This window comes from Sphaerodactylus townsendi, linkage group LG14, assembly GCF_021028975.2.
Source record: "Sphaerodactylus townsendi isolate TG3544 linkage group LG14, MPM_Stown_v2.3, whole genome shotgun sequence".
Taxonomy (NCBI): Eukaryota; Metazoa; Chordata; class Lepidosauria; order Squamata; family Sphaerodactylidae; genus Sphaerodactylus; species Sphaerodactylus townsendi.
In genome coordinates this window covers 48,575,941-48,643,786 of record NC_059438.1, presented here as the reverse complement: position 1 = coordinate 48,643,786, position 67,846 = coordinate 48,575,941, and the positions used below count along the sequence as shown (strand labels likewise).

General features: G+C 47.1%; 1 protein-coding gene across 1 annotated transcript; it reads left to right on the top strand.

Annotated features, from left to right (window-relative positions):
* The first annotated feature begins 7,245 nt into the window (after window positions 1-7,245).
* Window positions 7,246-46,330, top strand: NSUN2 (NOP2/Sun RNA methyltransferase 2). The gene is made up of 19 exons (XM_048515385.1): window positions 7,246-7,404; window positions 7,508-7,668; window positions 10,420-10,524; window positions 11,794-11,899; window positions 12,426-12,497; window positions 12,959-13,043; window positions 13,166-13,358; window positions 14,452-14,526; window positions 17,949-18,079; window positions 22,015-22,088; window positions 23,566-23,696; window positions 26,285-26,381; window positions 27,657-27,805; window positions 31,765-31,857; window positions 32,795-33,007; window positions 41,391-41,475; window positions 41,932-42,070; window positions 43,247-43,286; window positions 45,654-46,330. Exons 1-19 carry the CDS (start codon window positions 7,261-7,263, stop codon window positions 45,805-45,807), a joined length of 2,247 nt encoding a protein of 748 aa, XP_048371342.1. The 5' UTR covers window positions 7,246-7,260; the 3' UTR covers window positions 45,808-46,330.
* Window positions 46,331-67,846: the final 21,516 nt, after the last annotated feature.

Sequence of the window (67,846 nt, the reverse complement as noted above, 5' to 3'; positions counted from 1 at the left end):
GAAAGGAGCTCCAATCTTTTCTGGGTTTTGCTAATTTCTATCGTGACTTTATACCCCAATTCGCTGAACTGACTCTCCCACTCACAGACCTCTTACGCACTAAGGGTAAAGATCCATTGACTGCCAAACCCGGGGCCCCCCTTTCCTGGTCTAAAGAATGTCAGACAGCCTTTCAGCTATTAAAATCAGCTTTTACCACCGAACCTATCCTGAAGCACCCTGATCCGGATCTCCCATTTGTGGTTCACGTGGATGCCTCGGACAAAGCGCTTGGGGCAGCCCTGTTGCAGAAAAATAAAGATGGTAGGCTGGTTCCGTGTGCTTATTTATCAAAGAAATTCTCCGGTGCTGAGCTCAACTGGACTGTAGGGGATAAAGAGACTGCGGCCATCAAAGTAGCACTCTCCACTTGGCGCCACTGGCTGGAAGGGGCTAAACACCCCTTTCAAGTTTGGTCGGATCACAAGAACTTGGCCGCCCTCTCCACCCCCCTCAAGATGTCCGCGAAGCAACTTCGTTGGGCCGATTTCTTTTCTCGTTTCTCTTTCACGGTACATTTTTTCCCCGGAAACACCAATAAACTGGCTGATGCGCTCTCGCGCCTGCCCGGGGAGGGGGGTGGAGCTGCCTTACGGGACATTCCACGCACTATTCTCTCCCCCTCCCAATTGGGGCTGGCTGTCACCCGATCTCAGACGTCCACCCCTCCTCCTCCGCCCATTCCCAGCCTGGTCTCTCCTTTCCTACGGGAACTCGAGGAGGCGGGGCTGCACGAGCCACCGGCGGAGGAAGGTGACTCCCAATTGCGTTTGGAGAATGGTGTTTGGCGACGGGGGGAATGTTGGTACGTGCCTCCCCCCCTCCGTAAGCAGGTTCTCGAGGCCTGTCATGATGCCCGCTCAGCTGGACATTTTGGCTTTCTCAAAACTCTACATTTGGCCCGCCGTCAATTTTGGTGGCGCGCAATGCGCAAGGACATTGAGACATATATTAAAGGTTGCTCTGTTTGTGCGGAAGCCAAGAACGTTCCAGGAAAACCCCATGGCCTATTGAAACCTCTCCCGGTGGCCTCCCGCCCTTGGGAAGTCATCTCCATGGATTTTATTACAGATTTGCCAGAAAGTCATGGCAACACGGTCTTGTGGGTGGTGGTGGACTTATTTTCTAAACAAGCCCATTTCATCCCTTGTACTTCCATCCCCTCCGCTCCTAAGTTAGCGCGTCTATTCATTCAGCATGTTTATCGTCTACACTCTGCCCCCGTTAAGGTGGTCTCCGACCGCGGGCCCCAATTCATTTCTAAGTTCTGGAAAGCTTTTCTAGGGTTATTGGGGGCCGCCCCGGCGTTAGCCGCCCCCTACCACGTGCAAAGTGACGGTGAGTCAGAGAGAATGAACAGAACCCTGGAGCAGTATTTACGTTGTTACACCAATTACCACCAAGACAATTGGTGCGAGCTGATCCCGTTTGCAGAATACGCCTATAACAATGCGGTTCACAGCAGTACAAAAAAGACCCCCTTCGAAATTGTGTCTGGTCGCTCCTTCCCTCCGTTGCCGCAACTACCTGCGGAAGCATTGGACCCACCGGAGTTTCAGCAATGGATTTCATCTCTGGCCGAGGGGTGGAAAATGGTCCAGACAGCTTTACAGCAGGCCAAGGACTCCCAAAAGCTTCAAGCAGATAAGCACCGCTCGGATTTCCCTCTGCGTGTGGGCGCCTGGGTGTATTTGTCTACCAAGAATCTCAGAGACGTGCATAAATTTTCAAAATTGGGCAAAAGATTTGTGGGACCTTTTCAGATTACCAAAGTAATTAATGATGTCACTGCCCGATTGGACTTGCCTAATTCTCTTAGTAACATCCATCCTGTCTTCCATTCCAGTTTACTCAAAGAGGCTCCCGTTTCCGATGCCTGGCACGACCTGCCGGAGAGACCCCCACCGACAATTATTGATGGCCACAAGCATTACGAAATTGATGCCATCCTGGACTCTCGCTTTAATCGCAAACGCTTACAATATTTGGTCTCGTGGGTGGGGTATTCCTCTGGGTATAATCAATGGGTCTATTCCGAAAATATTGACGCCCCCGCCCTCATTTCTGCTTTCCATCGCGCCTTTCCGCACAAACCCGGGGGGGGGAGTCTTTTTTAAGGGAGGCAGAGTGTAAAGGATTCAGTGGTGTTGATGAGCGGGTCGGCTGCTTGGCCTTGACTACATTCCACAGCCCGGGCGACGGGCCAGCTCCTACGGCGGAGACCTTATCTCTGCGAGGGAGATGAGACCTCCGTTCCCATGGGAAGCCGGGTGGGGGATGGGATGGATAGAGTTATAACCTGTGCTTCTGGCGGGAAATGCCATTCCTGCCACTGCGTGTACGTGAGCTTTCTAAGATGTCTTAATAAACGGTCTTTTACACCCAAAAAGCCTTTTATTTCTGCTTCTATGGAATTCCTTACACAGCTCCCCCCTCCCCCTCGCTCCTTTTCCCGCGTCCTCCAAACCCCGCGCCGCGCAGACTCGCGCGCTCCCAGGACTCCGCCCCCAGCGGCCCGCCTCCCCTCCCTCGGCCACCCGGTGGCCTCCTTCCCCGCCCTCTGCTCCGCGGCTCAGCGCCTCTGAGGGCTGCAGCAGCTCAGCGCCCTCCCCCTCCACGGCCCCACACGCCTCCATCTCATATGTGGGGGGGTTCCCCCTTCTCACTCAGGGAATCCTCACTTCCGGTGTCCATCTCCTCCGTACACGCTTCAGTCTGCCCCCCCACACACACACTCAAGCATCACATGCACACTTCCCCACAGCTGCCTGCCTTCACTTCTTCCTGGCACGTCGCTTTCACACACATTCCCCCCCCCCATCCTCACACCTTTCACTCTGCCCCCCCTCACACTCCCCCTCCCCCTCTCGCACTTCAGTCTGCCCCCCCACACTCAACCATCACTGCCTCACACGCCTTCTCCACATCTCTCTGCCTTCACTCCATCATTCCCTGCACTTAACCCTTCCATCGCTGCCTCGCCCGTCTCCTCCTCGCCCACTTCACGCTGCCCCCCTCTCAGTCACCCATCACATACACCATTCCTCACCCATCTTCCCCACAGCTGCCTGCCTTCACTTACTCACTTGTCACTACCAACAACAAACGCTCCGTCCCTCACACACAACTCTCCACCAACTCAACCATCTCTTCTCTCCCACTGCAAACAACCAGCTCTGCAACTGCTCCACCACCTGCTCTCTCCCACCACGTCCACCTCGCGTGTTCACAGTCCTCTTCGTGGCTCTCAAGCGCTGTTGGCCAGCCTGCTCCACACCAGCTGCCCACATTGCAAGACAAACCTTTTCGCAACAGACCACTTGGGTGCTCCCACCTGCTCACTGACATTTGTCCTAGGAGGATTTCAACTCTACCCCAACTCTACCCTCCCTTCTCTCCACATTCACATACCTCAGCTGCACATCAAAGGTGGGACCCAGCAGGTTCTCACAGGTGCCCGAGAGGAGGTGACTCATGATTGGCGTGTGCCGAGAGGGGGTGACTCATGGGTGATTTTGCCACCTGATTTTTTGCCTTAGTGACGCCCCTCCTCTCAGCAGTAGCGCGCAGAACTTGAAGCCGTCTAGCAGGAGGTGCACCGGCGTGCGTGGCAGTCTGCGCCTGCGTGCATTCGTTTCCCGCCCAAGGACCGGCGCAGCAGCTGCGTCCTTGCCACAGCCCCGCCCAGGAATACCCCGCCCCTGGAATGCCCGGCCACGACCCCGTCATGCCCTGCCCAGCCCCATTGGTGCTACGCCACAGTTTGAATCCCACCACCATGGGAACCTGCTACTAAAATTTTTGGATCCCACCACTGGGTGGCATGCAAGGGAAGAGAGGGAGGGAGAGGAAAGGGACGGAGGGGGAGGCATGCAAGGGAAGAGAAGTGAGAGAGGGGAGACAGTGAGGGGTGGCATGCAAGGGAGGGGAGGCAGGGGGCCCAGCATCTTGATACTGACTCCACCCCACCTCTAGCTAGCGGAAAAGGGAAGGGAAGGAGGGGGCGGGGTGGCATGCAAGGGAAGAGAAGTGAGAGAGGGGAGACAGTGAGGGGTGGCATGCAAGGGAGGGGAGGCAGGGGGCCCAGCATCTTGATAGGACCCACCCACCCTAGCAGAGGGAAACAGAAGGGAGGGAGGGGGAGGGGCGGCATGCGAGGGAAGAGGAGGGAGGGAGGGAAGAGAGGGAGGGGCGACATGCAAGAGATGGGAGGGAGGGGCCAGGCACCCTAGATTCCCTGAATACTGCGGTTACAGTTAAGAAAACCAGGCACGCATTACTCAGGAGTAAGCTCGGTACAGCAACCGTGACATACTTTGAATGGCTGTGTCACGCCCCTCAGAGGGTTTCCTCAGAAGCGACACCCATTGCCAGCAACCAAACTTACTCCCAGGTAAAGGATCATGACCAGCCAGCCTAGATGTCTGGGAGGGGTGCCTTTCCATTCCCCTTCCCAAAGGAATGCGGGCACACACATCACTGTCGTCGCACAGAATCAGGCTGCGTGTTTGCATGAGCACGTACTGCTGGCCTCTGCAATTGATGCTCCTACTGTTCCTTTCCCATTTCATCACAATAAGCCACAGCAAGAGTGGCCGGGCCATGCGTGTACATTATAAATAAATAAATAAGTAAGTAACAGGACAACCTACAATCTTTCATACACAAATACCTATTAGAGTCGAGGGGGCAGTCCCTTCTTGAATTTTGCGGCCGAAGCTGGGCGAGGCGATGCCGTAGGCACAGGCGGGAAAAACACAAGAGTCCTTTGGGTGCTTGGGGCCAGGAAACGACGAGGGCACCCTTATCTGCCTGCTGGTGGGATTAGGCAGGTGGAGGCTGTTCTTCCGGGGTCTCCTTTGTCAGGCCTTCATTCATGGTTTTAGCACATGAAAGGAGACGTGCCCAGGTGGAGCAGGGGTGGACTCCTGCCTTGAGCCAGGGCGGTTCCACACAGATACAAACACAAAAAACAACTGCAATTCCTACTTTCTATCTAGTACAACGTATTCCTATCTAACTTATAAAGAAAATACAACATAATTTCATCTTTATTAGAACGTCAGATCAGAAATGGAATAAGTCATTTCTGTCTCCACTACCATTACCGCCCCCTCTCTGCCCAATGGAGCAAGTGGCTACCTCCTTCGTTGGGCAGAGGGGGTTTGCATGCCCGGTGGTGCTGGCTCGCGCAGTGGGAGAGCCGGCAGGACTAGGTAGGCTGCCACTGCCGGCATCTCTGCCCAACGGAGCAGGCGGTCACGGGGCAAAGGGGTTTTCCCGGCAGCAGCAGGCAGGCCACGGTCACCTCCTACTTTGCAGGTACAGGCTGCCTTCTCTCTCCGCACTCGGGCAGAGGGGTTTGCATGCCCACTGGCGCATAAATGTTCATCCCTGTTCGGCCCGTGACTCTAAAGTGTGTTTTTGAGTTTTGGCCCTCTGTGCGATTGAGTTTGATCCCCCCCCCCCAGCTGTAAAGGCATGAATTGAATTGCTATGTCATTGGGTATTGGGAGCCAGGGGAGTGGTGTAGTGGTTAAGAGCAGGGGCACTCTAATCTGGAGAACCGGGTTTGATTCCCTGCTCTGCCACTTGAGCTGTGGAGGCTTATCTGGTGAACCAGAGTAGCTTGTGCATTCCAATCCACACCAGCTGAGTGACCTTGGGCTAGTCACAGTTCTTTGGAGCTTTCTCAGCCCCATCCACCTCACAGTGTGTTTGTTGTGAGGGGGGAAGGACAAGAAATTATGCACGGGGTAGAAAATGTCGACAGAGAGAAATTTTTCTCTCTTTTTCACCATACTAGAACCAGGGGGCATTCATTGAAAATGCTGGGGGGAAGAATTAGGACTAATACAAGGAAACACTTCTTCATGCAACGCGTGATTGGTGTTTGGAATATGCTGCCCCAGGAGGTGGTGATGGCCACTAACCTGGGTAGCTTTAAAAGGGGCTTGGACAGATTTATGGAGAAGTCGATCTCTGGTAGGGTTTGAGCACTGGAAAGGTTGCTGCATCCAAGAGATTAAACATCATAAATAGAAAGGTAGCAATTAATCATGTCGCCTCTTTTAAGAGATCCAGGCTGCCTTTGTCACACTCTGCCAGTTCATCAAACCCAGCTCCATTATGGTTGCCTTTGCCCTCAATTGATGGCGACATTCTCATCAGAAAGGCCTTCTATGTACCAGCGCTAGCCTGTGATAAAAGAGAACAAACATATAGAGCAGGGGCCTGCAACTCGCGGCTCCGGAGCCGCATGCGGCTCTTTCAGCCTTATAATGCAGCTCTGCATGGCCTGGAGGTCTGAGGGTAGCGTAGGCGTGTACCTCCAGAGCAGCCGCCATCCCCCTAAGGAAAGGTGGGTGGAGGGGCTGGACCAGAGGCAGCTCCGTGCGGAGCCGCCTTTCCGGCTTGGTAGATCTTCGGGGCCGTGGAAAATGGGTCCCAATGGCTCTTTGGGTGGTAAAGGTCGCTGACCCCTGATATGGAGGGGATAGAGGATCCTATCAGTCTTGTATTGTGAATTACAAATGCTCCGATTGTATTTATTTGTTTCTTCATTCTCAGTTGTATATCCCGCCCATCCCCCCAAAGGGCTCTGGGCGGCGCACAACGTCATAAAATAACAAACACAAATGTCAGTGTAATGCGTCACGCGTCGCCCTCAATGTTCTACGTCGCTGGTCCAATTAATTTATTCACGTGATTTACACGCGATGGGTGCAACGTGCTGATTTTATGCCACACCTGCAGTTTCCGCATTTGCTCTGAGAAGCTCAGGCTGCTCCCAGGAGCGCGGCGCCCCTCCTCCTCCCCCTCCCCCTCCCCGCGTTCCGGCAGACACGTAACTTCCCCCCCGGCGCACTTCCTGCGCGTCCCTCCTCCGCACGGGCCTGTCTTTGGTTTCCAACAGGACGGGCCTTTTAGAATATAGAACAGGGGTGGCCAACCTATGGCGCGCCAGACGTCCGTGGACTACAATTCCCATCAGCCCCTGCCAGCATGGCCAATTGGCCCTGCTGGCAGGGGCTGCTGGGAATTGTAGTCCACGGACATCGGAAGCACCCTCAGTTGGCCGCCGCTGATATAGAAATTCCCCGCCTCCCCCCCTTCTCCGAGGCCGGCCGGGGGTCGAGAGCGGCTCCCCCTCCCCCTGCCTCCGCCCACCTTGGCTCCGCCTCCAGCGGGTGACGGGGAGGGGCGTGGCCTCTGTGGGGCATGCGCCCAGGGACTCCCGTGGCGGCGCGTCTTCCGGGGGTGGCCTGGGCCGCGGCGGGGGTCCTGGGGCGGGCCATGGGTCGCCGGCAGCGCCGCCAGCAGCAGCAGCAGCAGCAGCAGCAGAGGCGCGGGAGGGGCTCCGGGGTGAGTGGCCCGGGGGGGGGGCGCGCGTGGGGGGGGGGAGCGCGCGTGTCGGCCGGGCCGCTTCACCTCAGCGGGGCCCGTCTTCTTCGTCTTGTCCCCGCAGGGCTGGCCGGAGGGCGGCTACGCGGACATCGTGAAGGAGAACGCGCTGTTCGAGCGCTACTACCGGGCGCTGGGCCTGGTGCCGGCGGGGGAGTGGGCGCGCTTCATGGCGGCCCTGCGGGAGCCCCTCCCCGCCACCCTCCGCATCACCGGATACAAGAGGCGAGTTGGGCGCTTCCCCGAGGGGGGGGGGCGCTTCAGGGCGGAGCGCCGGCGGGCCCCGTGCAGAGCGGTCCGAGCGGACGGGCGCCTCTGCGGGCGAGGGGGAGGCCTCTGCGGGCCGGCCGCTCCTCCTCGCACGCCGGCGCTCCCGCCCCTCCCGCGGGGCCCGAAGTGCCGCGCGCGTCGTTCCCGCCTCTTATTTTATTTTCATGAGGCTCGTGACTTCGCTCTTTCCCGACTCACGTTTTAAAATACATCAATGGTCGTGAAATCCAGTCCCAAACAATTATCCTGCAAAATGAAAGTGTAGGTACAAGTATAAAAAAGACTTCAGCTGGCGACTGACTGGGTGTCTGCAGCGACCCCGACACAGCCTGAGAATTGCCCACCCTGAAGGATTGATCAGTAGCATTTGTTGAATAGGCATCGCAGCTCCACACGTGCAAAGCCAGCTCTGATGCAGCTGGAAGTCACAGTCCCCTTTATCCCCCCGTAGAGAACCCCCCTTCCGTTTTCCCAGGAGTTTGTGAGAAACAGTCTTTGGAGCTAAGACACCCCAGAATCGGTGGCAGATAGCAAGAGAAAGCCGCCTGGTTTCCTGCCCTACACAATAAAGGATGTAACACAGATCCCGTGGGACAGGAGTACCAGGGGAAGCCTAGTTGTCTTCAGGTGCATGAAGCCATAAAATAAGATCAAGGAAAGAATACACAGAGGGCAGCGGATACATCTAGCAGACCGGTTACATGTATCTATCTACTGTAGCAGCAACAGTTTGTTATTTTAAGCGGGAACGTACCTCAGTCACCTAGATAGCATCCCTCTGACACTTACACAGCAGCAGCGTATCCCATGCCTCAGACACATATTCAATTTGCGCAGATCACTGTCCATCTTGCCTATTAAAAAGTTTATGCTGATTTTCTAATAGCCTGCCTGCAAACGTAAGAACGTTCGCTAATTAAAAAGGCAGCATCAAGCTCGGATTCTACACAGGATATTCTATACTTGGCACTTAAAAGATGGCAGAGATGTGCCAAATAAACATCTCAGAGACCAATTACCCAGTGGTGGGATCAAAAAATTTTAGTAACAGGTTCCCTCGCCAGCCTCCCCTCAGCAAAGGGGGCAGAGGCAAACCTGAGCCCTGGGCAAAACCTGAGTTGGATGCCCCCCCCCATGGGCAGCCACCCCACCACGACCCCCCCCAAATTTTTTTTTTTGCAATTCAGGTCATTTCTAAATCACATTTATCAACGCATTATAGGAAATGTACCATTCCAACTCCACAAGAATCTGAAACACAGCAATGGGTGAAACACACAGGGTTCCCCTTTGATAGAGACTGGGAGATGATAAAAGGCAGGAGGAGGCTGAGGAATCAGTGGAACTGCGAGGTACTCCTGGAAAAGGGATTAACTCCCAGTTCAGGTGGTTAAGGAACATAAGAACAAAGCCAGCTGGATCAGGACCAGAGTCCATCTAGTCCAGCTCTCTGCTACTCGCAGTGGCCCACCAGGTGCCTTTGGGAGCTCACATGCAGGAGGTGAAAGCAATGGCCTTCTGCTGCTGCTGCTCCTGAGCACCTGGTCTGCTGAGGCATTTGCAATCTCAGATCAAAGAGGATCAAGATTGGTAGCCATAAATCGACTTCTCCTCCATAAATCTGTCCAAGCCCCTTTTAAAGCTATCCAGGTTAGTGGCCATCACCACCACCTGTGGCAGCATATTCCAAACACCAATCACACGTTGCGTGAAGAAGTGTTTCCTTTTATTAGTCCTAATTCTTCGCCCCCCAGCATTTTCAATGAATGCATCCTGGTTCTAGTATTGTTACGTTATTAGTCGCAATTGCTATATGGAACCTTCACGTTCAAAGGTAGGATGCCTCTCGGGGAGGCAAGGGCGTGGAGACGGAAAAGCGGACCCAATTGGTAACCCCCTCTCGGCACACACAAATAATTAGTAACCCACTCTTGGGAACTGGTGAGAACCTGCTGGATCCCACCTCTGCAATTATCCACCAGTGCTGGTGTGCTGTGTGGGACTGGAAGCGCATCAGGGCAAGAAATCTTGTCCTGACGCGCTTCCTCTTGCCCCGCGTGTTCTTGCTTTCATTTACGTGCCAGAGCAGGGCAAGGATGGGGAACAGCTGGCGGGGGGTAATCAGTCAGAAGGCTCGATGCATGAGATCTGTGTGAGTTGGCCCATGCATCTGAATGGCCAGCTGTCGCGAATATTCTGCCTGTGAAAAATGAGGTGATTCGAAACCATTGTGAATGAGGGGGGTGTTGGAAGAGATGACTGTTTCCCAAGAAGAAACGCCTGCCAGTTCTTGATCACACTTCTTCTAAACAAATGGAATGGAAAGGATTTAAATGCCTGTCGCACATCATGGCCCATGAACAGTCGATGTGCTCCTCAAACAGATCTGTCACCCGTGTGACTTCTTGCGCGCGGCTGCAATACCACCCTTTCAGTAACGTGAAGTCTTTTCGACAATGTCGCCTGGTGCTGGTGAGCGTGTTGAGAACGGGCTTCTGGGTCAGTTCCACCCGGCCGTGATGATGGCCGGGAGTCAACATAAACAGAATTTGGTTGTTGAAGAAAGAGATTTGTCTTCAGTATGTCGGGACTGAACTATTTACTGTGTTGAATAGGAACTGGTTGACAGTTGAAAAAAATAGTTCTGGTAAAACACTGTGATGCCGTTTGGGCAGATGGGATCTGATTTGTCTTTTCTTTGCTTAGCCATGCCAAAGAAATTCTGCATTGTTTGAAGAATAAGTATTTCAAAGAGCTTGAGAACCAGGTGGTCGACGGTCAAACCATTGAAATGCCACAACCATTAAGCTGGTAAGGTCACTTTGCATAGTGTGTTTAACTTGCCAGCTGTTTAATTGTAATTGTTAATGCAGGAGTTGTAGGCCATTATGTACTTGGACAGAGAGAGGTTCTCCACTGGAGGTCATTCCCATCACCCACTACCTGACCCTTTAAGCTGGAGGTGTTGGGGTGGGGACTTCTGCGTCAGGGAGCTACGGCCCCTCCTCTTCACAGCAATCCTGCTGTTATTGCACAATGGTGTTCTCAGGGAGGCTTGAAAATCCCTGCAGTAACGTGGCGTTTGAAAGGTTTACTTATATTTTCTAACTAACCCCTGCTCAAGGAGAGCCTTCACAATTGCTAGATTCAATGTTATGCCATCTGCCTTACTACATGGCAGGTTTAAGAACCTGGAAAAATCTAAAAGGTTGTGTAGCTGTAATTCTAAGGTAGTTGAAACATTGGCTCACCAGCTACTACATTGCACTAAATTTGCTAAAATCTACACCCTCTCTTCCAATCTGAGTTAACAGATTCGATTAGATTATTTCTCTTGTTGAACAATTCTGATTCTGTTTTTTGTGAAGAGGTTGCAAGCTTTGTTACGGAAATAATTCAGAGCCAGTAATAATATGTATATATCTGAGGTTATCCTTTTTGCCTTTTAACATTGTTATGTTTGCTGTGTTTTGTTGCTGTTGTTCTATGTATGCCAATAAAGGCTTTGCTTGCTTGTTTGAAAGGTTTACAGTTGAAATAAATAATTCCCCATGTACAGAAAGAGTTTTGTCAGCCCTCGTGATTGAAGGCCTGTCGCTTTATGGCTGAGCCCATAGTTGTTTGCAGGATGTATTTTGGTGCACTTCAGCGAGAGGCACCACAAGTCGTGAGGCTGAGGAAGATCTGTCAGCCAGTCTGCGGTTCTGAGCTGGATCTGTGAACGGTCTGATTTGGTGGGAGGTGGCTGCTCACATCTTTAAACTTCAGATGTGTGATTAAAAGCACTTTGGAAGAGTTTGTGGGAAATGCTGTTGCCATTCAGGATTTAAAGCATACTTGTCTCAGGATCGAGGGTCATATTGTCACTGTCATATCTTAATTTATTGCTGTTCTTAAGGATAGCATTCCCTGTTGCATGTTTATTTGGATGCACTTGGATCATTTTGATAATTTGAATTCCTGCATCCTCTATACTCAAAAAATTCATGAGCCTACTGATAACTTTGCATTGGAGTTTTTTTATTATGCCTCTTCAGACTTTGGAGAGTGTGTATTCAGAGCCTCTTATTTTTTCTTCAGGTATCCAGAAGAGTTGGCCTGGCACACAAACCTCAGCAGAAAAGTCCTGCGTAAGTCTCCCCAGCTGGAAAAATTTCATCACTTCCTTGTTAGTGAAACAGAATCTGTAAGTACGTTAGTATATTCCTCCGGTGTTTCCCCTTTTGCCTTATTGGGTGCCCCCCTCCATGCTTCAAGGAGCCTTCCCTTCCAGGATCACAGTTTTCTGCAGTTTCTTTAAAAAAGGCCGCAAGTCACTGAAATCTGATTGCAGCTGGAAAGCAGGTTTTGCATCGTTGTGAAGTGGAGGCTGTTATATGTGGATATAACACAAAGTACATTGCTGTGCTGTATGGCTCAGATTCTGCTGTGCCAAAAAACCCCTAGGACACAGGTGTCAAACTCGCGGCCCTCCAGATGTTATGGACTACAGTTCCCATCATCCCCTGCCAGCATGATGCTGGCGGGGGTTGATGGGAACTGTAGTCTATAACATCTGGAGGGCTGCGAGTTTGACACCCGTGCCCTAAGATATATACTTGCCTCAGTGTACTTTTCTTTTGTCTTTTTTTTAAAGCATATTTTCGGGTTTTTATACCTAATGATAAGGTGGAAATGAACGTGTTTGCTTTATTTTTCTGTGTTTGCTGCAGGGGAACATTAGTCGTCAAGAAGCTGTCAGTATGATCCCTCCCCTGCTGCTTGATGTTCAGCCTCATCATAAGGTTAGTCCTGACATTACTGTGCCATCTGGAAACATTATTTGGAAAAACAAAACAGATCACGCACCAGTATTGGTTGCATAGTATTGGTTTGTATTGCTCCTTCTATTCAGTTGATTAGCCATGAGTCCAGTAGAGGAGTGCTAGAAACCTAGATTATGCTGCTTTATGTTTCCCAAGTGTGAAGTGTTATTTGCTACATCTAGCTTATATTCAGTGACCATCTCTTTTCATTTAGTTGCTTGACTAAAATTTTCACTGTTCTGTCCCAATATTGCCTCCTGTGTACATGAGCTGTGTACAGGCATTGCATTCTCTTCCCCACCTGATCTTGGAGTGTTTAAAGGTATTGATTGTCTGTTAGGTAACTTAGAATATAATAACTGTAAACAAATGTTATGTTACTGCTTTAAAATAATATCAGGTGTGTTTGATTTTTGTGTGTGTGAATTTTCTCTTGACAGATTCTAGATATGTGTGCTGCACCTGGGTCGAAGACCGCCCAGCTTATTGAAATGTTGCATGCAGACATGAGTGTTCCTTTCCCAGGTACATGAGCAATAGAGCTGAATTAGATTTTAAGAATAGGTTATTTGAGAAACTAAAACAGAGTGGCTTATAGTCATGCTCTTGGATTAACTGACATTAAAAAAAAATTTTTTTGCTCCTAGAGGGATTTATAATTGCAAACGACGTTGACAACAAGCGCTGCTATTTGCTAGTTCACCAGGCCAAGAGGTTGAGCAGCCCTTGCATCATGGTCGTCAATCATGACGCCTCCAGCATCCCCAATCTGCAGATAACCATGAGTGGAAGAAAGGAAATCCTTTTTTATGATAGGATACTATGTGATGTCCCATGCAGGTATTTTATGTGGTTTTTTTAATATTAAAAAGTTTTGTTCCATCTTCAGCCTTTTTATATTTTGTATATTTTTTGTATATTTTGTGTATTTTGTAAATTTTGTGTTGTATTTTGTATATTTTTGTATATTTTAAGAACATAAGAACTAGCCTGCTGGATCAGACCAGAGTCCATCTAGTCCAGCACTCTGCTACTCGCAGTGGCCCACCAGGTGCCTTTGGGAGCTCACATGCAGGATGTGAAAGCAATGGCCTCCTGCTTCTGCTGCTCCTGAGCACCTGGTCTGCTAAGGCATTTGCAATCTCAGATCAAGGAGGATCAAGATTGGTAGCCATAGATCAACTTCTCCTCCATAAACCTGTCCAAGCCCTTTTTAAAGCTATCCAGGTTAGGTATTTTGTATATTTTGTGTTCCATGAGGAGAACTAATTTTGTATATTTTGTGTTGCATGAGGAGAACTAATGGTGTGTAAAAGAAAAGAAGACTGGGATTTATACTCGAGCCCTGGGTTCAGTCAGGTTTCTGTCATGAAGGTCGTTGGGTGACTTTGACCAGTTATGGCAGGGGTGGCCAACCTACGGCGCTCCAGATGTTCATGGACTACAATTCCCATCAACCCCTGCCAGCATGGCCAATCAGCCCCTGCCAGCATGGGAATTGTAGTCTACGAACATCTGAAACGCCATAGGTTGGCCATCCCTGAGTCTTCAGCCTAATGGAACTCATCCCCTTAGTTCTAGTATACCCAGAGGAAAAGTGCATTGTTTTAGATACTTCAGAATTTATTTGCTTTTCTTTCTGAGCCTCCATGCGGATTGCATGCATGCATAAATCAATACAGTTAACAGTGTGGGACATCCAATAAACAAGCTGAAAGCGAAGTGTAGGCACTAATGTGATACGTCAATGCAGAAATTACATGGCAGGGTCATACTTACCACAATAATAGGTGCCGAATATGTATTAAATGCACATGAAATGTACTAAATGCACATGTATGTAGCCAGCTCGTATGGCAGAGCAATGTGATATCTGACCTGGAACTGAACTTTCAGGCATCACTGGAATAACATACAAAAACTTCTTTTGCAGTGGAGATGGAACTATGAGAAAAAACATTGATGTGTGGAAAAAGTGGACTACGCAAAATAGCTTGCAGCTGCATGGGTAAGGAAGGATTTCTCTTTTCCCTCACGCCTGTTTTGTTGCATGAGCTAAGCTGTCTTCATGACCTTGATTGTTGCTTGTGCAAGAATGGGGAAGGGCTGGTGACAGTGGCATACCACTCATGGGGACACGGGATATCCCATGTTCCTGGGCGCATACCATTTGGCCACGTGGGGGGGGGGGTGCCCGGTGGCTCCCTCTGCTGCTTGGGTGGGCCCTGGCTACTGCACTCCCTGGCCTCCCTGCTGTTGGACCGCAGGCTGGCTCCTGGCCTAGAGCCAGCCTCCCTGTCAGGCGGTGGCTGTGGTTCAACAGCAAGTGGCTTAAGGAAGAGGGGTGAGGGGCCAGGCCGGTGGGGCCAGGCCGAGAGGCCGTCTGTGGCAGGCTCCTGGCCCAGCTGCTCCGACAGCTATAAAGAACTCCGGAACTATAAAGAAAAAAATCAAGAAAAATCCTTGAAGGAATCTTTGTCCTCCGTTTTCTCTGCCCGGCTGCATCAGGAATCAAAAGGAGGAGGAGGAGGCATTAAGGGACAGATCTCCTCACTTGGAAGACCTAGGTCAGAGAGAGAATCCCTCAAGGACCATCTCCTCAGGCTTGGAGAGGATCTCAGGACTATCAGCCTTCTTCTGTGACTGAAACACCTGCTGCCGTGGGGTCAGGGGCCGGTACAAGCTCCTCTGACCCCATAGAGCCCATTAACTCAGGTGTGCCCCGGGAGAACACAGCTAGCCAGCCTGCCTGCAGCTTTGAAGGCTGTTTCAGTGGAGGAGGGAGGTTGTGCCAATTCTCTTGGCTTGAATGTGCCACCTCCATTGGGTATAATCTTCTGCCACTTGCAGACAGACTCCTGCGCAGGTTCCTCCAACTTGATTGCAGGCACCTCCTGGCAGTTTCCCGCAGCTGGTAAGCCCAGTAAAGGTAGCGACATTTCCCTTATTTCATCATCATCATCAACAGGGATTGTTGCGGGCATTGCTGTTATTAGTCGTTCTTAACTGCTGCATTTTAACTTAACTTATTTACAGTCTATTATGTAACTGTTATTTTATGTTGTACACCGCCCAGAGCCCTTCGGGGGTTGGGCAGTCTATAAGACTGAGAAATAAATAAATAAATAAATAAACAACCTTTATTGGCACTGACAGATAATAAATTTTATGTTTTAATGATGTTCTGGCTCAATGAGCCTATATTATCTATTTATTGCTATTGTTGTTTATGTAGCACTATTTTGTTCACCGCCCAGAGCCCTCAGGGGATGGGACGGTATATAAATATGATAATAAATAAATAAATAGTAATAAATAAATAATAAAACAGGATAAAAAGCAAAAAGCTATGCAAATAAAGGGAATAGTTAAACATTCAGATAAGAGCAGGCATGCTGGGCTAGCACCAAGAATTATGCCACGTCCTCAAACCTGTGGGGATTTCAATCACACAGCAAAACACACATTTTCACCTTGTCAGAGGCAAATCGGCAGTTTCTATGAGAGTCGATGAGGGAACTTCTAAGCGAGAAATAGAATTCGCGAGATAATAGGATGTGTTTGACCATGCCCGTGACCGTAAGAATCTGCCTTGCAGTAGTGCGGATGGTAAAATATTCAGGTGGGCTTGCACGCAGGTGTGACTTAACTGAGGCAAAGTCAGGCAGGAAAAGTATGTGGGGAGGGCTCTATTGGGTGGTGAAAAAGTTGGGCCAATATGTTGGGTGACTCTGATATGAGGATGTTAGGTGTTGGGATTCTGTGTCAGTTAGCCTTTGGGACAGAAGTCTAGAGATAGAGTTTTCTTCCATACTAGCCAGAAAGTCCAGGGAAAAGCCCAGTGACTGGATTTTGCCAATGATATGGGAACTGAGAGCATCAGATGATATGGATCTGAGAGCATCAGATGGATTAGGGTGCCTAGCTTTGATTGAAAATGTAGACACACCCAATATTTTATGTGAGTGTCCAAATCTGAGTCTTGAGCAAGTTCGAGGCTGTCTCAGAACAAAGTAAGAGACGCAATTAGGGACTCCCAATAAGCTCCAGAGGAATCTTGACTGGATCCTTTGATATGGGGCCGTCTATCCAGATGGGGGCACCATAAAAGGCCTGAGATAGCAGTCTTGATCTAAAAGCTGTCAGGGCTGTGGGGACATATTGGTGTGAAAGAACTGTCTGATTGCCGCTGCACTTTGGTTTGCGGCTGAAAAAAAAGTGTTTATGATGTGCTGTCCATTTCAAATTAAATTGAAAATGGATTCCCAGATAATTAAAGCTCTTGTTTGATGCTGTTTCCTTTGATGTGCCAAGACTGAGGCTTCCAGGACTTGTTGAAAACCATAATTTTGGTTTTCTTGTAGTTAATGAAGAAGTGATTATGGTTGCAGTAAGTGATGAAGGCTCCTAGTAGGCGGGTCAGCCCCACTTTAGTGCGAGAGAGTAGCACTGTATTGTTCGTGTAGAGTAATACTGCTAAAAGTCACCTGCCAACGCTAGGGCAATTTGCTTCCATGGACGGAAGGGAATTTACAAGGTCATTCAGGAATAAATTAAATAGAAGAGGAGCAAGAACGCAACCCTGTTTAATGCTTTTGTTAGAGGTGATTTTGTTGGAGTATTGACCGGAAGAGGTGCAGCGAATTCTGCAAGTCGATGAGGAGTAAAGTTTCTGGATTAAATGTAGAAGGCGTGGGTCGATACCCAACGTCTTCCAACTTGTTCCATAAGAGCTGTCTGGGAACAGAGTCGAAGGCACTCTCTAGGTTCAAGAAGGCAACGAATAAGCTGTTCTCCTGTATTTCTCTGCAAGATGTCTCAGGACTACGCAGTGGTCGTAGGCTGAGTGACCTGATCCAACAGGGCTCTTGTTATGTTACTGCGTAGATCTTCCAGTTGTCCCTTTACGTATGCTTTATGTTGCTGGTCTATGATTGTATTAACTGTTCTGCATTTGGCTGTCTGATAGTAGTCCTGCACCTGCCAGTTAACCGTGGACAGTTCTAGATGTGTTAACTGAGTATATTCTACTCATACCTGGGGCAGGGATGGCTGTTTCTGGGGAGTGTTGGGCAGGTACATTCAAGTCTAATCTTGGCCAAAGCTGCTTTGGATAGCGGACGTGGGGGGGGGGGGGGCACTGTCTACTGGAGGATGGGAAGCTCACCTAATTCTCTGGACCACTGTCAAGCAAGTCAGTAGAAGGAGAATTCAGCTGCAAGAAAATTCCCCATTCTGTAAACACAGTGCCCACTGAGAAGGCTTTATAAATAAATGGGTGTTGTCCATGCAGAGAAAATTGAGTTGTCTTTCCACCCTGCGTCCTCTACTGCAGAAAGCTTAGTTTAGATTCACTTGCTTTGGAATCCTGTGGCAGTCTGTCTCACATGGACGTGCAAACTAGTGCATTAAAAGCGTTTCCTTGTGCAGGCTGCAGTTAAGAATTGCAACGCGTGGAGTGGAACAGCTGGCAGAAGGAGGTCGAATGGTGTACTCCACGTGTTCCTTGAATCCAGTTGAAAATGAAGCTGTCATTGCCTCTCTGCTGGAAAAAAGTGAAGGTAAGGACAGCTCACTATCATAGTGAGAACAGAACTGACCAATAAAATCATTCTGATAAGGCAGTTTCCCCCTGCAGGTCTGCACCTGCAGAATGGCTGCATGTGTGATTGTAGAAATGCTGGGTTGGTTTCATCTGTCTCATTGTTAGGTCTCGGACCCTTAAGCCAGTGAGACTCTGAAGTGCTCTTTAACCTATTCATAAATGACCTGGTAGAGTGAAGGGTGGGTGAGCGGTGCAGTGGCTATGTTTTGCAAGATGATGATACTCAAATTAAGGTAGTGGGAATTTGAGAACACGCGAAAGCGATTGGGCTGTAGTAAGAGCTCCAAGCAGACCTTGATAAATTAGGTGAGTGGGCTAAGAAATGGCAAATGCAGTTCAATGTAGCAAAATGTAAAGTGATGCACATAGGGGCAAAAAATCCAAACCTCACATAACATCAGCTTACAGGGGTCCAGTGCTTACTCAGTCAGCAGACCAGGAAAGTTGGATTTTGGGCGTCCTTTAGTTGTGAGAATCTAGTTCCATATTGGGAATGTCAACTCCAAATGCAATGTATAGCAGCTGTAAGAAAGGCAAACTCTATGCTGGGGATCATTAGGAAAGGAATTGATAATAAAGAGCTGCAAGCATTGTCATGCCCTTATATACAAAGCTAGAGTGCACTGCGGTGACCGCACTTGGAGTCCGTATGTTCAGCCCTCTGGCCTAAGCACATCTCAAAAAAAAGGATACTTGAAGAGATAGAAAAGTGCAGAGAAGGGCAACGTAGGGTGATTGAGGGACTGGAGCACAGCCTTCCTTAAGTGAGGAGAGGCTGCAGCGCTTTGGGACTCTTTTTAGTTTGGAGGAGGAGACGCCTGAGGGGGGATAATGATTGAAGCTCTATAAAATTGTATGCCATGCATGGGTGGAAAATGTTGACAGAGAGAAATTTTTCTCTCTTTCTCACCATACTAGAACCAGGGGGCATTCATTGAAAATGTTGGGGGGAAGAATTAGGACTAATAATTGGGAAACATCTCCCCTTCACGAACGCAGGATTGGTGTGTTTGGAATATAGCTGCCACTATGGAGGGTGGTGATGGCCAACTTCAACCTGGATGAAGCAGTTTTAAAAGGGGCTTGGACAGATATTATGGAGGAGAAGTTGAACTTTATGGCTACCAATCTCTGATCCTCTTTGATCTGGAGAAGTTGCAAAATGCCTGTAACAGTCCAGGGTGCCTTTCGGGAGCAACAGCCGCCTTCGATGGCCATTGCTTTCCACTGGTCCTGTATGTGAGCTCCTCAATGGCACTCTTGAGTGGAGCCCACCAAGCAGTAGCAAGAAGAGCTGAGACTAAGATGGACTCTGGTCTGATCCAGCTGGCTTGTTCTTAAGTATTTCATTATCATCTTCAACCTTTATTGGCACTGACAGATAATAAATAGTAATAAATAAATAATAAAACAGGATAAAAAGCAAACAGCTATGTATTGATCAGTAGCGTTTATTGAATAGGCAACAAAGCACGATTCCAGGAATGTATCTCAATCCCCTAGATAGCATCTCGCTGTCACTCATTCCTCTCCTTATTGCAGCCCCCACCTCACTTAACAGGTCCATGCAGGTCCCGTGATTCAAAGCATCACCATTTTGCTTTTTCAGAAGAAAAGCTGGTTGGATTCAGTCCTATGAATCCTTAATGCTGTTGGTTTGTGGCTGTGCTGTTGAGCCTGCCTTCAAGGGCGAAAGCCTCCTTCCATTTTTGTGACGGAGAAAAACTTTTTCTGTTGTGGAAAAGTCTTTGTTCTAGGAAAGCGGCTCTGCTGGAAGATGACTGGCTGGAAAGGGAGTCTTGGGATCCACCCCTCAGTAATATGTAATACTCTGTAACGATCCTCTGAAGATGCCCGCCACAGATGCAGGTGAAACGTCAAGAGAATATGCTACTGGAACATGGCCGTACAGCCCGGAAACCACACAATGACCCACTGTGTAATACCTTTTGGGTCAGAATTCCAGTTCCAGAAATGCTGATATTTCTTTCTCAATGAAGATTAGAGAATTGTTAAACACAGTCCACCTCGTTCATCTCTGCGAGTTACAAAACCGAAAGGAATCACCTGTTGTCTGAGGATATATCATAGAACCAGGTTTTAAAAAGCAAAACCGTGACAGGTGTCATCTGAGGTGCTTTTCCTCCCGCTACAATAGGCATGTAGGGTGCTGTGTGGTTTCCGGGCTGTATGGCCGTGTTCTAGCAGCATCCTCTCCTGATGTTTCGCTTGCATCTGTGGCTGGCATCTTCAGAGGATGCCAGCCACAGATGCAGGCGAAACGTCAGGAGAGAATGCTGCTAGAACACGGCCATACAGCCCGGAAACCACACAGCACCCCAGTGATTCCGGCCATGAAAGCCTTCGGCAATACAATAGGCATGTAGTTCGCCACAGTTCACAGTAGTTACCTAAGCTTTGTGCTTGTAGCTCACTGGGAATTCAGCAGGGCCTGACCTGAAGTGTTTGGTAACCAGATGCTGTGCCGCGTCCCACAGTGTGGCTGAGGCTCAGTACTGAGAACTGTCCCCTCTCAGCAGGAGGCTGAGGCACAAAGAGAGCAAAGGCAGGATTGATCTGGGCCAGGTAGAAACCGCAAATTACTTGTTGGGAAGGGCGTGATGACCATTTTCATTAAACACGGGAGAATTGTTACAGTTCCAGAAAGTTTCGGGAAAAATGGCTGTTTTTAACAAACATCAACATCCCAATTTAATGGAAATGATTATCATGTCTTATTTTAACTTACCAATAGAAATGAAAATAATAATTTTGAAAGTGCCTCCTCTCCCTTTGCTGAAAGGGGACCGGGGTGGGTGGGGGGACCATGCAACTCAGCCCTTAGTTAGAAGAAGAAGAAGAGTTTGGATTTATATCCCCCCTTTCTCTCCTGCAGGAGACTCAAAGGGGTTTAAATCTCCTTGCCGTTCCCCCCCTCACAACAAACACCCTGTGAGGTAGGTGGGGCTGAGAGAGCTCAAAAGAACTGTGACTAGCCCAAGGTCACCCAGCTGGCGTGTGTGGGAGTGCACAGGCTAATCTGAATTCCCCAGATAAGCCTCCACAGCTCAGGCGGCAGAGCGGGGAATCAAACCCAGTTCCTCCAGATTAGATACACGAGCTCTTAACCTCCAGATTAGATACACGGTTCCACCAGATTAGATACACGAGCTCTTAACCTCCTACGCCACTGCTGCTCCTTGGGAGGTGTGAGCAGTGACGCAAGGGGTAACTACTTTGAGCAAAGGGACTCCCCTGCCCTCCAGGATCTGTCAGCTGTAGTAAGAGACTTTAATCTGGAGAACCAGGTTTGTTTCCCCACTCCTCCACAGTCACAGTTCTCTTGGAACTCTCAGCCCCACCTACCTCACCAGGTGTCTGTTGTGGGGAAAGGAAGGGAAGGCTCCTGAAAGGTTTAGAAAAGTGGGGGGGGTATGAAACCCAACTCCTCCTCCTCTTCTTCCTCCTCCTCCTCCTCCTCCTTGATGATCACTGAAAGTATTTTATATAAAGCGTGGGTTGTATTTACCGTGAATGCAGAAAGCAGCCTTTGGCCAACCACACTGTGTCTTAGCCCTCAAACTCTTTTATCTGCAATGCAGAGATTTGTAGCATTATCCTTCAAATGGTTCTATAAGTCTGGAAGCATGTTAAGTTATGCAGAGTTCAGAATGTTCAAAGTGCTTTATAAATCTTGGTTGTTAATAATTCCCGACTCTCTTTGCTTGCAGATTTCATCTGCACATGCTAAAGAACTCAGTAACTTCAAAATGTATGGCTTGAATGTATTTCTTGGCAACTTAGATGTTTCCTCAGAATTTCAAAGTTAGCCCTTCCATATGCCTTTCCTTGGTGCTTTTTTGACAGTAGTTTTATTCTTACTGTTCAAAGGTGCCTTAGAACTTGCTGATGTCTCTTCTGAACTGCCAGGTCTAAAGAGGATGTCGGGGGTTATGCAGTGGAAGGTAACTTTATATTCAAAAGCATATGATGTAGTACAGCAAGCAGGGGATCCTCAAGGACTTGCGGGGGGGGGGCATTTTCACCTCCCTGCTTTTTCTTTCCCTTTCCTGAAAGCCCCCCTAGTTCCCCCCGTTTCCCTGCTTCCTTCTGTCCTTCCCACATGCATTTATTTGCCCCTTTGGTTTCATCTGTACCGTTTTCCTTCCCCTTGCAGCATCTATTCTAAAAACATAGGGCCCACTTCCACGCCACTTCCCACACTATTCCTTCTTTCACTTTTTCTCGCAAGCCTCACCTTTCCTTCCTTCCTTCCTTCCTTCCTTCCTTCCTTCCTTCCTTCCTTCCTTCCTTCCTTCCTTCCTTCCTTCCTTCCTTCCTTCCTTCCTTCCTTCCTTCCTTCCTTCCTTCCTTCCTTCCTTCCTTCCTTCCTTCCTTCCTTCCTTCCTTCCTTCCTTGCTTCCTTCCTTCCTTCCTTGCTTCCCTCCTTCCCTCCTTCCCTCCTTCCCTCCTTCCTTCCCCCCCCCACCCACCCACAATCCTATCCCCTCATCTTCTGCTATACTTGTTGTTTCATGTATCTCCTGCCTTTCTCCACAATGGAGGCTCCAAGCAGCTGGAATCATTTGCCTCCTCCACTTTATCACCACAACAACCCTGTGAGATGAGCTAGGCCAGGGATGGGGAACCTTTTCGAGGCCGAATACAGCCCAAATTGCAACCCTAAACCCACTTACTTATCACAAAGTGCCAACGCGGCCATTTAACCTGGACAATCCCCTCGAGCAGGGGCCAGCCTGCTGTAGCCTCCAGCAAGTCCCACATGCACCGCTCTGGGCCTCTCTAGCATCTCTGCTGTCTGCCCCCCTCCCCCCCCCCCGGGCAGCAGCCACCTGGAGCACAGGCACCAGGCCCACCAGCCGAGTCCTCCCTGCTTGCCGAGGTGCACGCACATCAAATCCAGCAGCCCAAGATTGGCCAAAGCGGTGAAGAACTCTGTCTTGGCGTGCCCCGCAGAGAGGGCTCACAGAGTGCCACCTCTAGCTTCCGATGCCATGGGATTACGCCATCCCTTGCGCTAGACTGATAATGTGTGGTTGACCCAGGAAGCTTCCACAGTGTCGCAGATCCTAGTCTAGAGCTCTAACCACTATACCACAATGACTTTTATGTGGTGTCTGCTGTTGAATAGCAGTGAGCAGCCAGGCCTGCTAGCGTTGCTGCCAGACCTGTTCCCATGTGGCTCCTCTCAAGGGCCAAAAAGATCCTGACAGGGCCCTGCCCCCTCCCTTGGCCTTAATTGACAGAAACCAAGGATTGAGCGCTGTATACTTAAAACGTGCTAAAGCAAGCACCGTGTACTGGATTAAAACATCTTCTTGACAAGATGGCTGAATATCAGTTTACTGAAATGCCATCTGGTGCCACTTTTATCTAGATGGGCAGTGCCAGTTTAAGATGCACTTGCATTTTCCAATCCAGGTAATGACGAAAGACGGGCAGTGGTTTGAAGACTGGAAAGCGGTTCCTTCCAGCAGACACACCCAAATACGGCCCACAATGTTCCCCTTAAAAGATGAAGAAAAACTGAAAGCCTTGAATTTGGAACGCTGGTACGTATTCGTTCTGTATTGGGGAACTGAAGTACTTGACATACTTTTCTGGTATCAAGTTGGAGGTCTTTTGCAGTTTCTTTTTTCCGCCATGCTGCCCTTTGGACAGTTCCCATAACCTTCTTCCTTCTTTCAGGATGTCGGTTCTTTTCAAGATGAGGTTAATGTAAAAGTACTCTGTATGAATATTTTTTTGGTAGAAGGCTACAAAAACAGTTTACAAGTATTTCTGGGATATTCGGATGAACCATAATTGTAAGGGTACTTAGGAGTCAGAAGAAACCACCTCCGAAAGAGACGATTAGCTGCTGAAGAAGAAGAAGAAGAAGAAGAGTTTGGATTTATATCCCCCCTTTCTCTCTTGCTGGAGACTCAAAGGGGCTTACAATCTCCTTGCCCTTCCCCCCTCCACAACAAACACCCTGTGAGGTAGGTTGGGCTGAGAGAGCTCCGAGAAGCTGTGACTAGCCCAAGGTCACCCAGCTGGCGTGTGTGGGAGTGCACAGGCTAATCTGAATTCCCCAGATGAGCCTCCACAGCTCAGGCGGCAGAGCGGGGAATCAAACCCGGTTCCTCCAGATTAGATACACGAGCTCTTAACCTCCTACGCCACTGCTGCTCCTCCTCCATTAAGTGGATGTATATGAAGTCAGATTTTTATTTTTAAAAAACAGTTGGATAGAAAAGGACCCCGTGCTACAGGGGTTAGTTTTGGACACAGATAATTAGACAAATATGTGCATATTGTAGTCACATATCCCTCCTATCTTAGTCATTATGGATTATTTGGGGGGCGGGGGGAGTCTGAAGTGATTTGCTTCCCCTCTCTCTGGTGCACGGAGAGATTGAAGCAGGCGAGGGGCTTCATGCTGATTGGAAGAGTGCAAGAAGCTTTTGTGACCAGTCTGCTCGTGCAGAATAGGTGAGAATGGACAGAGATCTATTCAAATGCAAGTCACATAGAAAAGCAGCCTTGCATTCAAAACACAAAACAAGAGTTTGCAGAGGTATATGGTTGGGGACTTAAAACCAAACCCATTATAAGCAGTTATTTAAAAACTGGGGTGCTGTGTGGTTTCCGGGCTGTCTGGCCGTGTTCTAGCAGCATTCTCCTCCTGACGTTTCACCTGCATCTGTGGCTGGCATCTTCAGAGGATCTGATAGTTGGAAAGGAAAGCAAGTGAGTAAAGGCCAATAGGTGAGGGCTTCTGAATAGGAGTGGCCTGGCAAGGGAGTAACAATGAAGTGTAGCATTTGAGTAACAAAAGAGATGGCAAGGTCAATAGGTGAGGCATCTGAATAGAAGTAGTCTGGCCTTTGTTCCCTTTGATTATCTGTAGTCATCCTGTGCCTGTGTGGAGCTGATTAGTTACTGTCTTGACTCTAGTGTTTTTCAAAACTGGCAGCCAAATTCTGTTCATTTTCATGGTTTCTTCCTTTCTATTGAAATTGTCCATGTGCTTGTGAATTTCAATGGCTTTTCTGTGTAGTCTGACGTAGTGGTTGTCAGAGTGGTCCAGAATTTCTGTGTTTTCAAATAATATTCTGTGTCCAGGTTGGTTTATCATGTGTTCTGCTATTGCTGATTTTTCTGGCTGAAATAGTCTGCAGTGCCTTTCGGTAGACTCCTGCAGTAGCTAGAGGATCCCTCTTATCCTTTGCTGAACGTAGCATTTGTTGAATTTTCTTAGTGGGTCTGTAGATTGTTTGTAGGTTGTGCTTCTTCATCAGTTTTCCTATGCGGCCAGTGGTTCCCTTGATGGTAAGGTAAGAACACTTTCCCTCTAGATGGCTCTTTATCTTTGTTCATGTGGCTTGTTCTTGGTCTTGCAGCTCTTCTGACATCAATCCGAGTGAGGTTTTTTGCAAACGCTGGCTTCCATTTGGTGCCCTGCGAACGGCACCGGGTGGAAGCTGGGGCTTCTCCCCCGGCCCTCCCAAATGCTGCTTTCCTCCGGTCACCTTCTGTCGCGTTGTGCAGGCCAGGAGACACGCCCCCCTGGCCTCATTCTCCAGGATCGTCGTTCTGGCTGGCGGAGGTCATGTTCCCTGGCTCCCACAACACAACAGAAGACGACGGGAGGTAAGCAGCGTTTGGGAGCAGCACAGCCTGTGCAAAGGCTGCGCTCCTGGCGCCGCTTCCAGCAGGACCATCCATGCGAACGGTCCCGCGGGGGTGCGCCGGCATAAACTATGCCGACGCACTCCCCCTCAGCGCCTGTGTGGATAGGGCCTTAATATAAATGCTGTATAAACATTCCAAGTGGGTTTGTTCTAGACTTGCCATACATTTTAAACCACCTGAGAAAATGCAAAAGCCTCCAAGAGTAGTGCTGAATTCTTGGTTTAGTGTACTAAAATTCAGATAATACCATTTTTGATTTTTTTGTATATCAGATTTTGATATATGTGTGTGTGTGTGTGTATATGTGTGTGTATGTGTGTATATATGTGTGTGTATATATACATATATATGAAATATATGTGTGTGTGTGTGTATATGAAATTTTGTTTAGCTGGTATTATTCTGGTAGACAATAACACTTTTTGGGTGCCTGGCAATACTGATACAGCCCTTGTTTATCTAGCCTTAGAATTTTGCCGCATCACCAAAATACTGGAGGATTCTTTGTAGCTGTGCTAATTAAAAAATCTGCTATGCCATGGAACAGACGTCCACCCAAGGTAATATTTCCTTTCTGTAAAAAAAAAGAATGGTGGTGGTGGTGGTGATCATAGATAAGAACTAATACCATGATTTGTATTTACTTTTTATTGACTAGGCCAGTGATGGCGAACCTTTTTGAGACCGAGTGCCCAAACTGCAACCCAAAACCCACTTATTTATCGCAAAGTGCCAACGCGGCAATTTAACCTGAATGCTGATGTTTTAGTTTAGAAAAAATGCTTGGCTCTGAGGCGTGCGTTACTCGGGAGTAAGCTTGGTGGTAGTTGTTGGCTTTGCTTTGAAGCAACCATGCAACTCTTCGAACGGGTGAATCACGACCCTAGGAGGGTTTACTCAGAAGCAAGCCACACTGCCAGCAACTGAGCTTACTCCCAGGTAAAGGATCGTGCTTTAGTTCTTCGCATGAAAATCAGTGGGGTTTAACAGCACTTAACAGGGTTACCTACACTGCTCCCCCAAAACTAGGTCTTAGGTTTAATGCTAATAATCGAGCCCAGCGGCACAGGCCAGCCTAGATGTGTGGGTGGGGGGCAATTTCCCCCCACCATGATGAACTCTGTGCGTGCCCACAGAGAGGGCTCTGAGTGCCACCTCTGGCACCCGTGCCTTAGGTTCGCCATCACTGGACTAGGAAGTGTAACACTAAAATCAACATGATGTTTGTTTTTAAATTAGTTTAAAGTGTATTGTTGAACAAGTGGTTCCTGCTTTAATTTATTAGCTCCCTTCGTGGCTGCACAAGGGCAGAAATGTGGAGTAATTAAAAAAAAAAGTAAATGTGATGGAATAGGGATAAGGGTTCAAAGTGCCGTAGAATTCGCAGTTGTGCGCTAAGCTCTGTGGAATCTGGCCGTTTTACCTACATGTAAGTGGTTTGTTCGTTTTCTGGGTCTGCAGTGGTTGTACTTGGCTGCCCCCCAAGTAACTTTAGCATTTTTCAACTTTGTGTGCCTCCCCCCATTTCATTGCGCAGTTTTTAGAGTTCCTATAGAAAATAAATTGAAGTGGTTGATACTGTAATGACTTCCAAGGAGATGTTTCGTCTGATGCCACCAATCGGCCGTGGTGGCAGGGGCTGATGGGATTTGTAGTCCATGAACATCTGGAGAGCCACAGGTTGCAGACCTCTGGTCTAATGTGCATGCACTGTCTATTTTGAATATTTTAACTGGAGCAGAGTTTCAAAAGCTGTATGCCGGAAACGGTGCATTTTGGAATGACTCGATGCCTTTTCTTCTCCCTTGAACCCTGGGCCTCCTGTTTTGGGACAGCTCCCACTGGCGCTGAAGGTGAAACCTGAACCGCAGCCTTCTGTGGCTGTATCTTCAGAAACAGGGGAAGGCGATGTGGTCACAGAAGCAAAAGGGGAAGATTCCTTGGCAAAGGAGAGCGCTGAGAGCAAGAAGGATGGTGTTTGTGGGTAAGGACCTGAACACTTCAGCCAGTCCTCTGGGTGACAGCGTTGCTGGGGCTTGGTAGCTTCCTTGGTGGCATCTGTAGCTGGGGGCCCCCTTGCACAGGAAATTCTCAGTGTGTTTTGCTTTCAGATCCAGTCTTGCGATAAAAGACAAAACCCTTTCCTGTAATTATGTTCTTATGTTCTTATGTTCTTAATTTGGCACCTGTAACTTCGCAGCAGAGCAGAGGCTTGGCACTGAAATATTGAATTTTGTGCACAGAAAGCCCGTGCTGTTGGAACTGAAGTGACGAGTTAGTTAAACGTAATGTGGATGCTTTAGTTTGCTTGCTTGTAAAAATTATCAACCTTGTCCTGCAATGACCTAAGACTATGGCTTAGATTCAGTGGGGGAGATTTAGTATTCCCCTGGTGGGGCAGGGGGGCATCTTGCATGGGTCATTCCCATCCCTTTCTTTTGCTTCCTGTCTCTTAGGGTTCCTGTCCCTTCCGCACACGCAAAATAATGCGTTTTCAAACCACTTTCACAACTGTTTGCAAGTGGATTTTGCCATTCCGCACAGCTTCAAAGAGCACTGAAAGCAGTTTGAAAGTGCATTATTCTGCATGTGCGGAATGAGCCTTATTGTGGAAGTCATCCATCTTCCGTCATTTTCCTGCTTCAAACAGGGAGAGCAGGGTTGGACGTAGAGTCCTTAGCTCTACTTTTTTCCTGCTTGAATTCGGTTCCCTTTCTATAGTTGCTTTCTATATACTTATATTTCTTCTGCCTCCATTATCTCCTTCATACTTCTCCTTTCCTCTTCACGTCCTTACTTCTCCTTGAGCTGTTGGTGGCTAGTTTGGCTAGCTTGTGCCAGGGAAGCACCTTTTCCCGCCAAACCCCAGCATGGAGAGGAAAAACTCAGAAGAAGTTTTTTCTTTGGAGCAGGAGGTGGAAGCCCCGACAGTGGCCACTTGACTCTCCACTCTGTGCACTGTAAGGCCATCATGGCCCCGTATCCCTTTCGGGATATATTGTTGTTAAAGAGGCCTTGGACCAGGGGTCTTCAAACTATGGCCCCCCAGATGTTCAGGAACTACAATTCCCATCAGCCCTGCCACTTGGCCATGCTGGCAGGGGCTGATGGGAATTGTAGTCCATGAACATCTGGAGGGCCATAGTTTGAAGATCCCTGCCTTGGACAAACACCTTGATGAACTCGAGACAACAAGAAAGCCATGCCCAAGTTCATCAGACAGGACAGAAGATCCTCAGACCCATCCTTCGTTCAGGTCCCACGGGATCTTACACATTTCAACTGGAAGTCTTTTAACTATTCCTTTTGAAGACAACAGAATGTCAAGTCGTTCTTTGCAAAGCCCAACAAAGCTGCTAGAGACAACAAGCAGCCAAAACAAGGAGTTCTCTGCGATTCTGGTGTGGGGGCTGTCTACTTTCATTCCATACCTCAGACAAGCGGGCTCAGAAATGTGAATGGAAAAACAATGGATTTGCAGGGATACACGAGTTTCAAATGTAGGACTGCAACTATGGTTCATCTGCCCATGCACAAGTTCTCGCTGGACACTGCAGTGAAATAAGCCAGTCCCAAATTACCATATTTTTAAAGGACTAAGATGCCAAGCCCTTATATCTTCGACATTAAGAACATAAGAACAAGCCAGCTGGATCAGACCAGAGTCCATCTAGTCCAGCTCTCTGCTACTCGCAGTGGCCCACCAGGTGCCTTTGGGAGCTCACCTGCAGGATGTGAAAGCAATGGCCTTCTGCGGCTGTTGCTCCCGAGCACCTGGTCTGTTAAGGCATTTGCAATCTCAGATCAAAGAGGATCAAGATTGGTAGCCTTGTAACTTTGTTGTAGACTGCCAATTGGCCAACACATATAGAGATGCTCGGAAGTAGTGTGAAGGTAGAAGTTAGCAGTCTCTCTTATGGTGATGTTGACGGCCTTTATCAGATTGGTACGCCATATAAAATGTGGGCTCTCATCTTGACTTGGTAGATTCCAAGCATGGCAGCAACTGGCTGTTTACTTTTCAGGAAGAAAAAAGATTTTAAACGGGCAAGTAGACATTTGTAAGCAGGAACAGGCCTGGTTCGATGGGCGATCCGTTTGGTGTTGACATGAGGTCCTCGGTATTTCAACTGTTTAACTTGATCAATGGGGTAGATTCCAGTCTCCCATTTATATTTGTGCCAGGCTTCAGCAAAAGCCACGAGGGCCACCTGGCTGTGACATTTGTGTTTGGAATATGGTGTTTGGAATATGCTGCCACAGGAGGTGGTGATGGCCACTAACCTGGATAGCTTTAAAAGGGGCTTGGGCAGATTTATGGAGGAGAAGTCGATTTATGGCTACCAATCTTGATCCTCTTTGATTTGAGATTGCAAATGCCTTAACAGACCAGGTGCTTGGGAGCAACAGCCGCAGAAGGCCATTGATTTCACCTCCTGCATGTGAGCTCCCAAAGGCACCTAGGCCACTGTAGGGTAGCAGAGAGCTCAATTAGGATGGACTCTGCAACTGATCCAAGTCGGCTTGTTCTTATGCTCCCTTCCATGTCTCTATGTCACCTAGTGATTGCTGGGGCTGTTTTGTTTTGTTTGTTTTGTTTTTCACCTTCTGTATTGCTGAAAAGCCCTTCTGGAGACAGTGGGCCAGCACCCATCCTGCCACCGGGGTCTCTGGATTGGGTGGTTAAAGTCTTTTGAATTATTGAATGTCTTGACCTCCAATACTCTTTATCTTTTTTAGAAGTCCACCATAAATGGTAAAATGACCCTTCTTGGTGTTCACATTTCCAACCCATGTTAGAGATGTTTTTATATATTTTAACTGATTTGGTGTCATGTTCCAACAACACATCATTTTATAAAAGTTCTCTTTTGATGAGAGTTCAGTGTAAATTTAAGCCTTGATCCCATATTCTCCCGTTGTTCTATTATACCCAAAATGAATGGCCCATTTTATGATACACTCTGGTTCTGCTGCCATTTAATATCTCAACAATAGTCTGTACATTTTAGAAATAACGTGTTCATCATTTGTACTTAATTCTATTTCAAATTCAGTCTTGGTGTTTTCAAAACCGTACAGTCTTTTTTATCTAACTTAAATCTCTCAGATAATTGTAAAAAAGGGAACCAGTCACAAGAAATGCTTTCTGACAGTAATTCTCTTGGGCTCATTCCGCACATGCAGAATAATGCACTTTAAGAACATAAGAACATAAGAACAAGCCAGCTGGATCAGACCAAAGTCCATCTAGTCCAGCTCTCTGCTACTCGCAGTGGCCCACCAGGTGCCTTTGGGAGCTCACCTTCAAACTGCTTTCAGTGCTCTTTGAAGCTGTGTGGAACAGCAATATCCACTTTCAAACAGTTGTGAAGGTGCTTTGAAAACGCATTATTTTGTGTGTGCGGAAGGGGCCTTGGTTTCATTTTATCTTCCTTTTGTGATGTGTCAAGAATATCACCATCTAACATCCATTTCTTTTCAAAAGTCGTTTCACGTCTAAAAACCTGATCTGATTCTATGTTGTGCATCCTGTGGTTTAGTTTTGTTGAAGGAATGGATCACAATAAGAAATAAAAGGCTGCTGAATCTAGAAAGACGTTGGAAATTTGGATGGCACGCCTGTTTATGGTATGATAAGGTGAAAATAAATAAAGATTTTTTAAATCCCATTTTTATTAGGGCGTGCTATACTGAGAGAACGTGGGCCTTAAGCATTTCTTAAAACCCCTAGATTTCATGTCCAAGAGTACCTCGGAGGTGGTTAAGCGCTACAAGGAGCACTATTTCGATATTTCGGTGCTCTTTTTCAGGGGATCAGTGGATGCAGAATTCAGAAAGTGTTGTTGAGGCATTCTTTTTAAAATAATTTCTACTCTAAGGTGTATATAAACGTCAGTTACAGTGTTGATTGAGTTCAATATATCTGCACTTTTCCTCCAGGCCGCCACCAACTAAAAAAATGAAGCTTTTTGGTTTTAAAGAAGATCCATTTGTATTTCTTTCTGAAGAGGACCCGTTATTTTCGCCTATTCAGTAAGATGTGCTGTTTCCATGTATCTTTCTAATGGAATCCATTTGAATTCCTGGTACTTTGTATGTGAATTAGTCCCGTTCCAGTTGTTTTACACTTGTTAAAAATGAAAAGTTAAAGTACACATGAACAGCTTTTGTATTTCATAACAGTCAAGTTTAAAACGACATGTGAGCAAATGCTCACTGTTGTCCGTGGAGACACTTGTAGCAGTAGAATTAAACATAGATATGTCTATTAAAACCATGGGGGGTGAAGAGTAAGAAAACTGATTAAAAAATAAAAATGTACGTTCTCTAAAGACTGTACTATCTGAGACTTTTAAGGAAACAACAACTGAATGGAAAACTCCTGGTGTCCTTTTACCACTGTGCTATAGGGAGTGTCTTAGCCTACTGCATCTGTGTATGGTTCTCCAGTTGCACAGTGGCAGATAGGAAGGCGCTCCAAAGGGTGATCACTACTGCACAGAGGATTATCGGCTACCCTCTCCCCTCCTTGGAAGAACTCTATAATTCCCGGTTTCCAAAGAAAGCCCAAAAATATCTTGAGAGACTCCATTCTCATCCGGCACACTCTCTTTTTGAACTGTTACCATCCTGCAGACGAGCAGGTCTATCAAAACTAGGGACAAAAGAGGCTTAGAGACAGCTTCTACTCTAGAGCTGTGGCGATGCTGAACTCTGCGGTTTCGTGTTGATGTGTTTGGGGCTGTGTAGGGATGGGTGGAGGAAGGGGAAAGTGAGGATGGGGTATGAGTCTGGAATTGTGTGCATCAAGGAATGCTGCTGCAAATTTCGTTGTGTGTGCACAATGACAATAAAATGCTTATGCTTATGCTTAATATTAAATTTTACATATTTGCTTCCTAAGTAACACTTGCAAAGATCCTGTTTAAAGTCATAAGACCTTGAATGCCTTATACCTGCCTCTTTCCAGAACCTTTTATGCATTGGATCCTTCGTTCCCAAGGATAAATTTGTTAACTCGCACTCAGGAAGGAAAGAAGAAGCAGCTGTACATGGTTTCCAAGGAGATAAGGGACGTACTACTGAACAACAGTGAGCGGCTGAAGGTTTGGCTTGCATTTCTGCTTTCAGCATGGAAACCCATCTATGCTACTGTACTGCCGGGGTTACTTTTCCGTCCATGGCCTTAAGAAGCATCTTCTCTCTGTTAAGAGGATGTACGTTTCAGTTCCAGCGAGTAGCGTATGACCGGCTTCTTTCAAAACGAGACCTGTAGCATTGGCGTAGTAGAAGAAAACAATGTTTTGAAAGTGCAGGTTGTGCCTCCGATTTCTGTGGTCTGATCCCTGATGCTGTTCTAGCTGGAGGGAGAGGGGATGGATTCTTTCCAGCTTTAACACCAGGAAGGGCTCCAAGCAGAGCCTCCCCATTGGCTATTCCTAAATGATCAAGACGCTTCTTTTTCACCTCGGTTGGTTAAAAAAAAAATCAACTTAAAAAAAAATATAGGCAAGATTTCATAAGAACATAAGAACAAGCCAGCTGGATCAGACCAGAGTCCATCTAGTCCAGCTCTGCTACTCTCAGTGGCCCACCAGGTGCCCTTGGGAGCTCACGTGCAGGAGGTGAAAGCAATGGCCTTCTGCTGCTGCTGCTCCTGAGCACCTGGTCTGCTAAGGCATTTGCAACCTCATATCAAGGAGGATCAAGATTGGTAGCCATAAATCGACTTCTCCTCCATAAATCTGTCCAAGCCCCTTTTAAAGCTATCCAGGTGAGTGGCCATCACCACCTCCTGTGGCAGCATATTCCAAACACCAATCACACGTTGCGTGAAGAAGTGTTTCCTTTTATTAGTCCTAATTCTTCCCCCCAGCATTTTCAATGAATGCCCCCTGGTTCTAGTATTGTGAGAAAGAGAGAACAATTTCTCTCTGTCAACATTTTCAACCCCATGCATTTCCAAATTAAAATTAGATTTTTGAAACCTTATCAAAGGATTTTTTCCCCCTAAAGAAATATTGATTTACAATGCAGTGTGAACTAAATACAAGAAAAAGAAGAGTTTGGATTTATACCTCTGTCCTGTAAGGAGAATCAAAGGGGCTTACAAACTCCTTTCCCTTCCTCTCCCCACAACAGGCACCTTGGGAGGTAGGTGGGTAATATCTTAAGAACATAAGAAAGAACCTGCTGGATCAGACCAGAGTCCATCTAGTCCAGCTCTCTGCTACTCTCAGTGGCCCACCAGGTGCCCTTGGGAGCTCACGTGCAGGATGACCAGCAGAGAAGAGGAGCAGTGGAGAACAGCAGTGGGCCAGAAAGGGCTGAGGAGCTCTGATTTTTCTTTTCAGAGGGCTTTTCTCAAAGCCACATCTTTTAAACAGTGTATTTTAAACAGGGGGTTTCTCTTTTTTTCTCCTTGTCCTAGAGCTGCTGATTGGTGGAGGCTTCTGAAAGGGTGGGGCTTCTCACATTTGTAAATCTTTTCAGTTAGGCTGAAGGGGTGGGGCTTCTCACATTTGTAAATCTTTTCAGTTAGTGCTGAAGGGGTGGGGCTTCTCACATTTGTAAATCTTTTCAGTTAGTGCTGAAGGGGTGGGGCTTCTCACATTTTTAAATCTTTTCAGTTAGTCTCTGGAACCAGCGGCGCGTGCCTAACGGCGCGCGCAGGTGTTTTACTAAATAAAAACATATTTTAAGGGATAGTAGAAGGTATAGAAACCTTAAGAGGGAGGCACTAATTAAAATTAGTATTTGAATATCTAAACAAAATTAGATATGAAGACAGGAAGCCAGCAGGGGGATGGGGGCTTTCCAGTGAGTTTTGCACCTCGAGTGTCGCGATAAGCTGCATGACTTATCTGCCACTAGGGCAGAAGTCGCGGTGTGCCCTCGCCAGTAATGAGTTCCTGGCACTCAAGGAACATGTGCGTGCTCTTCCAGCCAAGGCGGCAGACCTTGGAGAAGCTGAGAGAGGCAGAGAGGGCAACAAATCCAGGCTTTCGGGGACCTAGCAGCCGGGTCCCACTCCCTGGGTGACATCTCTTCAGATGTCGCGGGAGAATGAGAGTCTGGGCAGGACGGAGGGTGCCAGTTCGAGGTGGTGGAAGGTGCTCCCTTAGATGGGACCCCTCTCCTTAGCTGGCGGTCAGATATCCTCAAGAGACTGGAGGATACCCCTCGGGGAGGTGGGGGGCTCCTTGTAGTGGGTGATTCGGATCATTAGGAATATAGAGAGTTGGGTTTGTGACAGGCGCGTGATGACCGCATGGTACGACCCTGGGTTCGCCTGGCGCGAAAGCGGTTCGCGGATGTCCACACTGGCCTAGATAGAGCTAGGATGAACAGTGCTGGGGTGGAGCCAGCAGTTGCGGGTCCACATTGGCACCAAACCACATTTGGGAAGCCATGTAGCCGGGAGGTTCTAAAGCCAAATTTAGGCTGGGCTGAGGGAAAAAAGGTTAAAATCCAGGACCCCCAAGGTGGCATTCTCCGAAATGCTGCACCTGTTCCATCGGCAGGGCGAAGCTAGTGCTGCCGAGATACAGGGTCCTGTACCGCGCGGGATGAGAAGTGTGAGGTGTAAGGCAGAGGGTTTCAGCTTTTTGTCAGGAACTGGGGAACCTTTTGGGATAAAGGCAGGCCTGTACAAAGGGGCCCAACGGCTTCATCTTTAACCAAAGAGGAACCAGGAATATTACTTTCAACACAAGTGGTGGTGAACGAAAGCTTTTAAACTGATCCCGTTGGGGAGAAAGCCGACAGGAGCTAGAGGTAATTTCGGTTCGGAATACAGAGAGTCCATGGGATGCAAAGACACAGAGAGAGGTTTTTCTAAATCAAATCACATACAAGCCGGTAGGGAGCATAGCAATGTGATAAGTGATAGTGTCTCCAATAAAAGAAGGAGGGCAAAACACATAAATCCCAGGTTAGGGACAGAGACAGAGTATACAAGTGTACTCTATGCTAATGAGTAGAGGCGTGGAGCCTTTTGGGGAGCTGGAGTACAGAGTTTTGAAGGAGGACATTGATATAAAGGGCATCAAGCAGAGACATGGTGGAATGAGGAGAACCAGTGGGATGCTGTTATCCCAGGTTACAGGCTCTACAGGAAAGGATAGGACAGGGGCGTATTGGGGGTGGGAGTGGCCCTCTTACATCAAAGAGAAGGCATAAGTGTCACATAAAATAGACAATGTAGAAGGGAGCTGATTCCTCTACAGAAGCACTGTGGATATCAAATAATACCAGGGGTGGAAGCATAGTTTAACATTAGGAATATATTATCGCCCCCCCTGACCAATGAGGAGTGCACAAGAGGATTCTTGAGATGGAAAAAATAAAAAAAAAAAAAAAATTCGAGAGGCCACCAAAAGAAGCAAAATGTCGGTAATGGGCGATTTTTAACTATCCCCACATAAACTGGAAAAATGCATGTTCAGGTCATAGTAAGGTGAGAACATTCCTGGATATGCTAAATGACTGTGGTTTAGAGAGCAGATGGTTGCTTCAGAACCAACCAGGAGGAGATGTGGGATCCCAGATCTAATTCTATAAACAGGACCCAGGACCTGAGTGTGGGAGAGTCAGTGTTGTTGGAGTCGAGTTAGGGAACAGCCACCTCACCGCTGTCAGATTCAGTATCTCTTGCATGCTTGAACAAGTGACAACTACTAATGTAGTTACATCTCACTTCAGAAAGCGGTAGAAAATTTCTCAAAGATAGAGGGGAGATAGTGCAAAGAGAAGCCGAAAGGGAAAAATCAAGAGAGTCAAAAATGTCCAAAGGTGCTTGGAGGAGTTCATTTAAAAACACAGTCTTAAAAAGCTCCAGCTGGAATGTGTCTGCGAGGTTTAGAAAAGGCAGCGCCCAGTCCAAAAGAAAGCCACCATGGTTAACAATAAGGGAGGTTGGAGGGAAATTATTAGGGGAAAAAAAAGATGTCTTTTTAGAAATGGAAGTCCAAATTAACCGATGAAGAAGATACCCTTAGAAGAGAAACACAAATGGTGGCAAAGAGAAGCAAGTTAGCTGCTGTAGGCGGGAGGCAAAAAGGATTATGAGGAACGCATGGTCATCAGTAACATCAAGACTATGCAACAAACAGTTCATTCAAGTACACTTCAAAAGCCAGCTAAGGGCTGCAGTAGGCCCATTGAATGGAAGTGATGAAGGAAACAAAAGGTGTGCTGCAAGATGACAGGGAGATTGGTAGAGAAGCTGAGATGAATTCTTTGCATCTGTCTTCACTCCAAGAGGAGAGGAGTGAGGAAAATTCCTGCACACCTGGAAAACCAAGCTTCTCTTAGGAGGTGAATCTTGGAGGAACTAGCTAAGATAGTGGTGAACAAGGAAGAAGTTCAACTGGCAGCCATTGATAAACTAAATGCTACCAAATCCCCCCTGGCCCAGATTGCATTCACCCAAGAGTTCTTAAAGAGCTCAAGCATGAAATTGCTTGGATGTTCTCACCTCTTTAATACTGCAACCTATCCCTGAGAATCAGGCTCCATCCCTGAGAAAGACTGGGAAGATGGCCCAATGTCACACCAATCTTTAAGAAAGGGTCTAGGGGGGGACCTGAAATTACAGGCCAGTCAGTTTGACATCTGTTCCTGGTAAATTAGTAGAATTCATCATTAAAGATAAAATTATTAAACATGTAAACAGAAAGCAAGACCTGCTGAGGGAAAAGTCAAGCATGTATTTTGTAGAGAGCAAGTCCTGTCTTACAAACTTACTAGAGTTCTTTGAGGGGTGTAAAGCATTACATGTGGATAATGGGGAACCAGTGGACATTGTCTACCTTGGATTTCCAAAAGGCTTTTGACAAAGTTCCCTCCACCCAAGACACCAGTTGAGAGAAAAACTCAGCAATGAAGGAATAAGAGGGGAAGTCCCTCCCATGGATGGCTAAAAACCGGTTGAGGAACAAAGGAAACAAAGGGTGGGTATAAAATGGAAGTTCTCACAATGGAGAGATGTAAGTGAGTGGTGTCCCCAAGGATCCGCTGGGACCAGTGCTCTTTAACTTATTCATAAATGACCTGGAAGTAGAGAGGTGGAGTAGTGTGGTGGCCAAGTTTGCAGATGATACCAAATTATGTAGGGTGAGTGAGAACCACAAAGGATTGCTAAGAGCTCCCTGCCGGACCTTGATAAATTAGGTGAGTGGAGAGCTCCAGAAATGGCAAAATGCAGTTCAAATGTAGCTAACAAGTGATGCACATAGGGGCAAAAATCCAAACTTCACATACTGCATCACTACAGGGGTCAGTGCTATCAGTCACAAGACCAGGAGAGAAAGGGATTTACGCCTAGTTGAAATAGTCCCATGGGAATGTCAACTCAATGCATGGCAGCTGTGAAAAGGCAAACTCTATGCTGTGGGACTACTAGGAAAGGAGTTGATAATAAAACTGCAAGGATTGTCATGCCCTTATATAAAGCAGTAAGCAGCACCGCACTTGGAGTAATCAGGGAACCAGTCTCTGAGTCGCCACATCTCCAGAAAAGGATATCCAGAAGAGATAGAAAAAAGTGCAGAAGAAGGGCAACGAGGATGATTGAAGGATTGGGGCACCTTCACTTATGAGGAGAGGCTGCAGCGTTTTAGGACCCTTACTGGTTTGGAGAGGAGAGCGATCCTGAGGGGATATGATTGAAGTCTATAAAATCATGCATGGGTAGAAAATGTTGACAGAGAGAAATTCTTTTTTCTCTTTCTCACAATACTACCAGAACCAGGGGCATCCATTGAAAATGTTGAGGGGCAAAGAATTCAAGGACTAATAAAAAGGGAAACACCCTTCACGCAACGTGTGACTGGCGTTTGGAATATTAACGCCGCCACAGGAGGGGTGGTGATGGCCACTAACGCGGGATTGCTTTAAAAAGGGCTTGGACTTAGATTTATGGAGGGAGAGAGCTTCAATTCATGGCTACCAATCTTGATCCTCCCTTGATCTCAGATTGCAAATGCCTTAGCAGCATCTGTGGTGCTCGCTGAGCAGCAGCAGCAGCAGAAGGCCATTGCTTTCACATCCTGCATGTGAGCTCCCAAAGGCACCTGGTGGGCCACTGCGAGTAGCAGAATGCTGGACTAGATGGACTCTGGTCTGATCCAGCAGGCTAGTTCTTATGTTCTTATGTGAAAGCAATGGCCTTCTGCTCTTGAGCACCTGGTCCTGAGTACCTGAGCATCTTCCTTTGTCACCACGAAGCAGAATAGTTCCTATATTATGGCTCGGTACAGGAGGCTCTGGACTGACAAGTTGCCATGGATACGTTCACTGATCTACCAGATGACTTTTGACCCGTTTTATCACTATTAACTACTTGGTCTCTGCAACTGGCTTTTGTATTCTAGTTACATTCACTGAATCTGTCCACCTAGCAGAGAGAGTGGAGGGAGGGGTGGCATGCAAGGGGAGGGAAGGGGGCCCGGCATCTGGACATGGCCCACCCACCCTAGTGAAGGGAGGGGGAGGGTGGCTTGCAAGGGAAGGGGAGGTTGGGAGGGAGGGAATAAGGGGTGGCATGCAAGGGAGACGTACACTTTCCTTCTTGCCCTTCCCTTCTGGTTGAGATGTTATGGAGTGGGCAGTGTGAGTACCTAACAAGGAAGTAGCACATCAAAGCAACTCAATGCATGGCAGCTGTGAAAAAGGCAAACTCTATGCTGGGGATCATTAGGAAAGGAGTTGATAATAAAACTGCAAGGATTGTCATGCCCTTATATAATTACTGGCCTTCTGCTCTTGAGCACCTGAAGTCCCTGAGTACTGGAGCATCTTCATGCAGAATAGTTCCTGTTACCAATACCGGTACAGGAGGCTCTGGACTGACAAGTTGCCATGGATACGTTCACTGATCTACAGATGACTTTTGACCCGTGCATACTATTAACTAGGTCTCTGCAACTGGCTTTTGTATTCTAGTTACAGTCCTAGATCTGTCCTACCCTAGCAGAGAGAGTGGAGGAGGGCAGCATGCAAAGGGGGGGAGGAAGGGGCCCGGCATCTGGACAGCCCCACCCTAAAATGAAGAATTAGCTTAGGGAAGGGGAGGTGGGAGGGAGGGCTGAGGTATGCAAGGCACCTTCTTGCCCTTCCCTTCTGGTTGAGATGTTATGGAGTGGGCAGTGTGAGTACCTACCAAGGAAGTAGCACATCAAAGCAACTCAATGAATGGCAGCTGTCAAAACAGGCACAATCCACGCTGGGGATCACTAGGAAAGGGACACGATAATAAAACTGCAAAGGATTGTCATGCCCCATATATAAAGCATTAGAGCACGCTTGGAGTCCTGTGTTCAGTTCCTGAAATTACAGCCCACATCTCAAAAGGATATCAGAAAAAGAGATAGAAAAAAAGTGCAAGAGAAAGGCAACGAGGATGCCATTGAGGGACTGGAGCACCTTCTTCATATGAGGAGAGGCACACTGCAGCGTTTGGGACCTTTTTCTGCTAGTTTGGAGAGAGGAGACGTCTGAGGGGGGGGGGATATGGGATTGAAGTCTATAAAATTATGCATAGGGTAGAAAATGTTGACAGGCAAAGGAAGAGAGATTTTTCTCTCTCATCTATACTAGAAACAAAGGGCATCAAGTGAAAATGCTGGGGGGAAGAATTAGGACTAATAAAAGGAAACACTTCTTCATGGAACGTGTGATTGGTGTTTGGAATATGCTGCCACAGGAGGTGGTGATGGCCACTAACCTGGATAGCTGTAAAAAGGGCTTGGACAGATTTATGGAGAGAATCCCGCATCTATGTCTCCCAATCTTGGAGTCCTCCATGGTCACCAAGGGGTTTGCAAGTAGCAGCCTTAAGCCGAGTCACACTCCGGTGCTTGGGAGCAACAGCCACAGAAGGCCATTGCTTTCACATCCTGCATGTGAGCTCCCAAAGGCACCTGGTGGGCCACTGCGAGTAGCAGAGAGCTGGACTAGATGGACTCTGGTCTGATCCAGCTGGCCTGTTCTTAGTGGGACCCCAGAAGGAAGGCTTCCTGCCTTGTGATGGTCTGCAGCAAGAAAAAGCCTGACATGGTTGTAGATTGGAAAAGAGACTCTTTTTAGAAGTTGTGTGCATTATGTCATCTGAAATAAGAATTTCCATATAGAAAAATACCACCAACCCTAAGCTATATTTTAAAGAAATGAGCAGTGCTGACTCAGAAGATGCGTAAAGGTTCTAGTCATTTTTCAACTAATATGTTCTGATCGTTTTTGCAACTAGCTGGCGTACACTTTTATTTGGAACTGACTTTAAGAGTAATGTTTTGATTTAAATTGGCCTTTTAGTTGGCGATTGACAGCCAACGTGCCTTCGTTTTCCCCTCTTTGGATCTCTTTCAGCAATTCTCACGAGGAGTGAACACAGTTTTGCTCATTTCCCTCCAAGGCCGTTGTGTTTTTCTTCAGGGTCTTTAAACTCGAATTGAGTAGCTAGTCCTGCTTGCTTACGTGAAGCCGAGAAATGAGTTTACCTGAGGTTTCCTCTGAGCCCCTTACCTGTGTGAACGTCTGGGTGTTGATTATAAAATGTCTTTCAGGGTAAACAGGCTGTGCCTTCCTGCCAATTTAATCCATGATAAAATGTATTTTATCTCTGTGCAAGTGGTCTTTAGGAATAAAAGTGTAAGTGCAATAACAGTGATGGCTGACAGATTCGACTTTAGTGCCCTTCGATTGAAGCACAAGAGGTAACAGTGATATAACTCTTTAGTGGGTAGATGTGCCCTGAAATTCCAGTGCTGATTCTGTGATTGACATAGCTCTTTCCTGTGGTCAGAGAAAGCTAGTGTTATATAAAGGTCAGAGTGTTGAATTAGGGCCTGGGAGACTGGGCATCCAGCTATGAAATTCTCAGAGTGACTTGGGCCATTACTGTGTCTTCCTAATCTTACCTCATGGGGGAGGTTTATAATTTTGAGGGCGGGGCAAGAGGACCACAGATGGGAACTGTGTAAGGAGAGAACCACGAGGACACCTGGGTAAAAACTAGAAGCACAGTAATACAGTTACAAAGGCGTTAATTGGAAACAATTGGAAGGCAAGGATAGAAATTTAAAACTTGCTCTGTTTCACTTCTAGGGAATATATACGTTGTACCCTTTTATTAATGCAAGGATTGTTACCATCAACTTGGGAGATGTGAAAGTGCTGCTAACGGAAGAAAACCCATTCTTACATAAACTCAGTAATGAGGTTTACGGTCAAGTCAAAGAAATGGGTGAGTATTTGGCTGATGTCACCTGAGGCTTAGAGCAGGCCATGCCTTTTGATGTAGCTGAGGCTTTACCTGTAGTTTTCCCTTCCGCATGTCTCATAGCCAACAAGGTGAAAATTGCCTCACCTGTAAGAGAGGTTAGCACTGGAAACTGTAGAGGTCTCATGCTGATTCCACAGCGGCGTGTTTTACTTTGTTTCTCATTTCAAACAGGCTATTAGTTTTCTCACAAAGCCCTCTCCCCTGAGGGCCCGTGATTCTATCTACAACAAGGTTAAAACATACATTAAAACATAAGTTAAATATTAATTACATGAAACAGAGACCATTTTTTTAAAATGTGGATGGCGTCTCTGACTACCGCCTCCCCTCCTTATTGCTTACAGGAGGCCCGATGAAAGCAGTAGATATTAATTTTAACCAGGCTGTGGCAAACGCCTGGCAGAACAGAGGTTCTGTCTTGCAGGCCCTGCGGAAGCTCTTGTAAAGTCACATGAGGTCCCAGATCCCCCCCCTCAAGGGAGCCTGTTCCCACCAGAGGTAAAGGGACAAAGAGCTGGGAAGGCCCTACCCTCGTCGAGGAGCCAACCCTGATCATTTTTGGGCCAGGGATCATGAGTAGGTCCTCCTCCAAGTAGCATTCCTGTAGTCAGAAAAAGCGTTCCTGTAGTCAGAAAAAGAACTTAATGTTTCAATTTAGTGAGAACTCTGCTGCTGCTTACAGCTTTCCATTTTGTTTCTATAGTCAAATTAGATATTTCTTGTTTTCCCCCCATGGCCGAGCATAGCGTTCCTGAACTTTCAGTGCTATTCAGCTATAACGTCGTAGGAAGAAAACTTGAGCCACTTGAGGGAGCTTAATTATGAGGGGCACTTTTAAAATCGCATTTAAGCCATTGTGGGAGAGCTGCACTTTTACTGCCACTCCACTACCATAACTTCTAGGAGTCAGAATTTCATGTACAAGGATGATGACTAAAGAGACACTAGAATCCCATCTTATAGGAACTAGGAAGGCTTTTAGAACTTTGCTGAAAATGAAGTGCTAGTTGGAATTATTCAAAATGTCACGATCATAACGAGATCAATGCAAACTTGTTGGTTCAAAAAATGGGCCAAAATGGCATTTCAGATTTGCACGTTAGACTGTGTCATGGCTGTGCTTCTTTTCCTTTGCAGCTATGGGGAGCATAGTACTGAAATATGAACCAGATCCCAAGTAAGTCGTTTCAGTATATTATTATTATTATTATTTATTAAACTTGCTATACCGCCCTATCCCCGGAGGGCCCAGGGCGGTGTGAATTATATATGAATTCTGTGTGTGTATTTCGTATTTAAAACTTTTAAACAGCTCTTCTCTTTAGAAAGGGAGTGGTAGAAAGGATCGATCTGTTTCTCCCTAAATGGCCGATGAAGCACCAAAATGCATGCCTTATTTTAACCCCAACACTTTCGCTTTACATTCCTGAATTGCTTCTGTAGGAGAAAAAAAATTAAAGCTTCCCAATGGCATTAGGAGGTTAAGAGCTGGAATTATTATCTCCAAATCTGGAGGAACCGGGTTTGATTCCCAGCTCTGCCGCCTGAGCTGTGGAGGCTTCTCTGGGGAATTCAGATTAGCCTGGGCACTCCCACACACGCCAGCTGGGTGACCTTGGGCTAGTCACAGCTTCTTGGAGCTCTCTCAGCCCCACCCACCTCACAGGGTGTTTGTTGTGAGGGGGGAAGGGCAAGGAGATTGTCAGCCCCTTTGAGTCTCCTGCAGGAGAGAAAGGGGGGATATGAATCCAAACTCCTCCTCCTCCTCCTCCTCTTCTTCGTCTTCTTCTTCTTCAATCCTCTCCTATTAAAATTAATAGGAATTCAGTTTTGGAGGATAGTGATCTTAGCTTTTTAATCACCAGATAACTCTTAGGCTTCCAGCCCCTTCCTCTGTGCATCCTGGGGTTTCTTGCCCACTTTCCCCCAACCATTTGTGTAATGGATAATGGCCACATAGCGAAAGCCCACTATGTCTTCCAGACATAGGGAAAGGGGAGGAGGTAGCAATCAACCTTCATTTCTGGTTTCTTCAGAGGACTTGAAGTCGTTGTGCCGTATCTGGTTCAGCCAGCATGGCGTAATGGTTAAGAGCACGTGGATTCTAATCTGGAGAACCCGGTTTGATTCCCCACTCCTCCACCTGAGCAGCAGACTCTAATCTGATGAACTGGATTTGTTTCCCTGTTTGTGCACATGAAGCCTGCTGGGGTGACTTTGGACCAGTCACAGTTCTTCAGAACTCTCTCAGCCCCAACTACCTCACAGGGTACCTGTTGTGAGGAGGGGAAGGGAAAGGAGCTTGCAAGCCACCTTGAGTCTCCTTACAGGAGAGAAAGGTGGGTATAAATCCAAACTCCTCCTCTTCCTCCTCCTCCTCCTCCTCTTCTTCTTCTTCTTCTTCTTCTTCTTCTTACTACAGTTTTGAAAAAAAACCCACAAATTCAAATGTGAAACATTCCTCTCCTAGAGAGCTGTAAATTGTTCTTGGTTTTCCTTGAAGATGAGGTTACTGAGCACTCTTTCTGGGAGACGGGTCATCTGGAACCCAGGAGGGTTTGACTTCCATGTAAACATGCTGAGAAACGTGCTAAGAGCAGAACCGAAAACTGTGCTGTGGAACCGCAGTGTGTTTGATATGCTTCTCCTTGACCGGACATGCGCAGCATGACCCCATCAGCCACGAGTGGCAGGGATGTGTCAGCTGTTTCTTCCTGACCTAGGATATTAAAATGGCAGCGGAAGAAGATTGTTCAGTACATCGCAGGCTGCAGTGCACGGTGTTCAGCTCAGTGGGTTGTCGGCTGCGTAGGCCTACTTGAGGGGAGGGAGGTTTTTTCCTTCTCCAGACGGCAAGATGGAAAACACTGGCGATCATTTCAGAATGTCACACAACGTTGTGGCCATTCATTGTATCACAGCTGCATTCCTGTGGGAGTAGATAGTAATGGCTCTCTATCTGCTTACCATATGTGTGCATTGAGGGGGCTTGTGAAATCCAGTTTGGTTTGTAGGCCAAACCCAGTGTAAGCTGCTACTTACTATTCTTCTGTCAGGGGCTCATTCCGCACATGCAGAATAATGCACTTTCAAACTGCTTTCAGTGCTCTTTGAAGCTGTGCGGAATGGCAAAATCCACTTGCAAACAGTTGTGAAAGTGGTTTGAAAACACATTATTTTGCGTGTGCGGAAGGGGCCAGGGTTGTGCTTTTTGGGTCCTCCGCAGTGTGAGAGTTCGATAGAATTACCTAGTCAAAAAAGGTTATGTCTCAGTTCAGTTTTGCTTCATTCGTTCCATGTATTCCGGTCCAAGATCGTCCAACAGTTTTGTTTCTTAGCATCTTTTTTTTCAACTTGAGCTGAGAATTTAATCTGGAACCTTCTCCATGCCAGTTTTTTTTAAAAGCCAGCAGCGATGCATGAAATCACTAGTGCAGAAGCAGAATTGGTGCTCAATTGAGAAAGTAATAGCGTGCGAAAACTGTGTGTATCATTGAATAGATTTTCAAGTTTGTTTATTGTTTGAAATGCTGTCTGTTTGCAGACAGCCAGAAACCCTCCAGTGTTCAGTGGTGCTGTGTGGCTGGCTGGGCAAGACGTCCATCCGTGCCTTTGTGCCCAAGAATGAGAGGCTGCACTACCTGAGAATGATGGGGGTGGAGGTGTTCAAAGCAAAGCGGAAAGAAGACGCTCGTTGATAAGGCGGAAGCTTGGGGAACATACGTGCAAGGTGAAGGTGGAAAGACTCGGAGTCACGCGACCGCAAAGAAAGGGAGGCAGCCGATAAGGAAGAAGAGGACTTGAATGGTCATCCTGTACAAGAACTCACCAGAACCAGTTCAGAGTTGGGAGAAAAAAAAAAAAAAATAATGTGGAGCGTACTGCACCTTTCACGCCGGAGGATAAAGTGAGAACTTCAGAAGTCTAAAAAGTTAAAGCAACCGTACTTTGCGCCCTGGGTGATGCACAAATCTAAAAAAGAGATTCTGTCATCGTTGTCAGAAAATGTGTGTCAGTTTGGGATATTTACGCCTATGCTAAGAACCTAGAAGCAAATTTTATTAAAAGGCTTTTCTGTTTCTTTGGGAAATATGTTCTACTTTTATCCATCTTTACTCTGCTTTGTTTTAACATGTAAACTCCATGAGGATGATTATGTTTAGTCTGTTGCTGGCAATGGACTCCAACCAATCTCGAGGATGACACCTATAATCAAGGTTACGGGATTAAATAATTAATTCATAATAATGGATACAGATTTTGTAAAATTGGGTTTGTGAATCATCCTTTGAGCTGATTCCATATGCTCGCGTCTTCTTTCTTGAGTTTGCATTGCGTTTACTGCTTTTGAACTATGTCACAGAAGCATATTGGCAGGGAGTTTTCTACATTTCGCGGGTTTCTGCATATTTTAAATTTTTGCAGTCTCTGGTTAAAACCGTTCCTCACTCTGGAGTTCTCATGGTGTTCTGAGAGGGTTCACGACAAACATGTATCGGGGCACCGCATGGCAATACTCACCGCCCCTCCCCCCTCATTTTGTACGGTGTCTCCCACTTGCGCCAGCAAGGACATGGAGCTGGCCCATGGGGCAGGGCCTGCCACAAGGTCAGCAGCCATCCCCCCCCTCCTCCTCCGGTAGCTGCCCCACCCTGGGAGGGGAAGGTGGGGTGTCTCAATCATGGGGCACAGGCTGGAGAAGGTAGGAGGGCGGCATGGCAGTGCACCGTGAGATCTGAGGAAGTGAGGCCGATGGGTACCCTGAAGCACCCGAAAAGGTTGGGAAGCTCCGCTCCTATTTGCGTCGGAATCAGTGTTCTTGTAGGAGCAGTAACAATTCCTAGATGGTCCGCTAGATGGAATCATTCTGAGGAACAGTTAAATTATATTTCTATCACGTTAGTAAAAGAGGCTGGACCGCGTTTGGATTTTTAGCAAAATTTTCTTTCTGCAAATCCACTAATTGCAGTTATAGATGCACTTTTGTGAGGACCTGGATAAGATCAGGAAACGACGTTATCTATTTTTGTCTCAGAGCTAAAAGAACAAATCCCTGAGGTTATATTGATTTCTGCTGTGTGTGTATCTGTTTTTCGGAGGGGCAGTGGACTGGCGGAGCGCGTATTTTGTACGCAGAATGGTCAGTCACTGAACTCTCCAGTGAAAAGGCACAGGAAAAGGTTTTCCTCTAAGGCTGTGGAGACAAGGTGCAGGGCAGTGAGCGGTACATTCATCTTTGCATTTGTTCTTTTTCCATCCTCAGCACTTTATCTCCCGCCAAGGATTTGGACTCATAGGGCAGCCACCAGTGCAAAAATACACTGTTGCTCACCATGTAAGTACATAAATTAATTAAAAACCCATTGGCACTCCAGTTATTTTGATTTTCGTTCCCAGGATGACCAACCCAGAAAAAGAGTTAAAAAGCATAGAAAGAAAACCCAGTTGTAGGCAAAATGGTAAGGAATCCACCTATGCAGCACTGAAGGGCCGGGGATGAGAGGGTCACAAATACCATGATCTGGCTGTTGCTGGCCACCAAACCTCCCAGGCGGTAGAACATCTCGGTTGGAATTCAAGCCCTGATCCTGCAAGGGCTTCGGGATCTCCATCCAGTTCAGAGAATTCCATTCCCTTTACAAGTACCACAAGTCATGCAGTTGCCATGCAGTGTGGGGCTGTTCCTGCACTGCTAGTCAAACAGTACACAGAGGTTTTTACATGGTTTCCAGCTGCAAGCTAACTTGAGTAACTGGCTGTGCCACATGGTCAATGCTTTGGGCCAGGCCAGAGAAGATCCATGAAAGCTTATGAGATCCCTTTACAGCTGCAAGAAATGGGCTGCCACCATCCAGTTTTTTGTTCCTGCTGGCTAAGAAGGTGGTGGCTCTGGAGTCGAGTTCCTAGGATCTCCATCAAATTGCTTCAGAGATTACAGTGGCTTCACAATATTCCTGTGGTTTAGAGATGAAACATGGCACCTGACAGAGTAGGCCACACACTTTGGCGCCTGCCCCTGCACCCCCCCCCCCCCCCACAGCTATGGTTACTCCCTCCTCTCTGCCCGCCAGGGTTTCTCCTCACCCCGTGCAGAACTACACCGCCCAGGGAGATCCTATGCAGAGCCCCAAGCTCCTGCAGGAGGGGTAGAGGTATACTTATCCTAATAAGTAATCCAATAAACTGCCCTCCCAAATTTGCTTTAATCAGTGAGTCTGGGTGGCACTGCCGTGTAGCTCCGGGAATCTTGCAAGCAGTGGCAGCAGATTCTGAGGAGGTACTTTTTAATTCAGTTCCCAATTTGGTTTGCTTTCTAACAAGCCTGCCTCGCACAAAACAGAGATAATAAGAGAACTATGAAGTCTGGACTGCAGCAGACCGGACCAAGAAAAAGGAAAATTCACAGGTAAGATTTTCCCCCCTGTTGCTTAAAAATGCTAATGGGAGCTATGTGAACAACTGTTCATGTGCTTGGTTTCTACTTTCTATAGGGCTCTCTGCTTTTTGACAAAATTCCAAATTATTTAGGACTTTCAAGTACACTCAATGGAAAAAAATTAAATGCATGCAGTTTTACTTATTTGATACTTTATTTAGAGTAAAGAATATGGTTTCCACTGTTGCAGTAGGTACTATGTTTGTATAGCCAGCCACACCCCACACCCCCTTTGTGTGGCTACCTTCTCTGCTTCCATTATTAGCATGATTGATACTCACCACCGGAAGGTAACTATTATGAGTAGCTTTGTTCTGTTAACAGTTTTAGAATGGGCAAAGCAGCTCCACATAGCTGAATTGGCTCAAATGGAGTATAGATGTTTACAGTGCATGAGCATTAAAATGTTTGGTGGAGAACATGGAGGGCCAACCCCGTGAGAAGACGATGGCATCAGTGTTAGTTTTGGATGTAGGTGTTCTGAGGGGCCCTGCAGCACACAATGGGAAGCGGCAGCGCTGCAGTCAAAGCTGTGCTGAGTTGGATCCTGACAGAAGTCGGCTCGAGGTTGACTCAGCAATCCGTCTTTCTGAGATCGGTAAAATGAGTACCCAGCTTGCTGGGGGTAAAGTGTAGGCAACTAGGAAAGGGAACAGCAAACCACCCTGTAAACAGTGTCAGGATGTGGTGAGTGTGCGGTCTGTCCTTGGAGGTGGCTGCCGGCTGCTTCTGGCTTTCTGCCTGGGATGGGGATTTTTGCTTGTAGGTTATCTCTATTTGCCTGTGGGAAACTATGCTTCGTTTATTCTGTGCTAGCATGCCCGGCCACGCGTTGCTGTGGCTGAGTCTGGTGAAGTGGAAAAGAAAGAAAAGGGGAAGCGAACGGCTCGAACATGTGTCATTGCACAGTGATTGCAAGGGAGGGGAGGGGCCCCCACTCCCCTCCCTCTCTCCCATTTCCTTGCATGGCACCCTGCCCCGTCCCTCCCTAACGTTCCCCTTCCTCCGCTAGGATGGGTGGGCCATGTGCAGATAGCCCGCCACATCCCTTTCACTCCATAAGGCAGTGGTTTTCAAGGAAGGCGTGGTTGGTTCCCTTGTATCAGAGGGTGTTGCTTTAACGAGATTACCTGTCAGCAGAAAAACAAACTGACAGATTTTTATATATATAGATTGGCCTGCACAATAAACAACTGAGAACGGTTACTTTGGCCTGGACTTTGCTAGTTCGTTACATTATGCGAGGTCTGCCTAGTAAATGTGGTGCAATGGATCAGTAACCACCAGGTGCTTTGGCAAGGGACTTTCAGGGGCCCTCTATGAACACTACCTGCCCCCACATGCCTGTGCATCTTTCTTGCACATCCTTCCCCTGCAAACTCACAAGCTCTCTCACTACTTGCAGTCACAGCAGCTGCCCACACCATCAATGTGCCCTTCCCTTGATAGTTCTGAATGGCGGATGCAGCTGGGAGCTCAGGCAAGAAAGCATTTGCAGGCAAGCGGGTGGGGGGGGGAGTAAGCACAGGTGTCAGAGGAAAGGTGTGGCTGGGAAGTTGGCATGGGTGGGCCCCAGCTGCTGCCCCATGTCCGCGTGTGCTGATGCTGGCCTTGAATGGTAGGCACACTTCTGGGAAGGGTCGCATGGGCACTGGCAACCAGCCTAAGCATTCTGCAGCTGGGGAATAGTTTCAGGTTCAGTCCCCACAAAGCAGCAAGGGTGGCCCGCAGATGTGCAGTGTGCCCCGGAAACAGACAGTTCTCGATCTCAGCTTGCAGAGATTTCTTGGTAGAAAAGGATCCCTTCAAAGCAGTGTCTGAATGCAACTCTTCTTACGTCTTGTAGTAAATAAAAATAGGCTTTGGAGCTCATAACCCAGTGAATTTTAGAGCAGTATATCTGAAATGCGCTGAAATGATATATAATGTGCTATTTAAAATTTTTGTGGCTTGGTAAGTGGCTAAGGAGCAGCAGTGGCGTAGGAGGTTAAGAGCTCATGTATCTAATCTGGAGGAACCGGGTTTGATTCCCAGCTCTGCCGCCTGAGCTGTGGAGGCTCATCTGGGGAATTCAGATTAGCCTGTGCACTCCCACACACGCCAGCTGGGTGACCTTGGGCTAGTCACAGCTTCTCGGAGCTCTCTCAGCCCCACCTACCTCACAGGGTGTTTGTTGTGAGGGAGCAAGGGCAAGGAGGTTGTCAGCCCCTTTGAGTCTCCTGCAGGAGAGAAAGGGGGGATATAAATCCAAACTCCTCCTCCTCCTCCTCCTCCTCTTCTTCTTCTTCTTCTTTTTCTTCTTCTTCTTCTTCTTCAAGTCGCACGTGAATGAGGCATGTCTTGGCACATGTCTCAGAATTCTCTGCCGCGTGCTGGGTTTCTTTACCAGAGTCAGCAGGGCAAGGTTTCCACGGAGGGTTTTTTTTTTTAAAAAAAAGGCTTCTGGTATGAACAGTATTTCGGAAACCTTTGCCACTCATGGTGCTGTCCACACTTTGAAATGCTTGTTTGAAAGATGAGTTTCTGTAATGTTCCCAATGGCTAGTCTCAGGCTCTTTTAAAAAAATGGGGGGAGGGGCTGTCCTGTGGGTCCCCACAGAGAGGGGGCCACGTCCACATTGTTGGATTGTACTATGTTTTGGTGACTGTAATTATTAGATGCTGCTCCTGCCAAGGTGATAATGCCATTCGGTACAAATGAAACAATAGAAGAACCACAAATAAATTCCGTACTTTCAGAGTGCCATTGGGAGACCCATTTTTTCTTGTTCTGTTATACCTGAAAATTTAATCAACATATATCTTGTTAGTGTTTTTCTCTCTCCCCTCCCTCAAGCCCCCCCAGGGAGACTAATAGTTCAGCTCATAGACTGGCAGATGCTGGCGTCTCAGCTAGTAGTGTACGGCCCATGTGCTCTCTGAGGTCGAGCGATGGACAGCATTGTTTATCTTTTATTTCAGAATCCGACTACTACTCCAAACTGTACTTTGAGCAGCAGTGGCGCAGTGGTTAAGAGCAGGTGTACTCTAAACTGGAGGAACCGGGTTTGATTCCCCGCTCTGCTGCCTGAGCTGTGGATGCTTCTCTGGGGAATTCAGATTAGCCTGTGCACTCCCACACACGCCAGCTGGGTGACCTTGGGCTAGTCACAGCTTCTCGGAGCTCTCTCAGCCCCACCTACCTCACAGGGTGTTTGTTGTGAGGGGGGAAGGGCAAGGAGATTGTCAGCCCCTTTGAGTCTCCTTACAGGAGAGAGAGGGGGGATGTAAATCCAACTCTTCTTCTTCGAACCATACCAGGTGTTTCCCTGGTATGTTAGAATTCAAGATGGCCCAGCAGGGGGCAGCATAACATCAGGTAGGAAGGCATTGTTTGGAAACGTGTTCTAGCATATGGTGAGTTATTTCGGGAGGTGTGTGGGTTCAGAAAGCCTCAGTGGGAATCGTTGCCATGAAGGTCAGTGCCAGTTCAAGACGTTTTGCCACAGCGAGCAAGGAATGCCCGTCCCTTTTGCAGTGTGGACCCAGCCCCCAGTGCTACGGTCCCATGAGGTAATGCTAGTTCCCCACATGCTGCTGACGGCTAGAAGTGAGCAGACCCTGATTAAAGTTCTGCTTGAGTTCTGGTCTGCTTTTGGCCCCACTGGGGAGGCAGGCAGGCTGGCTATAAAGGAAATCAATAAATGGCCCAAAACTAGCTTGAGTAGTTTGCGCTTTCTGCCAAATACTTTACCTATTGTGAACTTAGAAAGTTGTCCAGGTTGCTTGGGTGTTTTCTAAGTCATCAGTGTATGTGGTATTTTACAGTTTCATAAGCAAAACTTAAAATGCGCTTGGCAAATAAATCTTGTTCACCAACAAATATGTCAGTTCCTTTCACGCAGGGATACCCAGCCTGTTATATTACAGCGCTCACAAATCCCATACACAGGAGAGCCTATATGCTGGCTAGATTTAACATCATGCCATCTCCGCTACATAGAGGAAGACTTAAAGGTCTTCCAAGCGATAAGAGGTTCTGTCCCTGTAGCACAGGACAGCTGGATTCCATCCCACACATTCTCCTGAACTGCTTATTATACCAAGAACTCCGATCCAGCCTGTTATCCCAAGCTATAGACTCTATGATTGATTATACTGAATCAGATAAAGTAGTTATGCTTTTAAATTGTCAGGATTTTCATTGTTGCGTTATAGTGGCAAAGTTTTTGTCAGAAGTTTGTAAACTGAATGTATGACAAACGCGAAGTTTTTTACTATTCACTTTTTAACTGGAACTGTATTTTTATACTATCGTGTATATATTTTTATACTATCGTATATGCCAATAAAGGCTTATTGAATTGAAAAACTTAAAATGCCCTGTTTCCAAGGATGTTACTGTTTGGCAAAGGTCAGAATCTTTGGCTGAAATTCCCCGGGAGTTGGCTCAAGAGATCTGGGGGCAGCCAGAAGGCCAGACATTGAGGTGTGTTTTCAAGCATCTTGGGGGCAGTGTCAAAGCCATCATTGTCTGTTGGGATCGCCCAGCTTGCTTTCCCTCCCACCACGACAGGAAGAACTGCAGATTTGGTGGGATTTGGAAGCACCGATTCTGACTTCCCCTCAATGGCTGCGGAGTGCTTGCCTCCAAAAGAGAGGAGACGCATTCCGAAGGCAAAGGATTTCCCCCGCACTGCTGTTACACACACTCTCCAGTCAACTGAGCTCAATTTTCTAATCTGTCATTAATGTAATGCTACATCCTGGGGTTTGATGATGTTTCCCGCCAGGAACAGAGGCTGTCCGAGACCCCCCTTTTCCCCTGCCTTTATTTAGCAATTTCTAAATGAAGAAAGGTCACAACAGTATTTGATTCGCACCCCTCCCAGAGTAACAGAGCATCTATTTATAAATAACGATCAAGTGAAAGATCCCCTTAGCTAGGTGTAATGCCCTGCCTTCTTCCTTTAGCCTTGGACGCCACCTTGGAATTCCACATAAAGAAAGGAAATGCCCGTGTGGCATGGGTTCTGTGGAAACAGTATCTCATATGCTGTTGGATTGTCCTTTTTATGAGATAGATAGGAAGAAGCACATAATCTCCTTCCTGCATGGAAGGGAAGGCATTACAGATACACAGAAGGTTATATATCTTCTAAACAGCCACAACTACAAGCTGTTGGAAGCAGTGGCTAAATTTTTAAATGGTGTTATTTTAGCTCGTCAGAAGTTGTAAAGGCTGTTATTATCTTGCAATGTTAATGTTAAACTGTTTATATGCCATGAAAAGTATTCGAAATCGAAATCGATTAAGTGAAAGCGTTTGTGGGGCAGAAGACGGGGGGCGGAGGGGGAATTAACTGTCTGTTGTGACTATACAGCAGTGAGAATTCCTGGTAAGGCTCTGAGGTGGTGGTAAATAGGAGTTGAGGGGCAGAAAACAGTGAGGATGAGAAAGATGGAGAGAGATGGGGGGGGGTTCTTTCCATCTCTTTTGGTCTTTTCCGCTCAAGTGGGTCTGTTGGAAGTTGGAGTTAAAGATGTGGAAAGACAGAAGACTACAGGCGTAGACAAACTAGATTGCTCCAGGGCATAGCAGCCAGCAAGTTCGTGCCCAAAAGTGCTTGCTGAGTTGAATGGCTCAGTAGAACAAGCAAGGGTGTGTGTGTGTGTGTGTGGCATTTCCCCCGGGGCCAAATCACTGTTGTATTTTATTAAAACATTTACACCCTGACTTTCTTCTTAGTTCAAGGTGGCTAACACTAGCATCTTATTCTGTTTGTAGCACTTCATGGCACCCGCCAGAGGATAGAAATTGGTTCCCGAACGGTATTTCACATGTAAATTTGCCAGATGCACTGGACTTTAAAAGGAGATTAATCCTTCGAGCAGCTTTCCCCATTAACAAAATGCAGGGGATGTTTCTTTGCCAACAAACTGCCACTGTTCTTCACATTACAGTTAAACTTTAAATGTCACCATACTAGTGTGTAGGGATTCGATGTGTCATCACATCATGGACAGTTATATATAGACACAACAGGCTGGTTTATTTGTGTGGTTCAGTGAAATACTTGCCCTGCCTTTTCAATTCGCTCCTAGCAACTCATGCGCTGTTCCTAAAGCCGGGAGATGCGCCCTACTGGATGCGAAATAATATTTTGTCCATATTTTACTTTTTTCCTGATTTCATTTGATCAACATTAGCCTGAGTTTGAAAGAAGCCAGCTTCGTGCCTCGTCTTTTTTAATTCATGGAGAAAGTGGGAATCTGGAACCGACTTTCCAAAAAGCTTGATTACATCAATTGTATTGAAATATAGAAAAGTTGAGAGGGAAAAGAATTCTGAAGAATATGTGGAGGGATATGTGGTCAGATCTGGACACCAGTTGCCCCTCTTACTGCAATAGAAGAATAATTGGATTTATATTCCCCCTTTCTCTCCTATAGGAGACTCAAAAGGGGCTTACAAACTCCTTTCCCTCCCCCCCCTCACAACAACACCCTGTGAGGTAGGTGGGGCTGAGAGAACTCCGAAGAACTGTGACTAGCCCAAGGTCACCCAGCTGGCATGTGTTGGAGTGCACAAACTAATCTGAATTCCCCAGATAAGCCTCCACAGTTCAGGCGGCAGAGTGGGGAATTAAACCTGGTTCCTCCAGATTACAGTACACCTGCTCTTAACCACTATGCCACTGCTGCTCCTAGCGCAGTGATAGCAAACCTTTTCAAGACCGAGTGCCCAAATTGCAACCCAAAACCCACTTATTTATTGCAAAGTGCCGACACAGCAATTTAACATGAATACTGAGGTTTTTAGAAAAAGGCGTGCATTACTCAAGAGTAAGCTTGGTGGTAGTCGGTGGCTTTGCTTTGAAGCAACCGTGCAACTCTTCCAATGGGTGAATCACAACCCTAGGAGGGTTTACTCAGAAGCAAGCCCCATTGCCAGCAACCTTACTCCCAGGTAAAGGATCACGATTTAGTTCTTCGCATGAAAACCAGTGGGGTTTAATAGCGCTTAACAGGGTTACCTACACTGCTTCCCCAAAACTAGGCTTAATGCTAATAATCGAGCCCAGCGGCCCAGGCCAGCCTAGATGGGGGGGGGGGGGACTCTGTGTGTGCCCACAGAGAGGGCTCTGAGTGCCACCTCTGGCAGCCGTGCCATAGGTTCGCCACCACTGTCCTAGAGGTGTGTATGACGTGGTCATTGTGCGGACGGCTGGTTTTAGCTGACGGTCATTGACTTGGCTCTGTCCCCTTTGAAGTGACCTTCCAATAGTATTAGTGGTGAACCGCCACCGTGGGACGGAAAACCTTTGCTTCCCAGCGTTTCAAAAGCGATTATGGCTCAAGAGGAAATCTGGGCCTGTGGATTTAATATTGGCTCCTGTGAGGGGGGAGCGTCTCTATTGTCCTTGTTTTTCTTGCTGAGTATCTGTAAGGAAAGAGAGCAGCAAACGGCTCTTCCCTGACCTTGACAGAAAAGCTTCATGGGCCTCTAATAATAACTGTTCTTAATTAGGCAGCCTCTGTGCTTCGGGAGAAGCAGCGGAGCTCAGTGCGAAGAGGCTCTGTGATGCAGAACCGGCTGTCTGGATTGTGCTGGAGGGATGAAAGCGCCTTTCTGGCAGTCGGGAACGTGCTCGGGACACGCTCCCCCCGCCCCGACACGAGCCTGCCAGGGTGATTGACAGGCCCCCAAATCTTCCCATATTTGCAGCCGGAAGGCAAGAGAAAACAGAAAGGGCTTTCTTAACAGGTGTGTGTGTGATGTGGATCTTAGCATAAAGGAGCCATCAAGCATCAATGGGAGATGGGTGACATCTGCTTTTCTGTTGGATGTCCTTGCAGATTCCGTGTATCACCTGAGGCAAACATCTGGGGGCTCCGCGGCTGCTTCCCGCGCATGCTGATTAGCATACAGATAGAGCCTCGTGTTAAAAGAACAAACATCAAAATTCTGGACTGAAATGCACTGGATTCTGTGATGAGCACATAATGGAAAGCAAAGGGGATACGGCTTTTATTGTTTTGTAGAATTTGTATTCCCAGCTTCTAGTGAAGGTTGTATCCTTATTCAGCCGCAGTGGCGAAGGAGGTTAAGAGCTCGTGTATCTAATCTGGAGGAACCGGGTTTGATTCCCCGCTCTGCCGCCTGAGCTGTGGAGGCTTCTCTGGGGAATTCAGATTAGCCTGTGCACTCCCACACACGCCAGCTGGGTGACCTTGGGCTAGTCACAGCTTCTCGGAGCTCTCTCAGCCCCACCTACCTCACAGGGTGTTTGTTGTGAGGGGGGAAGGGCAAGGAGATTGTAAGCCACTTTGAGTCTCCTGCAGGAGAGAAAGGGGGATATAAATCCAAACTCCTCCTCTTCTTCTTCTCTTGCCTTCTTCTTCTTCTCTTGCCTCTTGCCTTATTACGGCCTTTAGGCCAGCCAATAGTTTAAGATCAGAATACATGTGAGTACATAGCATTCCATTTATACAAAAATATAATATAAATTGTAAAATCCATTATAAAATCTATTGATAAATAACATTAACTTCAGGCATTATTAGAGTCCTCGTCACACAGTACAACTCTTTGTCTTAATAAGGAACTATGCTTGTTGTGTACCAGTATACAAAATTTAGCTACCTTCTGTGAAATGGCGGAAACACGATCTTCTAATAGTATTATTACAGAATTTGTATCTGAATTATCTATGAATGGATATACATGACGAGTTAACAATGGTTGGATCAACAGCTCCCTTTCACCTCCGTGTAACTTGCAATGCAGTAAGATATGTGACGCTGAGTCTACTTCCCCTGAGCCGCACACACAGGTTCTCCTGTGCCTTGGAATATTTTGGAATCGTCCCATCAGATTAGCTGACAGGAAGGCATCAAAGCGAGCCCTAGAAAAAACCCATCGGCTTCTTGCTGACGTTATATCGGAGCCAAAGGGGATAAAAACTTGTGAATTATGTGTTGTCGAGTCACTGCTGACTTGTGGCAACCCTACGAATCAATGCCTGCTAAAGCATCCTCCTGGTAACAGCATTGCTCAGGTATTGCAGACTGAAGCCAACGGCTTCCTTCGTTGGGACTTCCACTTGTCCTACTTTGAGAAAGCAGGAAAATTGTTTCCATGAAGTCTTGTCTTGTCATGATGTGATTAATGCCTGATAGCCTCAGTTGAGTCAACAACAACAAGGAACCTTTTGGGGCATAACAATATTATACACACAAGTCCACTTAACCAAATAGAGGGAAACTAAAATAAATGTACAGGAGGAGGAGGAGGAGGAGGAGGAGGAGGAGAAGAGGAGGAGGAGGAGGAGGAGTTTGGATTTATATCCCCCCTTTCTCTCCTGCAGGAGACTCAAAGGGGCTTACAATCTCCTTGCCCTTCCCCCCTCACAACACACCCTGTGAGGTGGGTGGGGCTGAGAGAGCTCCGAGAAGCTGTGACTAGCCCAAGGTCACCCAGCTGGCATGTGGAATTCCCCAGATAAGCCTCCACAGCTCAGGCGGCAGAGCTGGGAATCAAACCCGGTTCCTCCAGATTAGATACACGAGCTCTTAACCTCTTATGCCACTGCTGCTCCCTGATGTTCAGGATTTGCTCCTAGAGCGCTGTTTCATATACAAATCCAAAAACTTGGCGACTGCATCGTTTGGGCTGTCCAACAGAAAGGTATTCTTTTGCAAGTCAGATGCATACTCTTTTTTTAGTAGCAAGGATGACAGGTATTTGACTCTGAGTACAGCGTAAAGTGGACAATAAAGTAAAATATGATCTATAGAGTCTACACAGTCCCCATTGCATATGCATAGCCTTTGGTGGAAAGGGGTTTCAGTGAATCTCCCTGTTGATACGGGTGATGGAAGGGCATTGCAACGGGCCAACATCGTTGCTCTACAGAGACTGGGCACGGTTATCTGGTGCAGGTATTGAGCCCCCTGGTTACCAACGGAAGTGAAACCCAGAGCTAAAGGACAGCAAGTCCTGGAAGCCTTTTCAAGTAGGATCTGATGTTCCTAGTCAAACAGCCTACTCTTCAGAAGTTGAAAAATCTCTTTAGATGGCAGCGTGGCCAGATAGTCCAAAGAATAACCTAGTTTGTTAATTTTTGTTTCTATAGTGCCCCACCATTCCGAATGACAAGAAGTCTTGAGGGCTTTATATGACAAGGAGGCGGCATCATAAATGATTTCATAAATGACCTGGAAGTAGGGGTGGGTAGCGTGGTGGCCAAGTTTGCAGATGATACCAAATTATGTAGGGTGGTGAGAACCACAAAGGATTGCGAAGAGCTCCAAGCGGACCTTGATAAATTAGGTGAGTGGGCTAAGAAATGGCAAATGCAGTTCAATGTAGCAAAATGTAAAGTGATGCACATAGGGGCAAAAAATCCAAGCTTCACATACACGCTACAAGGGTCAGTGCTATCAGTCACAGACCAGGAAAGGGATTTGGGCGTCTTAGTTGATAGTTCCATGGGAATGTCAACTCAATGCATGGCAGCTGTGAAAAAGGCAAACTCTATGCTGGGGATAATTAAGAAAGGAGTTGATGATAAAACTGCAAAGATTGTCATGCCCTTATATAAAGCCGTGGTGCGACCGCACTTGGAGTCCTGTGTTCAGCTCTGGTCGCCACATCTCAAAAAGGATATCGAAGAGATAGAAAAAGTGCAGAGAAGGGCAATGAGGATGATTGAAGGATTGGAGCATCTTCCTTATGAGGAGAGGCTGCAGCATTTGGGACTTTAGTTTGGAGAGGAGACGTCTAAGGGGGGAATAGGTTGAAGTCTATAAAATTATGCATGGGGTAGAAAATGTTGACAGAGAGAAATTTTCCTCTCTTTCTCACAATACTAGAACCAGGGGGCATTCGTTGAAAATGCTGGGGGGAAGAATTCGGACTATTAAAAGGAAACACTTCTTCACGCAACGTGTGATTGGTGTTTGGAATATGCTGCCACAGGAGGTGGTGATGGCCACTAACCTGGATAGCTTTAAAAAGGGCTTGGACAGATTTATGGAGGAGAAGTCGATCTATGGCTACCAATCTTGATCCTCCTTGATCTCAGATTGCAAATGCCTTAGCAGACCAGGTGCTCAGGAGCAGCAGCAGCAGAAGGCCATTGCTTTCACATCCTGCACGTGAGCTCCCAAAGGCACCTGGTGGGCCACTGCGAGTAGCAGAGTGCTGGACTAGATGGACTCTGGTCTGATCCAGCAGGCTAGTTCTTATGTTCTTATCGTGGTTGAAACAAATGTGCAGCCAAAACTTGAGCGTGGCAAGGCATGCTCTTGTCTCTAAGAGATGTTGCCCAGTTTTGAGGCACGCAGTGAGGCATGCCCAAAAGTTTAAACAGTTGAGTCATTTTAGCTTCCAGGGAGAATTCAGGCTTGGCTCAATCTATATTGTTGTAAACCGCACTGGGCCTTGTACTGATGTGGCTAAGAACAAATAATGAATAATGAATGAATGAATGAATAAACCCACTAATTTGTCTTTGGGTGGCCTGTGATCTCCGTAAAACTCTCCATTTCCAATGAATGAATGGACCTTCTTCCTGTCAGCTTCCTTAGTTTAAAGATTGGGAAGGGAGATTGATTTCAACTCTGTAAGACCAACTCTGCACATTGCCATGAATAACCACCCAGCCTGCCTGGGTGTGGATCAGGGGTGGAGCGAGGGGAAACTGCACCCCTGCTGCGGCATCACCTGGCCCAGCCCAGCCCCGTCCCCGCCATGCCTTCGACGGCCCAGCCATGCCTCTGCCACTGCTCCCCCCAGGGCGTCCCCCATCCCCATTGGCGCTACGCCACTGGTGTGGATATAACGAAGGATGGCCAGTGCTCTTTCCAGCAGAGATTGGATCCTCTATCCAATAACCCATCTTTGGTAAGTGGCACATAAGGAGCTGGAAAGGAAGAGTGCCATCTGCCGTGGGATTTGGGGAGCGGGAGTGGATTTGCAGTGAAACCCAGAGGTCTCTGTTGATTGCCTTCCTCCGAGTAGGAGTCGCTTCTTCCCTTGGCTGACCTCAGGAGAGTGATGAGAAAGGAGGACAGTGGTTAATCTGTGTCCAATCCCTTGGGGTGTTTTAGGTCCCCAAATGTGCCAAGAACAGCCAAGTCTCAGGAAGATCTGAGCTTTTGGAGGCCAACTCAAGAGTCTCTGCAGTTCTCCTTCATTGGGACTCATCATTCGCTGATGGTTTACAGTCTAGGCTGGGCTATGGAGATTTGTACTTCTCTCCCAGAACGTCAGGGGGCTGTCTTTCCCCTTCCCTCCAGTTTCAATAGGATACTAGGTCCACCAGAGGATGTGATTAGGATCATCCTTCAAGGCAGATATGACTCTACCAAAAGAATTTATCATTCCACATAGTTAACCTTTACAAGAAGAGCTTATGCCCACAAAGCCAATCTTCTTTTGCCATCCCACAGGGACATACTTATTTCCTATTTGATGGATGGAAAATAGATCTTCTCCCCAATACTCTAAAAAGACATCAGTGTTGTGGACAGAGGTCTTAAACATCTGGCAAAGAATGAACTCATTAAAAATTTCTGAAGGACACTTTGCAGATGGCACCTCCAGTGGTGCACAGATTCCCATCTTGACCTCTGGGCAGGATATTGAAGGCCTTATCCAAACGTCCCTTTGAGCCACTGAGGGAGGTAGATATTAGTCACAATTTGGAAGGTGGCCTTCCTTATCGCAGTCACTTCTGCAAGAAGGGTCTATGAATTGGGGACCCTGTCTATCAGAAAAATGTTGCGCACCTTTACTGAGGACACTGTTACGGCCCTGATCACCCCCCATATTATTATTGCCATAATATTTTCTTCAAAAATCATATTGGCAGAAGCTAAGTTTTCACAGAACCTCTCAGTGTAGGTAGCGGCATGTTCCAAAGGTCACAAGTTAACATGATCTAATTAGAATGAGTAACTCCTAAATGACTTGGAGGTCTCATCCTGTGTAAGGGCATGCTTGATTACCACACCTTGCAAAGATACTGTTAAGACAAAGAATATGGAAAGCCACTTTACTATCAGATACTGCCTTTCCCCTCTCTCTTCCGGAAACCAGGTCAGCAACAGATGGTTGCTTCTTTGCATCTCCCCTCCACCTTTGTTATGACTCTCCTAAACCACTCACCTTATCCCGATCTAAATGTCTCAGCCAAATCTGAATATCCTGGGCAGTGTTTCTACAGAGTTACTCTGCATAAAGCCATTCTGTGCTTCCTGATTTAATCTAAGAGCAATTGACCCCCATTGTTCCGGGTACTTAGAACAATAGATAGAGCTGATTAATTAGCTCAGCCCTGCAAGCCCAGCATGGGAAGTTCCAGAGAATTTAGGAAAATGAGACTTAAAACTCACTTGTTCCCGCCCCTACCTGGGCAAAAGGGTATAAAAGTACTGTGCACCCCAACTCCAGTGCTCATTGCTAACTTGAACCTCCCTTGGTCTTGTTGGTGTGAGACACGAATTCGTCCTTCGCCTGGATTCAGATGCTGGTCATCTGAATTCTTGCCTTCTACAAGATCTTCTTCAGCTGAATTTAGGTAACGTATAGTCCCTGCTTCCCCAACTCCCTGTGCTATCCTCCCACCTATCTTCTCCTCCCTGTTTATATCCTAGGAACTGTGTGTATGTGCCTTGACTTCTTACTGTGTGATTGTTTGCAACCAAAATTTATGTAAAAATATTTAAACTGCAATTTGGTCTTTTGTGAATTCTTTGCAGATACGTTTCAAGCCATTTCTGGTGTACAAAGTCTTTAAAAGATCCCTACCCAGCCTGCCTCTCGCATTGCTAAGCCAAGTTATTTTCCCCATTGCTACTTAAATAGTTGTGTGCTGTTACGCTCTTAGCAGCTGGTGGAGATTCCTTAAAAATAAGTTCACAACCTGTGAAAGCTGGGTAACAACACTGTTACTTTGAGACTAGACCCTTCCTTTGCTCCAAATGTAAATTTGGGGTTTGATTTAAGCCAGCCGGTGGTGTCACCTTCCAAAGCTGATTCACCAACAGAAGGGGAATGACATCCCTTCGACATTAATCGAGTCTTAAAGTTTTATTTGGCACAAACTCTTTCTTTCAGACATTCAGATGCTCTGTCCTTTATGGAAGAAAAAACAAAGGGGGGGGGGGAAAGCATCCAAGTCCTTGATTGCCCAGTGGGTCACCTTACGTATAAAGTTAGAATATGAGGCTCATGGGCTACAGTCTCCAGGCTCCATCCCTACGCATGTGACCAGAGCAGCAGCAACATCAGCAGTCTTGGCTGCCAGAGTCCCTGTCGATGAAACTTGCCAGGTTGCAACTTGGTCATCCTTCCCAACCTGTGTGCGTCACTCCAGACTAGATGTTCAGTCTTCAGCTGAATCAGCTTTTGGCCGTAGAGTTCTTCAGCAGGACCTCGAAGGTGAGAACAGATTGCAGCATGATTGGATTCATAATGTTTTTCTATCATTTACAGTGGGGTTTTTGCAAAGGTTTATTGCTTGTGGTAGAACATGGGCCGCTGTTTTAGGACAGCACTCTACCTATAAAAGTGCCGTGGATAGTACAGGCTGGGATGGATGACAGATCCTGGGCCTGGGCTTTGGTGCCAACAGGAAGGATCTGCCTGGACAAGTCCCTCACTGGAATGCATAGCAGCTAGCTACATTCGCCCTAATGCTAGTTGGAGAACAGTAGCCAGGTTCTAAGAGCAGTGGCGTAGGAGGCTAAGAGCTCGTGTATCTAATCTGGAGGAACCGGGTTTGATTCCCAGCTCTGCCGCCTGAGCTGTGGAGGCTTCTCTGGGGAATTCAGATTAGCCTGGGCACTCCCACAAACGCCAGCTGGGTGACCTTGGGCTAGTCACAGCTTCTTGGAGCTCTCTCAGCCCCACCTACCTCACAGGGTGTTTGTTGTGAGGGGGGAAGGGCAAGGAGATTGTAAGCCCCTTTGAGTCTCCTGCAGGAGAGAAAGGGGGGGATATAAATCCAAACTCTTCTTCTTCTTCTACCTTTGGACTCAGCACACCTGCTCTCTTGCTCACAAAAAACATGCTAAACGTCTGCTAACTTGTTACAATCAAAGTTTCTTGTCAGCTATTCTTCCCTCACTAATCCTATCACTCCTTTCCTGCTTTATTCCTGAGAACCACCACCTCACTTTGAATTGGAACAACCCCAGAATTGTGATCTAATCAATACCCCTCTAGATCTAATCAACTGCTGGAAGCTCCCAGGCTTTCAGCTGTCAAGCCATCTTCTACCACATTTTGTCCTCTCCCAGAAGATGAGAACTTTCTTTGTTTAGGAAGATAAAGAACATAAGAACTAGCTTGCTGGATCAGACCAGAGTCCATCTAGTCCAGCACTCTGCTACTCGCAGTGGCCCACCAGGTGCCTTTGGGAGCTCACAGGCAGGATGTGAAAGCAATGGCCTTCTGCAGCTGCTGCTCCTGAGCACCTGGTCTGCTAAGGCATTTGCAATCTGAGATCAAGGAGGATCAAGATTGGTAGCCATAAATCGACTTCTCCTCCATAAATCTGTCCAAGCCCCTTTTAAAGCTATCCAGGTGAGTGGCCATCACCACCTCCTGTGGCAGCATATTCCAAACACCAATCACACGTTGCGTGAAGAAGTGTTTCCTTTTATTAGTCCGAATTCTTCCCCCCAGCATTTTCAACGAATGCCCCCTGGTTCTAGTATTGTGAGAAAGAGAGGAAAATTTCTCTCTGTCAACATTTTCTACCCATGCATAATTTTATAGACTTCAATCATATCCCCCCTCAGACGTCTCCTCTCCAAACTAAAGAGTCCCAAACGCTGCAGCCTCTCCTCATAAGGAAGGTGCTCCAGTCCCTCAATCATCCTCGTTGCCCTTCTCTGCACTTTTTCTATCTCTTCAATATCCTTTTTGAGATGTGGCGACCAGAACTGAACACAGTACTCCAAGTGCGGTCGCACCACTGCTTTATATAAGGGCATGACAATCTTTGCAGTTTTATTAACAATTCCTTTCCTAATTATCCCCAGCATAGAGTTTGCCTTTTTCACAGCTGCCATGCATTGAGTTGACCTTCCCATGGAACTATCAACTAAGACGCCCAAATCCCTTTCCTGGTCTGTGACTGATAGCACTGACCCCTGTAGTGTGTATGTGAAGTTTGGATTTTTTGCCCCTATGTGCATCACTTTACATTTTGCTACATTGAACTGCATTTGCCATTTCTTAGCCCACTCACCTAATTTATCAAGGTCTGCTTGGAGCTCTTCGCAATCCTTTGTGGTCCTCACCACCCTACATAAGATTAGCTCTCCTAAGATTAGCTCTCTTAACATTACTAAAAGGCTAAATTTTCCTATAAGTAGGCTGCCCACACTGCAGTCTTGGCCCAGTGTGTCCGGATCACCTTTTGGTCTGGTTGCAGTAATTGCCAGCTGCTCTACACCTTTGGAATATAATGCTGCCATTGGACGCTGCCCTTTTGGACCTTTCCTCTTCATGACAGGTAATTATTACCCTTCCCTCAATGACCTCATCTTTTCCAAATCTATCCCTCGCCTGTTTCTAAATCCTAGGAATCTCCTGCATTCTCTGTGTGATTGTGTTTTTACCATTTGTGCATGTGTAAATTTATTATTTTATTTTCTCAATAACATTGTTAAACTTTGCTTTCTGGCCACCTGTGGCTTCCTGACAGAGAACAACCTCTGCAAACTTAAGTGGCAAAGATCTGGGGTTACCCACTCTCAGAATGCAAGGTCTGTCCCTGTTAATTCCCCATCCTAAAAGAGAGAAACCCTATCATTTCGGATAACAGTTGGGCATGTAACCATCTGTGAATGATGAGCCCCACTGAAGGAAAACGGCGTCTTAGAACTTACCATGAAGGTGAAGGAGCAGCAGTGGCGTAGGAGGTTAAGAGCTCGTGTATCCATTCTGGAGGAACCGGGTTTGATTCCCAGCTCTGTCGCCTGAGCTGTGGAGGCTTATCTGGGGAATTCAGATTAGCCTGTGCATTCCCACACACGCCAGCTGGGTGACCTTGGGCTAGTCACAGCTTCTCGGAGCTCTCTCAGCCCCGCCTACCTCACAGGGTGTTTGTTGTGAGGGGGGAAGGGCAAGGAGATTGTAAGCCCCTTTGAGTCTCCTGCAGGAGAGAAAGGGGGGATATAAATCCAAACTCATTCACATTCTTCCCCCGCCCTGATGTTATTGGGGAAGAAAGGGACTGTATTTGTAGGTGGAGATGAGCTTGTTACTCCTGGAGGGAAGAGGAAGGACAGCCCCCTGACGTTTCAGCAGAGAAATAGAAATTCCCATACCCCTGCCTGGACAGTAGAGGGTGTGATCTAAATGTTGGTGAATGACTTCATCCCACTGAAAAAAAGACACCTTCACTGTAAGTTCCAATCTGTTGTTCCCCCTCAAACTCCCATATCTTCCAGTTGTGATCTGCTTAAAGTAATTGCAAAACGCACCAAAGAAAACTGTTCCTCTGCTTACTTCTCACCCATAAACCTTGCAAAAGAAGGACTTCATGAGCCAGAAAAACAACAAAGGAGAATAGACTGTGCATTCCTTTCAAGAAGAGTGTCCAGGAAAATTCACTTAAGAGGTTTTTTGAGTCCCCGAACTAATAATCGGCTATCATTAACTTCTCTTGTGAGATTTCAGCCATCTCTTGCAAGTGACATGCTTTATTGCAAACAGGAATTATGCAAAAGCTCTGGAAGGCGACAATGAATTGCAGTGTCTCAACATGGTAACACTAGAAAAATACCAGCCACTTTTGGGCAGAGTAATTAAAGATGCATATTAATGAATAAATCATTGCTTGGGATCTACTCCATTGGAAGATCATTTGCAGTAGTATTTTATTAAGCTACAACAAATAGTGCATAGATAATTATATCTGCACCATCGGTCTACTATGTTGTGCTTGAGAATTTCTCTTCCAGTGATCCAGGATGGGGCAGCCATAACCAATGGAAAGAAGCTCCACCCCGGAAGCAGACAGAGTCATCAATCTTTTGCTGACTCCTCCTGGGAAGGGCATCTCCCTCATTCTCCCCACAACCTGTGGCTTGCAGGAAGGGAAAGAAGTTTGTAAGCTGCTTTGAAACTCCTTACAGGAGAGAAAGGCAGGGTTTAAATCCAAACCCATCCTCTTCTTCTAATGCCTTCCAAATTCCTGTATAAACCTCTGTTTTCTTTTTGCCTTGAAGTAAAAAACTGTAATTGTGGATCACACAAGTTCCCAGTGAGGCAAGCCAGGAAGCAGACGTTCTTTTATTGCCAATTACATTTTCCCCTTGTTGAACTTTTCTGTAAATGCAAAGTAGCTATCTCTCTATATAAAAAGCTAACAGTGTTTTTGTTAGTGGTAGTATAACTCAGTAACTGCTGGGCCAATTCCTCTGAAAATTCCCAGCCACTATAGTCAGCCAGGCGAGAGTGTTTTTAGATGTTCACATACCTGAAATTTCACACCTGGCCCAGGTAAAATGCCTTTTTACTGGGGCTCCCTGGTGAAGGACATGCAGCTGTCTGTGTGTAACTGTCACCCTTAGAATGTTCGTGCTGCTTAGAATGTTCGCTCAGATGGCCAAATATGAGCAGTGGGGAAACGAGATGCATAGGCAGTAACTCAAGTGGAAGTGAAACACATACACACAACATACACAACGAGGGAGGGGAGGAAGGGGGAGGGTGGCATGCAAGGGAAGAGAGGGAGGGAGAGGAAAGGGACGGAGGGGGAGGCATGCAAGGGAAGAGAAGTGAGAGAGGGGAGATAGTGAGGGGTGGCATGCACGGGAGGGGAGGCAGGGGACCCAGCATCTTGATATGACCCACCCACCCTAGCGGAGGGAAAGGGAAGGAGGGGGAGGGGTGGCATGCAAGGGAAGAGAAGTGAGGGAGGGAAGAGCATGAGGGGCAACATGCAAGGGATGGGAGGGAGGGGCCAGGCACCCTAGATTCCCTGAATACTTCAGTTACAGTTCAGAAAACCAGGCACGCATTACTCAGGAGTAAGCTCGGTATAGCAACCGTGACATACTTTGAATGGCTGCGTCGCGCCCCTCAGAGGGTTTCCTCAGAAGCGACACCCATTGCCACCAACCAAACTTACTCCCAGGTAAAGGATCATGACCAGCCAGCCTAGATGTGTGGGAGGGGTGCCTTTCCATTCCCCCCGCCCAAGGAATGCGGGCACACACATCAATGACATCGCACTGTATCAGGCTGTGTGTTTGCATGAGCATGTACTGCTGGCCTCTGCAATTGATTTGCT

What these genes read in the sequence shown, in the direction of transcription:
- NSUN2 (XM_048515385.1), top strand. Translation starts at nt 7,261, where the DNA reads ATGCGCCCAGGGACTCCCGTGGCGGCGCGTCTTCCGGGGGTGGCCTGG. An exon ending in CATGAGTGTTCCTTTCCCAG is followed by an intron (nt 13,044 to 13,165) that starts GTACATGAGCAA and finishes TTTTGCTCCTAG; the next exon opens with AGGGATTTATAATTGCAAAC. An exon ending in GGAACAGACGTCCACCCAAG is followed by an intron (nt 26,382 to 27,656) that starts GTAATATTTCCT and finishes GTTTTGGGACAG; the next exon opens with CTCCCACTGGCGCTGAAGGT.